Source organism: Prosopis cineraria, unplaced genomic scaffold (assembly GCF_029017545.1).
Source record: "Prosopis cineraria cultivar Desert tree isolate PC_DT_omini unplaced genomic scaffold, ASM2901754v1 PC14, whole genome shotgun sequence".
Classification (NCBI taxonomy): Eukaryota; Viridiplantae; Streptophyta; class Magnoliopsida; order Fabales; family Fabaceae; genus Prosopis; species Prosopis cineraria.
In genome coordinates, this window is record NW_026555345.1 from 363,655 (window position 1) to 435,743 (window position 72,089).

General features: G+C 34.5%; 4 protein-coding genes across 9 annotated transcripts; 2 read left to right on the top strand and 2 right to left on the bottom strand.

Moving 5' to 3' along the window:
• The first annotated feature begins 22,810 nt into the window (after nt 1–22,810).
• Nucleotides 22,811–25,316, top strand: LOC129292291 (probable flavin-containing monooxygenase 1). The gene is made up of 5 exons (XM_054929873.1): nt 22,811–23,342; nt 23,452–23,689; nt 23,801–23,976; nt 24,065–24,423; nt 24,614–25,316. Exons 1-5 carry the CDS (start codon nt 22,896–22,898, stop codon nt 24,951–24,953), a joined length of 1,560 nt encoding a protein of 519 aa, XP_054785848.1. The 5' UTR covers nt 22,811–22,895; the 3' UTR covers nt 24,954–25,316.
• Nucleotides 25,317–25,747: 431 nt separating this feature from the next.
• On the bottom strand, nt 25,748–38,208 carry LOC129293024 (protein DETOXIFICATION 45, chloroplastic). Of its 6 annotated transcripts, XR_008589090.1 has the most exons (17): nt 37,899–38,205; nt 37,170–37,537; nt 36,685–36,827; nt 36,462–36,605; nt 36,146–36,321; nt 35,745–35,880; nt 35,293–35,389; nt 35,105–35,205; nt 28,340–28,503; nt 27,941–28,012; nt 27,715–27,831; nt 27,519–27,614; nt 27,297–27,418; nt 27,107–27,161; nt 26,428–26,576; nt 26,152–26,223; nt 25,748–26,066 (listed from the first exon to the last, which is right to left on the bottom strand). XR_008589090.1 is itself a non-coding variant. In XM_054930821.1 (15 exons), exons 1-14 carry the CDS (start codon nt 38,115–38,117, stop codon nt 27,116–27,118), a joined length of 2,001 nt encoding a protein of 666 aa, XP_054786796.1. In that variant the 5' UTR covers nt 38,118–38,205; the 3' UTR covers nt 26,187–26,576; nt 27,107–27,115. The 6 variants fall into 6 exon arrangements, 2 of the variants coding, with proteins under 2 accessions (XP_054786796.1, XP_054786797.1); XR_008589091.1 differs by lacking the exon at nt 26,152–26,223; XR_008589089.1 differs by having other exon boundaries at nt 25,748–26,223.
• A 1,383-nt stretch (nt 38,209–39,591) lies between these two features.
• LOC129293244 (lysM domain-containing GPI-anchored protein 2) lies at nt 39,592–41,660 on the bottom strand. The gene is made up of 4 exons (XM_054931095.1): nt 40,727–41,660; nt 40,209–40,335; nt 39,946–40,130; nt 39,592–39,851 (listed from the first exon to the last, which is right to left on the bottom strand). The coding sequence occupies exons 1-4, from the start codon at nt 41,385–41,387 to the stop codon at nt 39,727–39,729; spliced, it is 1,098 nt and encodes a 365-aa protein (XP_054787070.1). The 5' UTR covers nt 41,388–41,660; the 3' UTR covers nt 39,592–39,726.
• Nucleotides 41,661–51,662: 10,002 nt separating this feature from the next.
• LOC129293290 (protein ROOT HAIR SPECIFIC 17) lies at nt 51,663–56,210 on the top strand. Its single transcript, XM_054931167.1, is given in 11 exon segments — nt 51,663–51,992; nt 52,190–52,249; nt 52,349–52,439; nt 52,689–52,765; nt 53,569–53,657; nt 53,778–53,961; nt 54,246–54,427; nt 54,667–54,769; nt 54,853–55,184; nt 55,557–55,905; nt 55,907–56,210. Coding segments are annotated over 11 exon segments (1,809 nt in total). The 5' UTR covers nt 51,663–51,674; the 3' UTR covers nt 55,931–56,210.
• The last annotated feature ends 15,879 nt before the right edge of the window (nt 56,211–72,089 follow it).

The following is a 72,089-nucleotide window of genomic DNA, read 5'->3' on the forward strand; positions in this document are numbered from 1 at the left end:
AAATGACCAAATTGTCTTTAAAATATAAAATAATTAAAAACAGGCGCACTCATTGGAGACCTTGCAATTGGCAAGGTCACTGACGGCCAGTCATGAGAGTTCTGATGTTGATGACATTTTTATTTTTTAATTGGCAAAAGTGGCCAAGGGATGGTTTACTCCCATAACCCTTTAGCCATTTGAAAAGCTTGGTGGCCACTAAACTACTAAGCCCATTTAATAATAAATATCAAAATGTGTGTGTGTGTGTGTAGTAATCAAGTTTTTAAATCACTTCATGTTATAGCATAACAATGTGTTATTGATTTTAAAGTGGCACTTGTTATTTTATTAATGCTAGTTATTAATTTGACATGGTCAATTATAAATTAAAAGCTTTAAAACTTCGTGTATTTTACTTGTTAAAGTTTAAATATATTGTTAATCATGAAATGGTTGTTACCAAAACGTGAATGGACATTTGCTGATAAATAACTAATACTTGTATAATTAAGCTCATTTTATCAACTTTTAGTCAAAACTTGAATGAATTATTATTAATTTTAAACGAGTTGTTGTTAAAACTCGAATGAATACTTGTTCATAAAGGACTAACACTTGTAATATTAAGCTTATCCTATTCATTTTTTTAACTTGTTAAAATTCAATTAAATCATTATTAATTTTAAATGAGTTGTTATTAAAGCTTGAATGAATATTTGTTGATGAAAGACTAACATTTATACAGTTAAAGTCATTCTATTCATTTTTCTGATTTGTTAAATACAAATGAATTGTTGTTAATTTTGAATACATTGTTGTAAAAACTTAAATATATACTTATTGATGAAGGAAAAACACTTGTATAATTAAGCCAATCTTATATGTTTTTTAACTTCTTAAAGCTAGAATTAATACTGGTTAATTTTAAATGTATTATTGTGAAAACCCGAATAGATACTTGTTAATTATTGAAAACACATGTTTAATGAAAACACCAGTATAAACAATTAGTTATTTAGGTTTTAACAATAATATATTCAAAATTAACAAACTATCCTTAAACATTATTCTAAGAGTGACAGTGATGTTTTATTTTAAATGAAATATTTAAACTATCCTTTAAAAGTAAGAAAGAGAGATAAAAAATAATATTATATAGTTTATTTATTTTTTAAGAGTTTTGTTTGAAATTTTACTAATTTTTATTCTTTTTATTTTTATTGTATTAATATTGATGATGTTGGTAAAAATAATTTTATATATAAAATCGGAGGAGGTATACTACAGTGGTCGTTTGGTTGATATTTTTCTAAAGAAAAAAAGAATCGTGTTGCATGGGGTTCGTATTTGCGTGCCGGGCATGTCGCCTAACCGTATCTTGAAATGGAAAATGGCAGGTAAGAGTCAGCCAATCATGCTGTTGGGATAAGCACCTAAACACAGCTGAGTCGGCAAGGAACACTTGCGGCATCAATTCACGTCTCGTCCCTCCCGCTTGATTCAGCCCACGTTTGGTGGTTTGGTATTTCTTTGCTTCAAATTATAGTTCGAAACAAATTTATTTTTCAAAACTAAATTATAATCTTTAAAAAATATCTTTACAAACTTAATAATTACCTGCAATATCATTTTAATTCTCTTTTTATTTAAAAGATAATATTAAAAAATATTATTAATGAAACTTTATTTTTCATAAATTATCTTATATTTTAAGACAACAAAATTTTTCTAAAATTATTTTATAATTATGGATGGATCAAGTAATAAGATAGAAAAGCAGTACGCACCCGATGAAGGTATGTTTGGATAAGATCATAAGATCAAATTAGAGGTTTGAGAGTTGAAAGTCCCAATCGCAGTTTGGGTTTTAAAAATTGGAAAGTCTGGAATAATGTTTGGCTACAAAAAAATTTTTGAAAGATCTTTTATCCATAAATCCATTTAAATTGAAGTTCAAAAAAAAAAAAAGAGCTTTTACACTTTTGACATCACTTGTAAATTACACGAGGCACCTTAAAAAAGTTCCGAATTTAATATGTTATAAGCTATCAATTTATTTTAGTTTTATAGAATTTAATATTTTGTAATTTATTAATTTATTTTATATCTTTACAATGCATAAATAATACTTAATTACACATATATACTTGTTTTTAAAATGGGTTAATGATCATTTTTATCCCTGAACTATATATGAAAGGTTACAAATACCTTTAAACTTAACTATAGATCAATTCTATCCTTCAACTTTAAAGATTTCCTCCATCATCACCCTGATATTAAAAACGTTTAATGTTTGTTAGTCATCAGTGGGTCTTATTATTTTTTAATATTTTTTTTATCAAGTTAAGGGTCATTTATGCCCCTCAACTCAAATATTTTATAATAAAAAATATTAAAAAAATATAATGTAGGGCTCATTGATAATGAGAAAATTGTAGGGTGATGAGAAAAAGAATATTTAAAGTTATAAGATAAAATTGCTAATTTTAAGGACATTTATGACCTTTCATGTATAGTTCAGGATAAAAATAATCCTTAATTCTCTTTTAAAATTATAATTTTAAGTTTAATATTTCTTCTTAAAAAAATAAATTAGAAACAAAAATATTTATCATAAAATTCATATTCTTTTTGGGCATTACACATTTATATTTGCTTTTGAATTTTATCATTGATAAGGAGATATTTTACCTAAATTAATATATATATATATATATATATTCTGCTCTTTTATTTATTCATTAATGTGTAAATTGATAGAAATTTAGATATAATAATATCTCACTTAGTGATTTTGAAGCATTTTCAGAAAAAAAAACAAGGAGCAAAAACAAAGGCCGAAAATGTAAAGGACCCGCTCAAAACTCAAAAAACAGGCCCAAAAACAATTGTTCGCTCACTGACAAGTAAAGAAGAGAAGCTCTCCGCGCATGGATGTAACCAAGTATGAAGAAATTATCTACTAGAAGCACGTTCAAGAACGGATACGGCATGAAGGAAACGCGACAATGCGGGGACATCTTTAGGCTCGACTCACGACGAAGGAGGTCATGGATATGGGCCCTACAACGCTCGACCACGCTTAAACATGGGCACAACCATGGGTGAATGTGAGAGTAGACACTTGGCATACTTTAATTTGAGATCTAGGTGCGAACTAAACTAAATCTTATTAAATTAGGTGAGATAGGAAGAAAATTAAAGGCCAAATGAGGATGAAAATTTTATAAATAAAGCCTTGACAAACTTTTAAAAGGATGGAAGTATATATATGAAATTGAGAAGGCAATTTGGAAGCTTAAAATAAGGTTTAAGAGGTGTTCTTAAATATTTGAGAGATAACTAAGCTGTTCTTGAATAGATATTGTGAAGTTCTCCTATTCTTCTTTATGCTTTTTAATCTTTCTATTGAATTTGAATGTATATTTAAAGCCATGAGTGGCTAGTTTTCTGTTATTTTTAGGAATTGTAGGTAGATTTTTTTTTTAGTTATTTATTTTGATAGATACTTTAATGTTTAATATAATTTATTTTGATCTTATGCCATTGGATGGCCAACTTTAGTATGTGTTTAGATTTTGGAATTCGCCTTTGACAAAAGGGAATCTCAATTTGTTTGTTTCTTAAGAAACTTAGGATTAAAATTAACCTAATTTACATTTGAGATAAACATATACTCAAGAACTTTAAATAATCTTTTTAGGTTTGTGTATAATTAGATCAAGACTTTCTCGAGATATCATATTATAGTTAGATCACAGATTTTATAATCGATAGATACATAATCTAATTTAAAGCCTTAATTTTAAAGTTAAATTAAAAAGCGATAATGAGAGGAAATTGAATTGTATAGTATAAAATGGGATTAGAATTCCTAAGGTGTTCTTTAATTGTTAGGATATATTCTTTGACTTTATTTTATTTTATTTTATTTATTTTTTTATTTAATAAACACTTCACTCTTTGTTTGGATAACTTAATTGAGATGAAAACAACTTTCATTTGTGCCTAATGTAATGACCTTCATTATTAACCCCAATTAACTCTCTAACTAACAACCCTTAACCATAAGAATCAACCATAGCTTTAAAATGATTAATGATAATAAAGGACAATCTCAAAATTGGGATCCTAAAGATATTTAAAAGAATAAACATAATAATTGTTAGAAATTAGAGTATTTAAAATATGAGAAAATAAGAAATGTGCGATTCAGCATTGAGAAAGAGCAAAAAGGATAGAACAATCATTTTAGAAAAACTGCATTAGCTCGTCGTGGCTAAGTGTACCTTCATTGCTGTAAGGCACATAGGCTAACTAGCTGTGGCCTACGATTACACTCACCATGGCCAAATCCCATTTATGTATTCGACCTTACCCATTGTTCACTATGGCAAAACATCAACATGCAAACCTAAACTTTAAATGCACACAATAATCACTTGGACCTTCGATTAAGGAAATTCAAGAGCCCATACATAGATAATTTGAATATTTACCACTGGTACCAATTATACTTCGATCCAGCATCAAACAAGGATCTTGGAATACTAAGTGCCACTATGAGCATTTAAGCTCTATGCACCTTTGTAATTCTCTCCCTTCTTATATCAACTTGAAATATTGAACCAATTACAATGACAATTAAGCATGCACATTAATCCTATAATTATGCCAAGTATAACAAGCATTAGCCTTAGATACACACACATTTGCATAATAGGCCTTTTCTCAAAAATAGGCCATCTAACAAAATTGCTCGAGTCTAATAAACAAGGCTCACATGTAAATGATCTATAATTCACCTTTACAAGTATATGTATGTAAATCCTAGTATTGGCAAAAATATATGCATCACTACAAATAAAAAAGCAACTACAGATTACAATACTATACTCTAGCCTATAGATCCTCACCTCAGAGGCTCCCCTTTTGCCTTTCTTTGCCTTATCATCTCCTATAAAAACATTAAGAGACGAGAATGAGATTAAACAATCTTATTAAACTACGAAATTTAATTAAACCATATTAAAGTATGGTAGTCACATTCATAAAGGTATTTCATAACATATAACCTATTTCATCACATAGTCACATATATCCAAATTTCAATGCTTTATGATCAATGTAACTACTTTATATCCCTCCTTATATTATCCAACCAAGCCCATGGGCTAGTAATTTGTATAGAACTAACCTATGTGATTGGATTAGTCTTACTCTCCAATTGTGAGAGGTCACCTAACTAAAAGCTTCCACACTTACTCTCGAACCATGGATTCCTCTTCCTTAAATTTCAAGGTGTCATAAGTACCCAACCCATACCATCCAGTTTAAGATCGATGATACTAAGTATCGTGCTTGACTTGTGCCACACTTGTAGTCTATTGGCAATACTAAATAATAAATTTTTCTAACTGCTGTGTGCAAACTTAATGGAGACCATATCATATGGATTTTACAAATATATCCTTTTACTACTTTAGGGTGAATTCTTGCCCATCATGTTCATGCCAGCTTAAATCAACTTATGCAAATCTAATTATGCATATCTCAATAGCCAACATGCATATAAGCAACAGAACTTGCATAATTACAATTCATGCAATCACTTAAACACTACAACACATCATGATCACATTAACAATATAGCCAATCCAAGCATACCATCCATCATATAAACATCATTAATGACAACCAATCCAGGCTCATAAATCAAATTTCATAATCACATTAACGACTATAGCCAATCTAGGCATATAATATACTATATTTCCATAACATAGTATAGCTAATATAGGTCCATAAAATATGTCTCATATCACATAGCATTCGCCTACACACAATTATTTATTCACTACTAGGCATACTTATCATTTAGCAACAATATCAAGTTCACTATCCTATAAGAAATCCATGCCACTTATTTCAAGTCATTAATTTTATAGCAGACAAGCATAGTTGTAGAAAAAATTATATGCTATAATTAAATTCTCGGTTACCTCCACTCTTGGATTACCACTCCAAGAGTCAAATTTGGATTCCTGAGAAAGCTACTTGAAATGTAAGCTCCAAGCTCAATTAGTCCACAACCAAATTTACAAAATGGCATCAATGACTAATTGTCATTAATTAACCCTTAATCATAATTAAGGTAATCCCTCATTAAGCCTGATTAAGCATACCTAGACCCAAAACTAATTTCCATTGGTTTTTTTTAACTCTTATTAGGCTTAATAATCATTGCCCTTAACTCTCATTAGCTTAAACTTAATTATTTAAGAATAGGTTTTACTCTAACCCCTTGTTAATGGCATTTAATTCTACTAACCATTAAAACCTAGGCATAAAAGATTAAATAACTCTCAAACAACCTATTTTAGTCACTATGATGGCTGCAGCTCAACCATTGATTTGGACTACTACTTCCTTAAACATTTAAACTAAAAAAAACATTGATAAAGAGGTAGAAGAGGAAGAAATAAGGCTTACCTAAGGTTGTGGAAGCTCCAATACACTCCCACGAGCCTTTAAAAGGAAACCCTAATAGGGAACTTCATCTTTCTCTAGCCTAATCTCTCATACTTCACTTCTGTCTGTAAAAACATTATGCAAATTTGAGTTTTTAATTTTTTGCCATGCTTGTTATGACAAACTGCACTTCTCACAATAGCGGATAGCCTAAAATGGACAGTATCACTTAAGCCCAATTTCTAGGCTAAATAGCCTCTCAATCCCTATTCTAAACCCTTTAGACGGTGTAATAGGCCAAAATGGCCATCCAAACCCAAATATTAACTCTTATCACCCTCATTCAACCAATTAAACCACCTAATTAATTAATTAAATTAAGTATTAAATAATTTTTAGGATATTACACCCAATTCCTCTCACTTAGTTCCTTATGAGCTGACCTTGATCCATGATATTATGTTTGATCTATACATTTGTGATGTAACATCTTAGAGAATTTAAAACCTAATTAAATGAGTAAATGAGGTTAATTAAGTAAATTAATGTGGTGTGTGGTTATAGAGGGCTAACAAATGCTTTGGGGTGTGGTTTTAGCCTTATGATTAAGTTTAAAGTGAAGTCAGGCCTCTCGAACGTTAAAAAGCAAGAAAAATAAGGAGAAATGGCTTTGTACCATATTCCATGATGTGTGCACGAGATGCTATAGCACACAAGTCATCAAAATGCAGAGATCATTCTTTGTACCATATGTCGCGGTGCATGGTACAGGTGTCGCTGCACACGGTGACAAATTTATAGAATTAAAGTCGCAATACTAACAGAAAATAGAGGTGAAGCAAATGGAAACTAAGGAGCTCATGGAAACCTTTGCTTGGGCTTGGAGGATTAAAGAAATGGGAGTATTTTGGAACTTTTAAACACTAGAGGTAAGTTTTTCAAGCTTGAATCTCTCTTCCTCTTCCATTTTTCTTGAATTTAAAAGTTAGGGTTTAATTGAGAAGGATGATTTTTGGTCCACAGAGGCTATGAATCTGAATCTATTAACTTAAGTAAAGTTAATAAGGGTTGTTTAATCTATTTAAACCTAACATTTATGGTGTTTGAGTTTTGGTAGTTGTGGAGTAATAAATACCCGAATTTCCACCATAAATAAAGTGGTTGGAGTAATGTGGCTCTATCAATGGTTATTTAGGAGTTCAATAAAGTTAAAGAAAGTTAGAGAAAGCTAATAAACCCTACAAGTACCTTTGTAATTAAGGATATTTAATATTGGAATTGTTGAAGTGTAGAGATAAATACTAGAAATAATTCAAGAAGGGATGTTGATGATTTCTATTGTGATTAAATGTAGAGTGATCACATTTAGCACCGTTCAAGCTTTGTGGAGGCTTTGGAGTATGTATTTAAGGGTAAAACCTTTGGCATCTTAAAGGTTTAAGGTAACCAAAGGAATTCTTTCTTGAGCTTTTGTGTGTTAATTGATTTATTAGATTATATATATTAAAATTGAAGTTTGTGAAGTTATTGAAATTCAAGTGTGGCATAAATTATTTGTAAATCAAATATTTTTATTTTGTGGTATTCAATGATATAATTTGTGTAAAGTGCAATCATATGGTTTGTAAAGTTCAATGATGTGTGTATAATGTGGAGTTTGATGAATGTAAAAAATATGAAGTTTCATGAATGTTTGTATAGTAGAGTTCAATGATGAGATATTTGTAAAGTTCAATTAAATGTGTTTTTAAAGAGTTCGATGATATAAAGTAAAGTGGAGTTCAATGACTTGATTATGCATGTTTATGTGATGTTCTTGTATGAGTTGAGTACAACAATGATGTTATGCATGCCTAGACTTTGAGTAATTGTATGCCTTGAAATGTTGCATTATTATGTATCGCATAATCATGAGAGGCGAGAATTCGCCTAGGAAGATGAGTAGTAAGTTGAAATCTATGTGGTAAGGCTACCATCAAAGCTTGATAATTTTTTTAGATTTGTTTATATTTATTATCCCACTTATTCGATGAGGGACTATCCCACTTGTTCAAGGAAGGACTCAAACCTAGCTAGTTTTACACTTATTCAATATGGAAGCTAGTTTAGAAGAATGGCACCCCACAATGTGATGTTTGGGGAAAACACGTGACCCACAAATGAGTTAGGCAACCTTGGTCGGGTAGTCCCTCATGCGTGAATGGCTAGGGTAGTTTTATTTCATAGATGATCCCAGGGTGTATAGCCCATAGTTTTGTGTTAAAGGTATAAAGAAGATATAAAAGAGGTGTAATCATGCATATTATGATAAAAGGGCATCCAGCTGCCCGTATTGTGTCTCTTAAGATGAACTCTTATGATTAATCATGTATTATTATGAACATTGATTTTTATAATATTATCTCACGAATTTATGCCGCTGATGATGAAAAAGAAATATATGTGCTTGAATATGTTGATTTAACTTGATAATGTTTGCCATTTTCATTTAAATCAATTGACATACATTAGTATAAGTTGGAAGAATCTTGGTTACTAAGTGATTGTACTCATCCCTTTCTCTTCGATATTACAGAAGCTATCTCATTTGGTCAAAATTGAGGGAAACAAATGAGGCTTAGGATTCTATCCTAAAACTTGTAGGCCTCGTATATTTTGATTATTATTATGTGTATAATTCATATGATATTGCCAACTAGGGTTGTTCACGTTTTTTAGTTTACTTGTACTAATGGGTTGTTAAATTAACTTGTATATTTTGGACCCTATGGTGTACATATATTGATTATGAAATCTATAGCAGGGCTAAAAACTAGTACAAGTAAAGAATGAGTATGACATGTGATTGATGATAATTAATTGATTATTTATAAGATTGTGGCTCTACCTTCCCTTTTAAAATTAAGGGGTTGAGCATTAAAAATATGTTGCATATGTTATTTGTAAGGTATGGTGTACTGCACTCGTCTGTTTTAGTCTTTTGAGTGTGGTTTAGGGTGTGAATTTGCTTTTGTCACTTGAAATGTGAATTAGGCACCCCAAGTTGTGTTGTAAGAGTGAAAAGGAGTAAGTTTTTAAAATGAGTATCTAAATTTTGATTGGAAAAATGTTATTATTATGAAATCAATGCCATTAGATAGAGTTAAGAGAAAGCTTTCTATAGACACCTAGATCACCTCAATTAGATGTCAGATAAAGAAATGGGACGTGTTGAAAGTTTACCCCAGTTGTTGTTATATGACAGCAATAATTGTGTCAAAATCGTGTAATGCACCACGGTGCATGGATCACAAGCTGCAACCTATGGCACATAGGCAATGTGTCTTAGTGCACATCTTATAAGCCATAACGCATCATCTATTTCCCCTACCTTGTTTTGTTATTTATACTTATTATGCAAATGTTTAAATGGTAAATGATGCTATGCTTCTGCATACATCTAATTACTCTGACTTTAATTTGTAGAAGTATATTGTAATGTTTTAATTTTGAAAACTTAGGATCCTTATTTTGTAAAACTAATACACTTGGTAATCTTTTTGGGATTATCCCTTGATTACTTTAAAATTAGAGTTAATTGGAGAGTAGTAAGGAAGATTTTACATACGGTGTATTTAAATTTTGTGCACAACAAGTTTTTAGCCTAGAGGATCTACCAAGCCACCAATAGGAGCTACAACACCTTCTTCGAGAATGTCAATCCCTCCCGTTATCCCATCTCAACCTCCAACCTCTTCTCCTTTAGCTTCTCTGCCATCATCTTCCTCAGCTCTATCACTTTTACTACATATTAGAAGCCCTAGCCCATCAGCAAGCTTACTACTTTCACCCCCTCCTTTGAAGGTCTTAGAGGATGATGGCAGCCTGCAGGGACTTTATTGTTGCATCATATTTTATTGGCATGGCTGAGCCTTATCGTTCAATGTTGTATATGAAAATGGTGGGAGCTCATCGTTCAAGATTTTCATGGAAAAAGCTCTTATTAGTGCTTTATATGAAGGAGGGAAAGGAGGGAGGGAGAGAGAGAAAAAGTATACAATAGAGTATTTTTATATTATAAAAAATATATAAAAATGGTGGGACTTACTATTAAATATTTTTAATAAAAAATATTGAAATATTCTAACATAAGACCCACTTAACTGAAAAAAAACATTAAAGGCATCACAGACCAAATTTCTATAGTTGAGGGATAAAATTGATCTATAGTTGAGTTTAGGAAGCTTAGTAACCTTTTGGATAAAGTTTAGGAGTGAAAAATAACCCTTAATGCTTAAAAATATCCACACATAGTATAATCCATTTTTTTAAAAAGAACATGAAATACTCTTTCTTAATAGCAAAGGTAAAAGTCACGGCACATAATATAATATTCTATAAACATTTCATTATTAACTAATCCTTGAGTATAGTAATGTTTCTCTAACTGCCAAGCATTTGTTTTGAATCTGGTCCTATCAGCTCTCTTTGGAATAAGGAGGATATTGATTAATTTTGTTAGTTAAACTTGTTTTTTATTGTTTTGCTGTTGGCTTAGTTTATTGCTTTGTTTTTTCTTATTTTGGTGAGTTGTGTGTATGTTGTATTCTTGGTTTTTTTAAGTGTTTGTTAGCTTCAACTACTAGTGTGTGTACTTACTTTTTTTTTGTGATTAATGAAATTGGCTCTTTTTTGGGTATAATCAACTACCAAACATTCAAGTGAGTTCCTGTCCCTTCAATAAAGTATTGAAAGCTCATCACATTGACAAGCAAAAAAATATTTAAGGTAAAAATAATAAAAACTCTAGTCAATAGAGTAGGGAAGAAATAATTTGGCTATCCATACATATATACATACATATAACAATTACGCTCATTGCATGCGAATTAAAATTAACATAATCTATTGAAATATGTATATATTATATACTTAGTTTTATAGTGGGTATTAGGCGGTAGTTAGAAGTTATTAGTATTTATTATTCTGTTTAGTAGCACTTTATATATACATTACTATAAAGCCTTGCAAAAATTGAATCAACATCAAAGAATATTTTTTTTCCCACTCAATTTCTCATGGTATCAAATGTAATAACACCTAATCCAAACACCAATCTTAATCAATAAAATCAAACTCTTCCATGGTAATAAAATATCGACCACAAAAGTCTACCATGGATAAATTGAAAATTCTCTTTACTTGAAATGGGATACCAAGTTTTATAATTATAAACAAATATATAAACTAAAATCAAACTAAATTAGAGTTATAGAATGTATAGAAACATGGAACACCTAAGAAGCTTGGAAAACATTAGCATAAAAGGACAAAAATGTCATTTTTTGCAATAATCTAAGTCATTTGTTGCGGCTCATTATGTTTGCAGCGGCTGATGACGCAAAGGCCATCCATTGCCACTAATGCACCCATACATCACAGTGAGCCTCTTTCATGCAGTGTGTTGTGGTGAAGGTGCCATCTGTTGTTGTGCACTATATAGATATGATAGCACTTTGCTATTTATAAAATAAATCTCTGTTTGATGTCCTATTCAAACAATCTGTGTGTCATGGAAAGCTCATTCCATAAACTAGTTAATGGCACAAATCTCATTACCAAATTCTTTCATACAAAAGAGTTGAACATCTAAACACATTTTAATTACTTTTTACACTTAAACAACAAAGAGGTGTCCAAACCTCAACCAAAGAGTCAAAAGCCCACCCTATCACCTAGACCAAACTTAAAATATTTAAGACAACTTGTGCAACACACCATAGTACAATAATATAGTCCAGATTACATTTTTAATCTTCCACCCTAAATTGATCAAAAGGTAAGGGGGAGGTAAACTGTCATACAATATCCAAAATAATCATGCAATAATTTCAAATAACCTAAAACATATTTATACTAATATTTTAGCCCTAGTTACACATTAACAACTCATACAACTTGACTTTATGCATAAAATACCTGCACTTAACCATAAATCTATGTAATAGTGCAAGTACCCCAAATAATCATCCTAAGTAGAATTGTCAATATTAATGACACATAATGCAAATGAAAATGAGGTATTATTGTAAGAATAGAAAATATTTAAGTCTTAGGAGCTTTTCCCCTATCTTAACCAGAGCTAGTGCTTGAAAATTGTTGAGTACAGGGGTGAGTATAACTATTTAGCAATCAAGATAGTCTACAGCATGCTCATACTAGTCAAATAATAATAGGCATGCAAATTAGGCAACTATAAAAACAATTAATATCATTATCAATACTTTACAATGTAATGTATGGTCAACCACATCTTCAATTCTTCATCATTGCTGACTAAATCTAGAGGCTACACAATAATTAAGAGCTAAACCTATGTGATTGGGATAGCCCAAGCTCTCCAATCATAAGGGGTGACTCAGCCAAGGCTCCATGCTCATTCTTGGATCATGGATTCCCCTATCTTGAACATAAGGGTGTCATAAGACCTTGTTGCCAAATTTGCTAGTTGGGTTTAAAGGTAAGCTTTATTGCCACATTCTCTAGATAGGGTTTAAGGACAAAGCAATAGAACAAACACCAAGGCCTCACGGTGTTGGTATAATTCATGTGGACGCAAATCAATACTCTATTAAGGTGAACTCCTGCCATCAATATGATTGTGCCATATTATAACATCTAAATGACATAGCATATCACAATATCATCATCATCATCATGCTCATGTTCATCCACAATTCCAAAAGCAAGAGTTGAAATCATATTTCTCAATTACATTAATGTACAAGACCCCACTTGCATATTAAAAAAAACTAAAAACTATAGACTTTCATTTAGATATATAAAATATAATTTTAAATTTCACAAACACCTATAATCAATTAACAAGCAATAAGATGAAATATATTTCCTCAGTTACCTCAAACCTTTGAGAACTCAAAGGTTACCCTTAAGAATTCATTTGCTTTTAAGCCAAACTCAAGCTCCCTAGTGCTTTACAAGGTTTGTCAACAATTAATATCAATTACCCATCACAAATAATCATTCAAAACAATACTTCTAACTTCTAAATTTCCTACTTTAATAACCCAACTTCCCAATGAAAAGCTAAATCTCTTATCCAATGTGCTTATTGACTACCATTAACTTCATTTAGCTCTTAGTAACTTAAATAATCACTAATACAATAATGTAAAAATCATCTCTTAGAGACCTAAGGTTTATTCAAAATAGATGACCCAAACTCATAACCTTATAAAAACTTATAAACTAGATGTAGAACACTTAAACAATCCTTATTTGTCCCATTTAGACTAATGGGTTTAGACTTATAGCTTTAGGTGTGAAAATCACACTCTTTCAACCTTAAATCTCATTTCTAAAACCTGTAAGGAGAAGAAGGAGTAGGAAAGATATAACTAGGTGAAATTAAGCTCAAAACACCTTTCAAGCTCTCCAAGATCATTTCCCTGGAAGAGCTCTTGCTCTCTCCCATCGCTTTCTCTTTCCTTTTCTTTCTTTTATAACTCGCATTCACCAATGCATATTTAAATTTTTGTCCATCCACTATGGCACATGGTGCCTTTTGCTACAGTGAATGGTACAAAATAGCCAACCTAAATTTAATTTAATTTGGGCCTAGGTGGCTCAAAACACCACCAAATCTAATCTATAAGCTATAAATAAATTTAAAAGGTTTACTAACCATTCCAAACCATCTTTAAATTGATTAGTAATAAATTTTACTTGTTTAACCTTATTTATTTCACCTAATCCAAGGATTAAAAATCTAGGATGATATAGTAGAGCTCTTCTTATGATTTTTTAAGGTTTTTATTTTCTCTCCAAGCCCTTTCTTTTATTCTCATAAACAAAGAGTGTTTAGGTTAAGGGATGCATTTTGACTCACTATAATCGGAGGCTTTTTTGTCAACACGTGTAGGTCTACCAAGTTGGTTGTCCTCTAATTGGCCAAATCATGAAGTTTTATCACTATTTTATGATCCATATGTCACCATGTCATTTCCGTACAATGAAGCCTTATCAACGTATACATGTGCTTTCTTGCTCTAATCAACTTTCGGTCACTCTTTTTCCACTCAAAATTCCTTCTCCTTTCAATTTACATATTATCTAATGTGAAAAAAACCTTTAACAATACTGGGTCATCTTCATTTGGGACTTTTAGGGAGATGTCATGTGTTCCAACAACTTATACATTGAATAAGACTTTTAAACTTTTTTGAAGGGTTATGGAAAGCTCAATCATCTTCTTGGAATGGGTTATAAGCTTGGGTAGCCTAAGTTTGATATTTAGGATGAAGCTAACTCAATAGTTATGTCTTAGCTATGGGATTCTATAACTCCTAAGTAAGTCATATATGTTTGTTTGTCTTCTACTAAGGAACTTTAGGATATGGTTTACTGGACTTATTCAAAGGTGAAATATGTTTCTTAGATTTATAAGATTAAGACCAAGATTTCTAACATGAAGTAGGGAAGTAAATCTATTACTAAATATTCTACTCATGTGAATAGCTTTTGGCAAGAGTTAGATCATTATCAGTATATTATCTTGAAGAATCCTGAAGATATTGCTACTTTTAAGTACTTTATTGAGAAAGAGTGAATTCTTTAGTATCTTGTAGGATTAAATAAAGAATTTAATCCTATCCACATCCAAATTCTTGGTTAGGAAGAAATATCCTCTCTTAATGAAACCATTGCTATTGTTTTACCAGAAGAAGGCTAAAGGGGTGTGATGATAGAATCCCAACCAGCAGAAAGTTCTACTTTGGTCTTAAAGAATATCGAGATTCACTCTACTAAAGATGACAAATAAGAAGACTCATCCAATATCTCTAACAAAGAACCTATCCAATGTTCCAATTGCAAGAAAGCATGGCACACTAAGGATGAGTGTTGAAAGTTGCATAGTAAGCCCCTGAACATGAAAAAGGGCCAAGCTTATATTGCCACTAATTCTACTAAGGAAAGCTCTAGCTAGCTTGATCTTAAAGGGGAGATAGAGAGATTAGGATCATTACTAGAGTAACTTGATAAAGCTTCTACCTCTACTACAAGTACCTATTTTTAGGGGTTCTCAAGTATTTCCTTTCAACCTTTTTCTGTCTTATTTTCACTTATTGCCTTAAAGAAAGATTTTCTTCACTCTTGGATTGTTAATTCTGGTACCTCAAATCATTTGAACAATTCTTTCAAGAATGTTATTTCATATAATCTATGTCCTAACACTAGGAAAATCATGTGGGGTGATAATCCATAGCCACTGTGGTTGGTCAAGAAGATGTTAGCTTGAGTGATAATCTAGTCTTTAAAAATGTTTGGCACGTACATAAACTTTGTATAAATATGATCTTACTAAAAAGACTTGTTATTGATTTTGATCGCTTTATACTCTTCTCTTCTATCCCTTGTGTCTTTCAAGAGCAAGAGATGAGCCAAATGATTGGACTTGCTAAGGAAAAAGATGGTCTTTACAATATTGATAAAATTAGTGAATGTAGTAGAGTTCAAAGCTTGATGGAATCTTCCCATTCTTAGTTTAAAAGAGTAGAGTCTAGTAAAAATCAAATTTGGCTTTTTCATTTTCATTTAGCTCATTCTTCCTTTAATGTTTTGAAAATTATTGTTCCTTCTTTGTTCAAGGATTTGGTTGTTGAATCTTTTCATTATGATGTTTGTGAGTTTGCAAAACATAAATGATCTTTACTTCTATAAGTAATAAAAGAACTTATGTTCCCTTTAATCTTATTCATAATGATATTTAAGGTCCCTCTAATGTTCGTAATATTATAGGATCTCGTTAGTTTTTTTTCCTTCATTGTGATTTCACCTTGGTAACGTGGATTTATCTACTAAATAAAAATATGATTAGCATTATTTTTTCCTCTTTTTATAACATGGTCAAAGCTCAATCTGGAGTTAGGATATAAAGATTAAGGTCCAATAATGCCAAAGATTTTTTTTCAATCAATCTTTATCCATTCTTCTTGATAAACATGGAATTTTACATGAATCATTTTGTGGTAATACTCCCTAAAAAAATGCAGTAGATGAGAGGAAAAATAATCTTCTTAATGTTACAAGGGCCTTGTTGTCTCAAAAAGCCTTACATAAATTCTCACTCATTTTCCCCCTAATTTCAATGCATCAATTTGTCTCATACCTAGAATTTTTAGGTATGTTGCTTTTGTTCATATGCATCCAAATGTTTTTTTGTTGGATATTCTTTAACTCAAAAAGGATAAAAATGCTATCATCCTCCTTCTAGGAAATTTTTCTTGTCAATAGATGTTACCTTTTTTGAGTTTGACTCTTATTTTAATACTTATCTTAAAAAGGAGAATCCTCTTATTAACAATCAAGGTAATGATCTTTTCCTAAGTGAGCTTCATAGTTCTTCTCCTAGTAAGTCTTCGGAAGCACCATCAACTCTCAACTCTACTCGTCCACTACAAATGTTTACTATAAAGAACAAGAGAAACCTATACAAGTTCAATCATCTCTGAACCATGTAACATCTCGAGTTTTAATCCCCTAATTAATTAAACCTAATTAGGGTAATTAAGTAAGTTGAAGTGATGTGTGGCCAGAAAGTTCTAATAATCATATTTCTTTATATTTCAGCTCTAATTATGTGTCTGATATTAAGGTGGAAAGAAAAATGAAGAGTGATGTTGCTGTACCACATGCTGCGACATGGACATCATTCGCTGTGATGCACAGACACTTCAAATGTAAGGAAGACCTCTCAGTGCCATGCACCGGGGCAAATGGCCATTTTTTACAATTTATCAGACATAAAAATGAGATAGAAATAGAAAAAAAGAAGAGAGGGAATGGAAGAGACCCATCAAGCTCTGTTAGGGTTTGATAGTAGATGATATTGAGAGTATTTTGAAGGCTAGAGACACCCAAGGTAAGTACCATACTCCTTAATCACTCCAGCTCTTCCACATTTATGAGTTTATGGTTAAGGTTTGATAGTAGAAGTGAAATTTAGGTCCATATAGGTTATTGGTCCAAATAGAGAAAGAAGGCTCAAAAGGTAAGAAATTAGCATATTCTACTGTATGCCTCTGGCTTAGATTTATTTTGTGTAATAGCATATAAATGCCAATTCTATGATGTATGCCATCACACTTGCACTATTTTATTGTTAGAAATGTTAGATTTGTATTTTAGGCCCTGAATCTTTGTGTATGTTGATATATATATTTGTTAATAGAGCTAAAATATTAGTGCAAGTGTAGAAATAGACATTTGAGCATGTTTTGATTATTTTGGATATAAAGTAATGACTATTTACCTCTCCCTCTATTTTTGGTAGAATGAAGTTGAGGAGTAAATTTTTGTTATACTGTTATTTTAGTACTTGTGACGTGTTATACTAGTAGTCCTAGGTCTATTAGACATAGTCCAGGTGTTAGGAAAGACATTTGGCACATGTTCAGGGTTTTGGACACCCATTTTGTGTTAAAGTTAGGAAAAGTGGTTAAAATAGTATGGGTGTTCAACTTCTCGGTGTGACTTGTTGTGGAAGTGAAACCTGTGCCATTAGCTAGTTTATGTAAAGAGCATTTCGTAGACATATAAGTCACATCATTCGGATGTCGAATAGAGAATCAGGGTGTGTTAGAAGTTCCCCCAATTCTGTTACCAAATGATAGCAGAATCAGTTGAATTTTTGTGCAACATGTCACGGCACATGACGCTTAAGCCATGGTGCATGGCACAGAGAACATCACGCTACAATCCAGCGTGTACGAGTTGCAGCGCATTACTCTGTGTCACAGCACATGTTATATTTTTCAACCATTTTTGACTTTTTTCACCCCTCTGAGGTATCACATGCTTTCAAAACTTATTTTACTCTGATATGAAGGATTTTGATTGATTTAAACTCATTATTATTTAGAAAACCTGAAATCCCTTGCTTTTTAATTAAACCTTGGTAATCACTCTTTGGGTTAATTCTTTGATTATCATGAGTTTTATTTGTTAACTGTATTTAGTGGAGTAAGAATATTTCAAACCATCTCCTACTCAAGTTTCAAAACCTATACCTAGAAATTGAGAGGTAACTCCTAATTCTCTTGAAAACACTAAAATTACTTCAAATTGCCTTGATGTTTCTAACAATCAAGATGTTGCTATTAATAATTCTAAATTACTTGAGTCTGATATTCACATTGCTTTGAGAGAAGGATCTAGGTGTTGTACCAAATGATCACTATACACAATGTCTTTGTTTCTTTATCATGATAAGTTTCCTTGCAATCACAAAGCTTTCCTCGCTAGTCCTAATCCCATTTCAATACCATAATCCTTATGGGAAGTATTAGTAGATGAAAAATGGGTTAAGGCTATGAAAGTTATGATGTTAGCACTTGAGAACAACAATACATGGGATCTTGTTCAATTACTTAAGGGAAAGAAGCTTATTAAGTGTAAATGGGTGTTTGCTCTAAAATACAACTTTAATGGCTCCTTAGACAAGTATAAGGCTCAGCTTGTTGTAAAAGGTATACTTAAACTTACAAAGTTGATTATGAAGAAACTTTTGCTCCTATTGCAAAGATGAATACTTTTCATATTTTATTATCTTTAGCTGCTACTCATGATTGGGAAATACTACAATTTAATGTAAATAATGCTTTCTTACATGGTGATTTAAAGGAGGAAATGTATATGGAGGTTCCTCTTGGATTTGATTCACATCTTCCTCTTAATACATTTTACAAGCTTAAAAAGGCTCTTTATAGATTAAAACAATCACCAAGAGCATGGTTTGGAAGGTTTTCCAAAGCCATAATTGGCATGGGGTTCAAATAGAGTTAAGGTGATCATTCTTTGTTTACCAAACATTTTGGTTTAAGGGAGTAACAGTTTTACTTGTTTATGTTGACGATATTATAGTAACAGGGAATGATTTGGAAGGAATTCGATCTCTGTGAAGTTAATTGATGAAAGAATTCCAAATGAAGGATTTAGGAAGATTAAAATATTTTTCAAGCATTGAAGTTGCTCATTCGAAGCGTGGCATCTTCATATCCTAATAAAAGTATGTTCTTAACCCTCTCACTAAAATAGGAAAGCTAGAGTGCAAAATTATGGACATTCCAATTGAATAAAATCATAGACTTTATAAGGAAGGAAAGCATCCTCACAAACTAAAGAATAATTAAAAGCCTAGCAAACCATCTCTTCCAATGCCTCCTATTAATAAGGAATCCTACCAAAAGCTTATTGGAAAATTGATCTATCTAACTCATACTTGACTTGACATTGCCTATGAAGTAAGTGTGGTGTGTTAAGTTATGTATGATCTTAAAGAGTCTCATCTTCATGTTGTTTATTGAATACTTGAGTACTTAAAGGGTACTCCGGGAAAAGGCATTTTGTTTAAAGAGGAGGAGAAAACGAACCATTGAAGCATACACTAATGCAAATCATGATGGCAATATAGATGATAGAAGGTCTACATCAGGCTATCTAGGTTCAAAGCTTTATAGTGATAACAAATCTACTATCAACAGTGCTCTTAATCCTATACAACATGATAGGACAAAGCATGTTAAAATTGATTGACCCTTTATCAAAGAGAAGTTGGAGAGTGGTCTTATTTAGACCCCCTACATCCCTTTTGGTGATCAATCAAAAAATGTACTTATAAAGGGATTATTGAGTGAACATTTTCATATATTAACGTCCAAGCTGGGAATGGATAATATCTACTCTTCAGCTTGAGGGGGAGTGTTGAAATATGTATATAATAGGTATATATTATATACTTAGTTTTATAGTGGGTATTAGTTGGTAAGTAACAATTTCAAAATCGAACCAGATTGGACAGTCCGATAGGTTAGACTACCAACTGACACTTGTTTTAGCTCAGTTTGAACCACAAAATCATTTTATCTTTTGAACTAGATTGGGCTGCTTTGAACTAGTAGTTAGATCAAGAACCATTAAAAAACTGCGAACCAGAGCAATTTTGTGAAAACTGGATTGCTTAATTTTTTTTCACTTTTTACTAATTTTAACCCTAAAAAAACCTCCCTGACATTTTAGATACTTTGAGAAGGTGAAAATAGACTTGGTTTGTGCATTTTTTTTCTAATTTTAACCCTATATCAAAATAATACTTTCATTTTCTTTTTTTTAGGACACCTTTTTTGATAAATCCTTCTTTTATATGTCTTAATTTGAATAAATATTTAGGTCAAAAAATTCTAAATTAATATAGGGATATCTATTGTGAGCATTAATATTGAATCATTTGATGTTATGTTGTGTCATGAGACTTATTAGTTCATAATTAACTTGAAATATTTAGCTTTATTTTCAAGTTATGTAGCAATTTTATAGTTATTTCTTATATTTATAGTATTGTATATAAATAATTTTTTAATTTAACTACTATGTCATTGGTTCAACCATAGGTCCAATTGACTGAACTATACATATTGTGAACTGTTAGCATTTTTGGTTCAATGTCCAATTTGGTTTTGAAACATTGATTAAAAGATACTAGCATTTATTGTTCTATGTAATGGTTAGTAGTTAGAAGTTATTAGTATTTATTGTTCTATGTAGTGATATTTTGTATATATACCATTGTAAAGCCTTGTAAAAATTAAATCAATATCAACAATATTTTTTGTATTTAATTTCTCACAATCAAACTTGAGAAACATCGAAATGTGAAAGAATTTCAATTTAGATCGTCAATTTTAACATGGCAACGCAACTCTAGTACTCTTATCTTCAATGGAATACCAGAATTATATATGATAGTTCTTATAGTCATGTCACCTTAAAAAATAAGGGTTAATGAGCATTATGGACCCTAAAGTATTATGCGAAAAGCACCATGAACTTTGAACTCCTAAAATGTGCAAAATAAATCCAAAACTCCTAATACAGAGCAAATTACACCCCACTGTTAACTTATAGATAACATCGCTACCTATTAATTTTGTGAGGTCCAGTCAAATGCTGATGTGGCAGTCCCTTATAGATGTGTCATCTGTTAATGAGTACCACAAATCATAAAGTATTACACAAGTAGCATTCAAGACCTTAAACTCCTAAAATATGTAAAAATTTCTCCTAACTTTGAAATTCAGAGTAAATTACCCCTACCATTTCAATTATGTATCATCCCTCCTCACATATTAACAGTGCCCTCATCTCTCTTCCTTTACTCAATCTATCAGTCGAGGGATTTAAGGAAACATTGATCACATCTCTCTTAGTTGGATTTGAGCATCTTCAGAGTAAATTACCCCTACCATTTCAATTATGTATCATCCCTCCTCGCATATTAACAGTGCCCTCATCTCTCTTCCTTTACTCAATCTATCAGTCGGGGGATTCAAGGAAACATTGATCGCATCTCTCTTAGTTGGCTTTGAGCATCTCTTTATAATGCATGAAAGAATTCAGTCTTTGTAGCCTTAGTTGCTGATTGAATCTATTGATAAAATCATCTACTTTTATAGCCATTGTTTGTAAAATCTCCCATTTCAAACCCAAATTAACAAGTTAATTAAAATCCTTTGATACTTAAACTTCTTTTCAAATGGAATCCCAAGTTTTCATCATTAAATAAGTAAACACTTTTTAAAATAAAACTAAATCAAAGTTATAAAATATATGAAAGCATGAGATACAAATCATTTAAAAAACATTGCCAAAAAAAAGGGGCAAAAAACATCATTTCCTAACATTATCGATTGCATGCCCCAGCCAACAATGCGTTCACTATGATAGATCATGATAAGGCTAATTTAGTTTACATAACAATCAACGTCCTACTCATAAACAGTGGGGATAATTTGTTTTGAATTTTAAAGTTTAAGAATTTTTCACACATTTTAAAAGTTTAAGATTCAGAATGCTACTCGCACAATAATTTAAAGTTATGGTGCTCATTAAACAATGACACATCAATAAGAAACTGCCACATCAACATTTGACTGGACCCCACAAAATTAACAATTAATGACATTATTTATAAATTAACAATAGAGTGTAATTTATTTTAAATTTAAAATTTTAGAGTATATTTTAAATATTTTATAAATTTAAAATCTAGAATACTTTTTACGTAATATTTTAAAGTTCAAAGTACTCATTATCTTCTCTCCTAACTTTCCCCGTTCCCCCTTAAAGGAGGATACACAACATTTGGATCCTGGTTCTTGAAGATCATGACAGTTCAGAAAAGGTTTTTTTTTTTTTTTTTGGGTTCTTGGTTAATAAATAAATAAATAAAATCTCGCATGCAGCGTTTTTCGGCCCCAAAAATATCTTCAAGTAAGGCGGCTTACTTCCATACTTTTAATGGCGCAATATTGACAAAAGCGAGTGCTTGTTGGCTATATAGAAAGTGGGGGAGGCAGCCAGGCAGGCACAGAAGAAGATTGAGAATGGCGATGGAGACGAGGCAGGTGGGCATCGTAGGTGCAGGTATCAGTGGCCTGATTGCGTGCAAATACATACTGCAGAAGGGCTTCCATCCCATGGTGTTCGAAGCCAAGAGCTGCATCGGAGGCGTGTGGTCCAAAACCATCGCCACCACCAAGCTCCAAACTCCCAAACCCCTCTATCAGTTCTCCGATTTCCCATGGCCCTCTTCTGTCGTCCAAGATTTCCCCGACCACAGTCAGGTCCTCCATTACATCACTTCTTATGCCCACCACTTTGACCTCCTTAAGCACGTCAAATTCAACACCCTCGTCCAACGCCTCCACTACCAAGGCCCTTCCCAGCAAGAGACGGCAGCATGGCACCTCTGGGGCGGCACTGGTCACCCTTTCGGCTCCAAAGGAAAATGGAAACTCTCAGTGAAGAACGCCCGCACTGATTTCACCGAGGTGCCTACCTCCATACCCTGCACTCCTTTTTTCCGTGCTCCTCTTTTTTAATTATTCTTATTCTCTCTCACACCTACAGTTTCATTTATCTTCCCTTGTCTTTCTGCAGGAATACATTGTGGATTTTGTGATCCTGTGCGTCGGAAGATTCAGTGATGTTCCTAACATTCCGGAGTTCCCTCCAAATAAAGGCCCGGACGTGTTCCGAGGGGAGGTTATACACTCCAAGGACTATGCCTCCATGGATTATCAAACTGCATCCGAGTATGTCAAAGGGAAGCAAGTCACCGTTGTCGGATTCCAGAAATCTGCTCTGGACATCGCAATGGAGTGCCAAGCAGTAAACGGTGGGGGAGTTGCTTATTCACCGTTCGACCAGGGCCTTTTAAAGCTAATTAATGCTTGTATGCCTAGAATTTGTGGTATTGTTTGAGTATTAATGAATGATATATATGCAGGGAAAAGACATCCATGTAGAGTTGTATACAGGAAAGAGCACTGGAACATTCCAGATTATCTTCCATGGGGACTCCCTCTAGCCTTTCTGTACCTTAATCGCTTATCAGAACTTCTAGTTCACAAGCCCGGCGAAAGCTTCCTACTCAGTCTCATAGCTACTTTTCTTTCGCCCCTGGTTATGCCCATAAATTATCGATATAATAATTAGTATCCTGCAGTTCCAAGAACGAAAATATTAATTTTGTTTTTTTAACCATAAACAGAGATGGCTGTCCTCAAAATTCGTTGAAACCCACATCACGAGGAAGCTTGGATTGCACAAGTTTGGAATGGTACCGCATCATAGCTTTCATCAAGAGATAAACTCTTGCTTGATCTCATCCATGCCCGAGAAATTCTATGAAAAGGTGGAAGAGGGGAGTATTGTCTTGAAGAAAGCACCGAGCTTTAGCTTCTGGGAAGAGGGAATTTTAGTTGATGGAGAAACTACGCCTCTGAAGACAGATCTGGTAATATTAGCAACCGGGTTCAGTGGTGACAAGAAACTCAAAGATATCTTCGCTTCTCCCACTTTCCAGGAGCTTATAGGAGGCTCTCCAAGTGCAACGGTTCCTCTCTATAGGTGAGGCCATTTTACGAGATTCGAGTCAGTCTTATTTATTATTTTAGTCTACGAACTGAGTCCAATTCGACACAATTTAGATATTGTGCAACATTGATAAATGAATGTGTGCAATATATTAGAGAAGAGATGTAAAGGAAATGAAGGGAAAACGAAAAGAGAGTAATGGTTATTGGAATGGTGTGGACAGAGAATGCATACATCCGGAAATACCACAGCTGGCGGTGATCGGATACTCGGAAAGCGTATCAAACTTGTATACGTCAGAGATGAGATGCAGGTGGGTGGCGGAGCTGCTGGACGGGACGTTCAAAGTGCCAAGCATTGGGGAAATGAAGAAGGACGTGAAGAAATGGGAAGAGTACCTGAAGGAATACTCGGGGCAGTACTATCGGAGGTCGTGCATAGGTGCCCTGCATATATGGTATAACGACCAACTCTGCAAGGACATGGGCTGGAACCCTAAAAGAAAGAAGGGATTCTTGGCTGATCTCTTTCTGCCTTATGGCCCTCTCGATTATTCTTCCTGATTCCATTCTCTTCCCTTCAATCTCTATCCGTGCAAAGATGCAAGCAACTCTTTCTATTTTTTTTGACAACAATTCCCTACAAAGATGCATTCAATCGTTCTCATTCGATCATCTTCTTCTTTTTTTCCTTTTTTTTTTTTTTTGAGCTTATGTTGAATGTCTTTTTCTTTTTTTCCAGGTCTTCCAAGTGTTTAACCCCCGCGCCTTTCTTCTCTTTCGCATTTCTTTTCTTTCTTTCTTTCTTTGTTCACTCAGTTGACTTCAAACGAGCCAGTTTGATTTTTCACTGGATGGACAGCTGTTGGCCCACTATATCCTGTCTGTTTATAAACTTTATAAGGAATGAAGTATCACTTGATCCAATACTCACGCCAGCTTGTAACAACAAGCAAGCGCACACAAGCATTTTGCACTTCACTACGATATGCGGAGCCAATAATTCAAGCAGATAGTGTTGTCCCAATTCTCATTTATTGAAATGAAATTTAAAATATTCAAACATATAAAAACACTCATATAATCAAATCCAACCCTTATCACTCATGTTTTCTAGCGGGCCCAAGTACTTAAATTACTGGATATTATTTTATTTACTTTTTTATTTTTATCTAATTTCAGTTTTTATTTTAAAAAAATTAATATTTTCAATTTTTATATTATTTTGCTAACAAATAAAGAAAAAACCAAGTATTCAATATAAGCTCATTCAAGTTCAAATTTAACTCATATTTCTTTGGGTTTATTCAAATAGCTTAAATAAACTTGGAATGAAAAAATATGTTAAACTCTCAAGCTCAATTTTAAGATCTTTTAAGTTTATTTGAGCCGGCCTAAATTACTGCATCTGGATATGGCTAAGCCAAATATTCAGCTCTGATTTCTACCAGAACTAATATCAGCACATGAGCCTATATATGTTAGCATAAAAGCCCTAATGTTTATCCAAAAAAAAAATAAAAAATAGAACGTTGAAAGTGTTTCTATTTATACAATATCAATATAACAGCGGGAAGTCAAACGGCCAACTTGATTTCGCTTCAAAATCTAGCATCTGAAGAATACAGCCTTCTTCAACTGTCAATTCGCGCGCTTCATCAGCATTCCCCTTTAGAACTTGAAAGGAGGAAAAGGCAACTGCTTCAGACGTTCAAATACTCAACAGAGGTAAAAGAAAATCTTAAGGAACTTTTCCACTCACGCCTTAATTTTTTTCGCATAGATACTTGTACACAATAGCAAACAACTTGGAGCAAGCTTTCATGAGGAATAACTAGAAGCAATGAGCATAATTGTTGGTAAGAGGTGACAACACAAAGAAAACCCGAGGTAGAACACCATGAAAAGTATTATTATACGGGAGAGAAAGAAAACCTAGTTCTATTATGAATATGAGTTGGAAAAGATGCACAAATATGTGTGCCAAGAAGTTGACAAGATTAACAATATAAAGAAGGCAAGAGGGAAGAGTAGGGACCATCTTCTAAAGGTTGGAGAGATTAAAATGAGCAAGATGATTGTGAAGAACTTCAAGCTAATCAGTGGAAGTAAAAATGACAAAGGACGGCACAATAAGATGACCCCCAGTGACTCAGTTGATGCCAATCATGTGCTCTGTACCTGATCCTGTACAAGAATAGAATTATCAAATAACAGTGGAGCGATCAAGAGTTTGAATCACTTTTCTTAGGAAAACAAGATTAAAGGGACAACCAGAAAGGTAAAGGACGGTCTAACAGTTATGAAAAGAGGTCAAGCTTAACCAATACCTTTAACAAGTGTATTTAACCCCATTAGCAAGAGTAACAGTAGGAAGCGAAAAAGGAACATGTTTTGAGAAAAGCTGCGGGCTATATATGATTAGAGGCGCTAATACCATGTGAAGTGACAAAGAGACCAAGGAAAACCCTTTGTGGGAACTGTAACTAGTGAATTCTAATCTGAAATACAACATTGTACTTATAGGTCAGTAGAATAAAACACTAAACCAAGGTAGTCATTCAAATCCCTAATTACAGTCATCATCCAAAACACAATAAGCTAGCATTATAGTAAGGTCCTAGCCACGATGAATACATACATTCTGACGAAATCAATATAATGCATGTTAACGATCAATAACAGACACAAAAGCAATTATAGAATTGTCTACTGACCTTGGCAATTCATAAATCGTGTAGAAACCACCAAGGACCAGATTTTGATAGTAATCTGAAATGTAAAATATAATAACGTTAGAAAAAGACCAAGAAGTTCATTACATTTAGTAATCAAAGCTATTAGTAGCATATCTCATTCCACCCCATGGATAGGGCGATTTTGTTTGACCATCATGTATCACCTTACCTGACAAAACCAGCCACCGTACGAAGAGCCATAAGGAGAGTCAAGCCCAGCCATACACCATGAAGGCCAATAATTGAAGGTGCAAATAACAAAACTGCTGAGGACACTGCTCCCACTAACATCTACAGGCATATTGCTACGAAGATTAAATTCATCAAGCATTACACTAATAAAAAAATTGCAACCAACTCAAAAAAAAAAAAAAAATTGCAACCAACTTACCATGGAACAAGCTGCATACGGGAAATCAGAGACCCCATAATGAAGGCCATCAAAGATATATGCTAATGCATTAAAAGGTTGAGAAGCACTGACAAACTGACCACAATAACAAATGATCATGAAAAGTACTGTTTGAGTAACACACAGCGACTGGCAAAGAAAAGCTGAACTCATTAATAAGACGTATCAAACATACCAGCACCCCCATCCCAACGACATGCAAGACTTCAGCGTCGTTGGTAAAAAAGGTAGCTAAGGGTCTAAAAAATGCACCCAAAATGGCGCTCAAACAGAAACCTGCGAGCAGCCCAATCTGAAAAGGTAGGTACATAAGCTAAAGTAAATATTTAAAGACCCAATAAATTAAAGGTATTAAAGACCAAAGATCATCACAGTGGCTAAAAAATTTGAAAAAGACTTACCCGTAATGCAAAATGAGTAATTTCCTTCACAATCTTGTAGTCACGTCTAGATACAGAACTTGCAATAAGAGCCTATGTGCCACATAAGTAAATTAAGGCATATTTTCATAATTATGTGAGTAAAAGCCAAGTATAAATAACTAAAGAATTGTGAAGTGCAGTGTCATATATGCAAACTGAACCATTTTTCAAAAGAGGTTTTATGAAAGATGTCTTCTAAATGCTAGTATCAACTATGACAGCAGCAGTTCAACCGTATTTAGTTATAACTGCCTTTTGTTGACTGAGTTATTAAATTGGAAAATATCTTAGTGGTATAACAGCATTAAACAAATTCTAGAGATTATACCACAAGAGAAAGAAAACCTCCTCAACATTACATGATTTAGAACTCAATACCTGAACAGATGTAGCCAAAGCATCAGTAAGAAGGGAAACAGCCAACCACACTTGCATGCATATCTGATGTGCAGCCATAGCTACTGGACCTTGACGAGCAGCCATTGATGTTCCCAATGTGATGGTTAAAAGAACAGAAAGTGTTCTTCCAATAAGGAAGCCACCTGTGGTGGTTTATAAATCATAAAGAAATAACCACATCAGAAACTAACAGAGAGCTAAACTTAATTACTAACAAGATAGTAATATGATGTTTAACCATAATAAGTAGAGGAATAAGTCGTTAGTTGTTAGTAAGATAGAAACGTTAATTGTTTTAACCTAAGGGTCTGACTAGATTAATCCTCTATAAAGGGCTGTGATGTACTTAATTCTCTTTAAGCTTGTGAAAATCCCTCAAGTATTATCCAGGATCTCTTCTCTATCCCTCAATTCTTCTCTCTCTCTCTCTCTCCCCCTATTCTTCACTGTTTTCTCTTCACTATGCATCAATGGTATCAGAGCCATTGATGCTCGGATTGTATGCCAAAAACTCAATTACAGAAACAACAAAGAACCATGGCAGATCACAACGATGACCGTCTACAGGCCTTAAAGGATGCCTTTTCCAAGATGGAAAGTCTCCCAACTACTGCACAAGCCCTTACCAATCAAGTAGCCCAAATAATCAAAGACTGCAATGAATCCCCTGAGGGAGGCAATGCAAGCAATAATCGTCACAATGATTGACCCCGACCAGACGCAAACAACTACCAACCTCGTTCATGCTTCACCAAGACGAAATTCCCCGATTTCAAAGAGACAATATCTTGGGGTGGATCTTGAAATGTGAATTTTACTTCCAAATTGACAATACACCTGAGGATTGGAAGGTTACCTTATCCGACATCCATCTAGACGAAAAAGGTTTCCAATGGCATCAAGCTGTAGTCTTGGCAGATGAGGACACATGATGGACCAGGCTCGAGTATGTAGAAGCACTAAAGATGAGATTTAGGTCTCAATTTGAAGTGCCGATGGAAGATTTGAAGAACCTTCACCAAACGGGTTCTTTAGACAACTTTGATGACGAATTCAATGCAATTGCTTACAAGGTCAGGCTTTCTAAAGATTATCCGGTGTAGACATACATAGCAGGTCTCAACCTAGAGTTCATAGCACATGTTCGCATGTTTAAGCTAAGGACTTTGAGCGATGCACAGGCTATCACACAAACGCACAAGGTAAATCACCAAAAGGCAAGTCAGAACTCATGGCACTGATTCACGCAGTCATTAGTTCAATAGGCTAGATATGATGACACAGATGAAAGATAGCATCTTTGAGAAATATCCACATATACAGAGGGAGTCAACTAGGTGGGAGAGTGCGAGGACTCCATCTAGCAACTATGGGTCCATGCTTTTAAGGGTAAAAATGTCCAATCCTCAAATTTTAATTCTTTCGCACCAAAGAACAGTTCTTTCACCTCTGTTCCTTCGATTTCAAGTACTGGGTCTACACAAAGCCATGCCATAAGCTTTAAAACATTGAGTCTCAAGGAAGCGAAGGAATTGAGAGCCAATAATCTGTATTTTTACTGCCGTCAACCCTTCTTTAGAGACCATGTATGTGCCCAGGCACAAAAAATGCAATCGTAGCTTGTTGAATTAGAAGAAGGTGCAGAGGAAGGTAAAGATATGACACAGGTCAAGATTTTGAAGTCCCTAAAAGGTTTGAATGCATACTAGAATAGTCAGAATGAGAGTTGGGTGCTCCATTTCCATAACCCCTACTATCTCCATAACTTTCCTATCCATAAATTATAATAAGTGTTTGTAACTTCCATAAGCTCCCAATAAGTGCTGTTAAGTACTTTTAAATCTCGTAACCCCCATCCATTTAGAATTAAGTTCTTTTATAACCCCTCCATTAGCATTAATTTCTTATCTACTTGAGACTAGTATAAATAGCCTTCATTCCATTGTATCCGAAATTACGAAAGAATAATACAATTTTTTTATTAAAGTGAGAGTGTTCTCTCTTTTCCCCTTTGGCTCCTGAGCCAATTTGATATTAGAGCAGCATCCCAAGTTCGATGGGGAGTGACTAAGAGACAAGGAGATGAATTTGGCTTGGAAAAGTGAGGTTATAAAGGTCAGTTTGCTACTGCCACTGTTGAACACCCGCTTTTGGTCGATTTCAAGTGAAACACATGTTACCGTCGTGCTCAGGAGGTCCAAAAACCCATGACTGGAGATTATTCACACATGTCTGACAGATGTTGAAGACGATCGTGTTAGCAACTTGTCAGCCTGACATATCCAGTTAGTAACATATTAGCTTATCCAAAGAAAGTAAAGTTTCTTGGTGTTTGTGGAGTCTCTACGATTCAAAGTTGTTCATCAATCTCTATATTTCGATGATGATGCCGAATTTGACTCAAGGGCAAGTCATGTCCAACCTGGAGAGAATGAGATAGAATTAGATGCTCCATCTCCATAACCCCTACTATCTCCATAACCTTCCTATCCATAAATTATAATAAGTTTTTGTAACTTCCATAAGCTCCCAATAAGTACTGTTAAGTACTTTTAAATCCCGTAACCCCCCTCCATTTAGAATTAAGTTCTTTCATAACCTCTCCATTAGCATTAATTTCCTGTCTACTTGAGACTAGTATAAATAGCCTTCATTCCATTATATTCAGAATTACGAAAGACTAATACAATTTTTTTATTAAAGTGAGTGTTCTCTCTTTTCCCCTTTGGCTCCTAAGCCACAAAATGTCTTCAAATCTCCCTTCATGCAATTCAAGGAAGTGTTGGTCCTTTGGCTATAAGAATTCAAGGCTATGTTGGAAGGCGACAGATTCAGATTCTCATTGATAATGGGGCTTCACATGCCTGCATTGATTATGTCTTGGCTAAGATACTGGGTTGGAAGGAAAATTCTCATCCTAATACAAAAGTTGAAGTTGCAGGTGGTGGGAAATTGAAGGTTTTTGGGGTTTTAAAAGGAGTTAAGTGGGAATGCAAGGTGAAGAGTTTGAAGGAGATTTTCAAATTTTGGAAGTCAAAACCTATAATATGGTTATGGGTTTATTTTGGCTTAAAACCATTCATCAAGCTTAATGAGACTATGACAACTTGTCCATGACTTTCTAATATAATGGAAAAAAGTGTCGCTTGTAGCCTCAAGAACCACCAAGATGTAAGATTGTTGATTTAAGAAGAATGAAGGTGATTTAGAGGCTGGAGGACAGATGTTTGTGTTGCATTTATTGGAGAATGGTGATGAAGGGCTTCATTGCTTGAAAGTACAGGGGAATAATGGTTCTGCAGAAGCTGTTCAAGGATTATTATCTGAATTTTCAGATGTTTTTAAGGAACCTAAGTCTCTTCCCCCCTTGAGAGAGTCACAACCACCCTATTATTCTGCAAAAAGGGTCTGACCCAATCAATCTAAGACCTATAGATATCCAACAGCTCAAAAGAATACTCTTGAAGACATGATGAAGGAACTACTACAATCACAAGTCATTCAAGAAAGCAATTCACCATTTGCTTCACCAGTTGTGTTGGTGTAAAAGAAACATGGGTAGTGGTACATGTGCATCGATTATAGAGAACTTAACAATAGGATGGTTAAGAATAAATACCCTATTCCTGTTGTAGAAGAACTTCTGGATGAATTAAAGGATGCTAAATGGTTTACTAAGCTGGATCTACAGGCTGGTACCATCAGATCATAATGGAGCCCAAGGACATCTACAAAACAGCTTTTCGCACTCATTGGGCCACTATGAGTGGTTAGTGATGCCTTTTGGGTTCACTAATGCACCTGCAACTTTTCAGGGAGCCATGAACAGTATGTTCAGGGAGTATTTAAGGAAATTTGTCTTAGTTTTTTCGATGATATTCTAATCTATAGTCCCTGTGTAGAATCTCACACACAACATTTGCATTTAGTTCTGGAAATTCTGAGAAAAAATTGTTTTTTTTGTGAAGGAAAGCAAGTGTACCTTTGCTGCAACACAAGTGGAACACTTGGGACACATTATCAATGGAGGAATAGTCTCAACTGACCCAAAGAAGATCAAGGCAGTCATGGAATGACCAAAACCAACTATAAAGCAACTAAGGTCATTTTTGGGACTTGCAAGCTACTATAGGAGGTTTGTTAGGGGTTATGGTACCATAACTAGAACTCTCACTGATTTACTGAGGAAGAAGAACTTTCACTGATCAGAAATTGCCTCTGCCACCTTCAGAAAATTAAATGAAACTTTCATTGCAGCATCTGTCCTTGCTCTTCCAAACGTTTCTAAGGAGTTTGTGGTTGAAACAAACGCTTACAATTCTGAAATTGGGGCTGTTCTAATGCAAGAGGGTCCACTTATAGCCTTTTCCAGCAAGGCCTTAGCCCCTCATCACCTGAATCTTTCTATCTATGAGAAAGATTTACTTGGAGCGGTGCAAGCCGTGGAGCATTGGCACCAATATCTTCAAGGGAGGCACTTTATTTTCAAAACTGATCAGCAAAGTCTCAAATATTTGCCAGATCAGATATTAAAGAAAGCATTCCAAATGTTTTGGGTGACTAAGCTCATGGGTTATAATTATGAAATACATTACAAAAAGGGCAATGACAATAGTGCAGCTGATGCTCTTTCTAGGATGCCTAAAAATGAGGTTTGTCAAGTTTCTCTTCATACCTGTTCAGATTTCCTTTTTCTGGAAATTCAAAAGAGTTGGGATGATGACATGGAGTTAAGAGCTTTTAAGGCTCATTTGCAACAGCATGAAGGTGCAAAAGGAAAATACACATGGGATGGTGAGTTCTTGAGGAAAAATGGCAAGCCAGTTGTGGGAAATATTCCAAGTGTGAGGCATACAATCTTGTAATGGCTCCATGCTAGTCCACAAGGAGGACATTATGGTGTGCAAGCTACTCATCAAAGGGTCAAGAAACTGTTTTGGTTGCAGAAATTATTTGAGGATATTAAAGATTTTGTGAAGCATTGTGATACATGTGCTCGGTGTAAATCTAAATTAGTGGCTTATCCTGGATTACTACAGCCTCCAAGGTTTGAGAAAGTGTCACCATGGATTTTATTGAAGGATTACCTGAGTCATATGGCAAGGACATAATTTGGGTAATTATTGATCGTTTTAGCAAGTATGCACATTTTCTGCCACTATCTCACCCTTTTATAGCATCTACCTTAGCACAGCAATTCCTTGATCATATTTACACACTCCATGGAGCTCCAGCTGACATTAGTAGTGATAGAGACCCCCTCTTTATCAGTAATTTTTGAAAAGAATTTTTAAAGGTTTTGGGGGTTGAATAGAAGCTTACTTCCTCTTATCATCCATAAACGAATGGGCAAACAAAAGTGCTCAATCACTGCTTGGAAAATTACTTGAGGTGTATGTGCTAGGTAAAACCTATAGAGTGGCATAAATGGCTTTCCCCGGCAGAGTGGTGGTATAACACTTCTTACCACACTTCTACAAAAACTACTCCTTATGAATTGCTGTATGGGCAGGCTCCTCCTATACATATTCCCTATTTACCTAGAGATATGACTGTAGAAGTTGTTAATAGAACATTTGCAGCAAGAGAAGAAGCTCTAGGGATGGCAAAGTATCATCTCAATAGGGCTGTCAATAGAATGAAATAAAAGGCAGACCTACATAGGAGTAAGTGATAGAGAATTTGACGAAGGAAAGTGGGTGTTTGTAATGCTGCAACCTTATCGCCAACTTTCTGCAGCATCAAGGAGCTCTCAAAAATTAGCTCCAAGGTACTTTGGCCCCTATAGAATCTGTAAAAGAATAGGTCCAGTGGTGAACAAGTTGGAGTTACCTCCAGAATCTAGAGTACATCCAACTTTTCTCAAGCTCTACCCTGATCCATATGTGAAGCAACAGCATCCACCTGTGAATTGGCCTGAGCCTCCTCCAAATCTTATTCCAGAAAAGATTTTGAATAAAAGAATGGGAAGATGAAAGGGGAGAATTATTACTGTGGTTCTGGTGCAGTGGAAAGGTCTTGCTGATGAAGAAGCAAGCAGGGTTTCTTTATTCCAGCCACATAAGCAGTACCCTTCTTTTGTAATTTCTGACCCTTGAGGACAAGGGTTCTTTTTTTTTTTTTTTTGGGGGGGGGAATTGATGTGTAATCAAAATAAATAGAGGAATAAGTCGTTAGTTGTTTTAGCCTAAGGGTCTGACTAGATTAATCCTATATAAAGGGCTGTGATGTACTTAATTCTCTTATGCTTATGGAAATCCAGAATCTCTTCTCTATCCCTCAATTCTTCTCTGTACTCTTCTCTCTCCCCCTATTCTTCACCGTTCTTCTCTTCACTATACACATCATAATATAATGAAAAACAGAAAATATTGAGTCAATTTCATATTCTGACAAATTGTAACAAGAGCACAAATAACACTATACTGTATCAGAGGGCTGAAATTTATCAGCAAGAATAAATCCTTTGAAATACACTTGTTTAAAATAGTGCTATTTTCTTAAGACTAAGGCAACAAACAGAAAGACATAAAATTGCAAGGGGGTACTTGTTCTTGAAATTTGTTTTGAAAATGTTTCCCAACATCTCGTTTGGCTTCTTGCTTGCTATCTTCTCCCTTTATTATTTTTTTCATTGGAAGACAAGATTTGTTTTAGAGAACTAAACCCCTGCTCTCAGCTGAGGTTTCAAATATGTCTAACTAAACAACATGGCAACAGCCAAGTTAGGGGACAATAACTCACCAGACTTGATATAACCACCAAATTGTAGCACTCCCATCTTTGGAGGTAATAATACAGCTCGCTTATTCAGACACCAGATCATCAATAAAGTCACGATATATCTGAGATATCAAATTCCCAGCATAATTATGGTTAAAATAAGCCAAGAAATATAGTGCAAGAAAAAAATGTCATTGAAAAAGACCTACTGGGAGAGAACAGTAGAAATGGCTGCGCCAGTCACACCCAATTTAAAGTAATGAATAAGTAAGGGAAATAAAATGACAGCTGAAAGATTCCCAATGCCTGCATTTGGAAATATGTTAGCATGTGCACATATACAAAGAAATAATGCAAAAGCCTGATCGTTCTTCAAGACAAAGACAATGCAGAAAACATCTTCCACTGATAAAAGCAATATATGCTAGTGCTAAAAGCAACATATAGTACAACAGAGCAAATGTGCAATTCTTATTATTTCTATTTTATTCCTAAATCCCAAGAATAAGAAAACCTTTAGAAGGCTAATAAAAATGTGAGTTTTTTGAAGAAGATTAATATCGACACAGTATTCAAGCACATATAAGACATAAATTTGATAATTATGAAAGTCATTCACAGGTTGATTCAGCAAAGGGATGACTGTAAACCAAGTACTTGCCTAGGCATATAACGGGAGTCCTTGTGTCCTTAAAACCACGGAAAACGCCTTGAAGAGCCAAAGAAAGTACAACTGCTGGAGCACCAAGTGCTCTTAATGAGAGATACTGCCGTGCTGGAATGTGTATAGGATTTTTCTGTTGAAAAGAATATGCTAAAAATTTATTTTATCCAAAAAATTTATATATTTACAAAAGGTGTCCCCTGTTGAATTCAGATTTGTGCCCCTTGAAGATGCAATAGACAAATGACAAGACTTCTAACAAGAGTATATTCAAAACTAAAAGCCTGTTGCATATAATTCCAAGCCCATTATAGAAAATACAGCCCAGTATGACCAACAAAAATAAACAAGATAAACCCTCAATGGTAGAACAGTCTTGAGTAAAGATAAAATCATACTTTTGACACACCCATTAGATGTAGAAATGCTCCAGATCCCATAAACAAAGCTAAAGCCTCAAAAATTCCAATCCATAAAGCTAATAACAAAGCAGTGGACACGGAGGGTAGTTGCTTTCTTTGGGGAATTACAGCTAATGGTTTGCCATTCCCACTACTTTCAACACCAGCATTCCCTACACAGCAAATTAATGTCATCAGACGACCCTTTTTTGTTATAATTGAAAGACAACTAGAATAAAATTTGGCCCAAAAAAAAAAAACAACTACAAATAAAAAGAAACATAATCTATGAAACTTCTCAGCATAAATTCACCTGAAGGAGAATCTTGATCAGCATTTTTAGCTAAGTCCTCAGCCACAAAAGAAGTCGCAACACTAAGAAGAGGAATATTAAATAACTTTGATACGATGTTGAATATGGATATGGAAACACCAGCAGAAGCCAACTCCATAGTGCCTGATAATATTGAAAATTATGCAATTAAAGCTACACGAAAAAAACATACAATTGTTCAGATAGGAAGCATAAATTCTACCCAGTCGACCAATATATGCTGTCTCCATCAACTGTGCCAGAGGATCAATTGCCTGACCAGCAAGTGCAGGCAAAGACAGCATCAGGAGCTCACGTTTGACATCGGTGCAAGGTGGTTGGTTGATCGGAGTTGCTGGTAACTGACTGTCAATAAGTAGAGGCGAAAGTACAACTAGCATTAAAGTAACAACACTGAAAGGAAAATAAATGCTTGCACAAAATATGTATGTATATATATATTCCAGAATGAAAGCAAGCACCCAATCAACCATTTTGTATTTTACAATTGACACGATATCACAAGGGACTTTCGGAAAAAGCATAAAAAATGGCATTTCACATGCAGGGGAGAGTCGTTGTGGAGGACTTCCTTTGCTCCTCACAAAATATCACAAGCGTAGAGCAAATTGACATAAAATAACAGTATTCCCTAAACAGAGAGTATATGTCCAGTAAAGCAGAACAGACTGACAAGTTAGCTCTTACACAGTCCCTTCATCAGAATTTGTCAGAAGATGCCCCTGTTCTGAAGCCAAGGAGCCGTCAACATCAGCAGAAACCAGACCAAAATCAGAATTCAATTGATTGCCAACCACTGGAAAACGGGGTCTCCTACGATGGGTTATCAATGGGGAGCACAACGATGTATTGTTTGCGGAGAGTCGGTGACCTCCCACCACGCCTTCAATGTTCAGTAAAGGCCTCCCATCGCTTACCGCAACAAAATCACAACCTTCACCCCTCCGAAAGGAAGAATATGTACTTGTCGACTTATTTAAAGCGTTGCAAGTGCGGGTCCTCTTAGATAACCCATTAGAGACAAAACCAGTGCAGAAATGGGTAGACTCCATGGCCTGCAGATGTAGTTATTCTTCAAAAGCTCCAGGCAACAAAAGAAGAAAATCAATATACCAAATTGAGTTCCAAATTCAAAACACGTTATGAAAAATACTGACACTGATATCGGGAATGGAAAATAGTAATTATGCTAATGCAGAAATGGGACAGAGAAGAAGGACAATTATCTCAAAAAGATTCATCCAAAAAATATAAAAAGCGAAACATAGAAAAAGCGGAGAGGCGATGTTCAGATATACGAAAAGGGAGAAAGAAGATAATAAAAATTGAAATGAAACCTGTAAAGCTTTGAAGCTTATATTAAAAAACTACAGCGAGACGAAAAGAGGGAAAGGCGTTCGCGAACATAGGAAGTACATTGAAGCGAATTGAACTTGACAGAATTGTCGCCGGAGGCAGAGACGGAAACTTCCAGTCCGAAGTCGAGGTGGCTGATTCGGCAACCGCCGAACCTGAATCCGCCAAGTAAGATAAGAAGGTGGCATCCCTTGTGGGCTTTCTCTTGTTGGATTGAAAATTATTCGCAGTCACCATCATTTTAAACATCAAATAACATGGGCCCCTTGGTATCATCATTTTTGTTGATCCAATTTGTATTTTGTATCTGAACAAGTTGATGGTGATTTTCGTAGATAGGACTCGAAGGTCCTACTTTTGTTGGCCGCAAGGAAAACAAGAAGAAATGTGAGACCTTTTTTAAATCACCCGCGCTTTGGTTTATACTTTATATACAAACAATTATATCAGCGTCCAGCGTTTATCATCTCTAATACATTAAGATGCATCTTCTTCTTTTACGTTGGACGTGTCTAGTCCTTACAAAGGTATCATCACTCCTAAAGTACATCTTTCATGGAGTGAAGTTATTGATAATTAAAAATTGCTAATAAACACAATAAAGCTAAATTAATTTCTCAGCAATCATTTGATTCAATATATAATATTCACTCCATTTAAAAATATAAAATATTTTTTAAGAAATTAGATGTTCAAAAATATAAAATATTTTTAATTTTTTAAGGTGTAAGCATTACCTTTTTAAAAAAAAAATAATCCTATTGATAATAATTTTATATTTATTGTGAGGTGTTTGATAAAGATAAATATAAAAAAATAAGATTAGTTAAAAAGTAAATAACTACTTTATTTGAGTGAAATTTAATTAAAAAATATCTAACATTTTAAAAGAAAGTAATTAATATATTATATAACAGTAAACTGCATTTCTCACCTGCCACGTTTTCTTTAAACACCATATGATACACACAAGTCACCTAATTATTTGAAAAGTCCAAAGAACTTGATCTTTAGAGTATTTTGAGAGAAATATCTGAACATGCCTCAACAGTAACTCTTGCGTTTAATACTTCCAATCTCCCTCTAAAGAGAGAAGGGGAGAAAACAAGTGAAATGGCATAGGATCTCTTGTAGAGACAAGGAAGAAAAGAAAAACGCGAGTGTTCAAAAGCCAATCCCGGCAAATGAGCAGTTCAAATCGCTATTTTATTTCAGAATCCTGGGAATAAGATCTTCAGAATGCTGATAAGCAGATTAATAACATGAGGTAATCAGGATCATACGAAAGATGAACTTTAACAACTACGTCACAGGTTGATATTAGAGCTTAGAAGAGTAATAAACTCTGAACCAAACACAGGCCTCCACAAGAGCAGCAATTATGATATCCCTTAAGAGGCAAAATCTCTTCCCTCTTTTAGATTCTTCCGACCAGAGTTAAAACAACCAAAAACGCCCTCAAGAGCCAAAGAAAGTACAAATGTGCTCTTAATGCACTTTATGAGGACACAAAAGACGACTGATAACACTTCACACAACACAAGAACATATCACACACAGCTCAAAGTCTCCCCGACAAAAATCCTGCCCAATCAATACAAAATATGCAGCACAAATAAACAAGGTAAAGTGGAAAGCTATCAATTGTAGAACAGCCTGATTTAAAGTGAAAACAGACACACATTACACGCAAGAACATTCCAGATCCGGAAAACAAGCTAAAAGCCGTTGCAACAAACGAGTTGCATCAATGTGAAATTGAAACACAACGGTTCTTTTATTACTTCTGCTACAATCAAACACAAATGATTACATGCTCCATCAAAATTCAGAATTCATAAAGAAACAGGATGGACGGGTAATGGATTATTGGATTAGCCCATCAGAACTACGGACACGTGGCATTTGAATTCACTAGAAAAGATAGACAGAAAAGAAAATAAAGAGGCATCAAAAGATGATTCCAACCCCATCCTTGCAAGCTGTTTCTCGACGCTCCTGATCCTGTTGGTGCTGTTTGACAACCATTGGAAACACACAGGCATATTATTAGCCGGTGGTAAGTGGCAAGAGGTTAAGAAGAATTGGTAATAGGAGTGGCACTAACCAGAACAAGTGGACTCGTTGGAAAGAGCAGTGGAAATAGTCTGGTTGTTATAACCAGCGTAAGCACAGATGGTGCGAGTGCAGGAAGCTGCAGAAGTGACGTTGCCAATGGTTGAATTGCCGCATAGCATAGACGGGCATGTATCCCATTTATATGGCTTAACTTGGGATGGCTCGCATTGTAATCTAACCGCACAAACCATCTATTATTAATCAAAACAGCAAAAACAGAAAAGGGCGTTACAGTTGAGAGAAGACACTGACGTGGCGTTATCGGCGGCGTTGTTACAGCTGCACTTGACGCAACCATTGGCAGTGTAGGTGTCCATGCCTTTTGCAACGAGCAGAGGATAGTCCAAGGAGTCATTTTTCACCGTCGAGGAGGAACAAGCTGCATCACAACAACACACGCTCAATCACTCACTACATCATGCATACCCCCCGTCACCACCATGATAGCCCAATAAGTTTAACCTTTTTTTTTTTTTTCCCAATCGCTCATAGCTATCCCCTTCCGCATAACCATTTTATTTCTTCCATTGGTAGTGAGGGAGGTACGTGGATGGCAGAAATTTTACTCCCACCTCGACTTTGTGGAGGTGAAGTTCAATTATGGCAGGCAACTTGAGTGAATGAGAAGCGAACAGAAGTAAACAAAACAAACCACAACACCCAAAGGTTTATGGGCTGTGCCAATTCAACATGATTTAAGAAGTGAAATTCCATGACAGTATGCAAGATGATTGTGCTCGTGAAAGAACAAAATCGAAGAATGGGGAAACCTTTGAGAGGAACATCGATTATTTGACCGGCTTGAAGGGACTTGGGATCAGAAATGTTGTTGAGATCGAGAAGGGCGTCCTGGGTGGTGCCGTACTGTAAAGCAATCTGCTGAAAGGAGCTGCCGCGAGCCACGAGATGTCCATAGTGGACGGCATCCGTGGCGTCCACCTGATCGCAGCTGCAGGGGAGAGGGATCCACACCTTCTGGCCGGGCTGAATTAGCGTAGCGTCGGGTATGTTGTTGAGCGCTTGGAGCTGCTGGTAAGTGACCAAACCCGAGAACACCCCCATGGCTATGTGGGAAAGCGTGTCATCTTTCCGGATGGTATAGAGAGGCGTCTTGTTGGACAAGCCGGTGCCGTTGGCGCACCGGCACTGAAAGGGAATTTTAATAATTTGACCCTTGCCGACGGTGCGGTTGCCTCGGGTGGTCGAGGGGAAGGCGTTAGCGCCCACTATGTCCAGAACGTGCTTCAAGTTGAAGAGCTTTTGAATGTGGCCTAAAGTGGTTTCATTTGGGGACGAGTAATCCACAAGGGAACGACATGTTTTGCCTTCCGAGCTGCATTTGAATCTCGCCTGTGGCTGAGCCTCCACCACCCATGATGCGGCGGCGGCACCGAATATGATTACCAGGAACAGCCGAGGAAGGCCGCCCATTTCTCCCTCGACCAATGGGATCTAAGCTAGGAAACAAGAAGGAGGCTTTTATGGCGGACAGACTTGGAAAGGAGCTTTTTCGGTCAAGGGGAGAGGGTAATGGGGTTTTCAATTTAGAAAATTCGAGAAGGATTATCGGACATGAGCGCGTCCAACAGGCACCAATTCCGGGTAATTTATTAATTCTTGATTAAGACGTAAGTTCAAGCTTATTTATTTGACCAGCACTTGAGTTCGAAGCTTCAAATCTGGTGAAAAGGAGCCGATCTGACAGAGAGAAGCCACTGCAGTCTCGTGGGCTTCAAATGGACAGTTATTATTCATTTAATCATCATGGTAAAGAAAAGAATAAAATAAAAGGGGAATTTTTTTTTTTTTTGGGGGGGGGAAGGAAGGAGACCTACAATCAGAACTCAAGAATAAAATTTTTTTTTGGGGGGGGGGGGGGAGGAAGGAGACCTACAATCAGAACTCAAGAATAGAACTGGCCAGGAAACCACCCAGACCCAGGAGTCGGAGGGTTCGTCTGTTTTTCCAACTTCTAATATTTAGAAAGGGCTTTCATTGAATATTAAAAAATCAAAGCTGTTTGGTACTTTAATTTTTTTTTTTTTACAAAGCACATTTTAAAAATTTATTTGAAAAACTCTTGAAAATTCATTTCCTCAACTATAATAAAAAAAAATTTTGTATTTAAAATAGTCAATTGAAACTTACAATATTTTAAAGAATTAAAGTTTAATTTTATCTTTATATTTATTCTTTAGAAATGTTAAACACCCCATATTTTTAAGTGAGGTAATTTTTTTTTTGAAATATTTTTTTGATGCCCTTCTACTGAGAGACCGTTAACTTTTGCTGCTTTCTACTAATGTGACATGTGAGTGGAGCCTACACTGATAGAGGCTAAGGATAGATTCAAACAAAGAGGAAAAATTTATTAAATTAATTAGAGCAAGAATCACACTCTAATAAACTCAATAGCCAAATAGGAGAATCTTCAAAGAAAAGTAGTCTTTATTTCTCATTCATATCCTGTTGTTACAGAAGCTAGGATATTTATAATTAGAAATTATAATTAAATGAATCCAATAATGCAAAATAATTGCCTAAAAATTAGAAAATAACTGAATGGTATGTTGGTACCTCACTAACAAAGCTGAGGTCCTATTAGTCAGCAACTAACAGCAAAAACGAAACAGCAAATAATCAAATAATTAATTTAAATCATATAAGTCTCTCATAATCTACATAACATCATTAGTTTTTGTTATCTTCCTGCTCTTTTTTCCTTGATAAGTTATTAATGGCCTATTATGCTGACTTGGACTCTTATCATTACTTCTCCCTGAAAAAACAACTTGTCCTCAAGGCAAAAATGGGGAAAGTGTTGTGCAAATAAATCATAATCTTTCCAACTTAATTCTTTCTCAGGTCTAGACTCCCATTTGATTAACAGCTCTAAGGGGGTCCTTTCCAATGATGAGAGAGAATAGTCTCAAGTTCTAAAATTAGCTTAAAATTAAAGGACAATGGTAAATCTATTGGAGGATCAAGAGGGGGCATCCCATGAGCTGGTCGCAATAATAAGACATGAAAGACCAGATGAATTTTAGCTGTTGAGAGTAGTTACAACTTATAGGCCATTGATCTAATAAATGACGGTGTAAGGTCTGAAAAATTGAGGTGAGAGCTTGTCATACTTCTTATGGGATATCGAACACTACTTAAAAGGCTATATCCTTAAGAAAAAAAAACATCCCCTTCCTCAAAAGAAAGCGCTTGTCGATTGTGGTCTATATATATCTTTATTCGATTTTTAGCTTTTTAAAAATTATCCTTGAAAAGCTACAGCATATGTTCTTTAGTTTTCAATTGATCAACAAGCTCGGCAATGTAAGTTTCACCCTTATGAAAGGATAAAGTGGAGGCAGGTCTCTATCAAATACCGCTTTGAAAGGGATAGTATTGGCAAAAATATGTACACATTTGCTCAACACTAGCTTTACAAAATAATAGAAGATCATCTGCAAACATCAGATAAGAAATTTACACCTCATTTCTCCTAACTTTCAATAACATCCATTCATTTTGATTAATGGAATCAAATATTAAATGTGACAACTTTTCCATCTCAAGTACAAACAAATATGGAGATAAAGAATCTCCCTGCTAGCCCCCTTCAAAAGCATAAATTCCTCTCTTCTAACAACATTCCACAACACAAACATCGACATTGTATTAGTACATGCTTTTATTATTTTTATGATATTCGTGGAAATATTAATTTCAATCAACACTTTAATAAGAAAAAGCCAATTCATCTTATCATAAGTCTTTTTCTAAATCTATTTTGATGGCCATAAAAATCTTTACACTACTCATTCTATTCATCACATGAACTATTTCTTTAGCAATCACAATGTTATCCTAGATATTCCTCCCTGGCACAAAACTTGCTTGAAAAGGAGAAACAACCTTATCCATAACAACTGTCAATTTTTTTATCACAATATTAGTAATGGCCTTGTAAAGAACATTACAAAGTGAAATAGGTTGAAACTAAGCAACTACCTCTAGATTTTCAACCTTTGGAATCATAATAATCAATGTCTTACTAATTTATGCAATCTTTATAGGATTCTTCCACATTTCCATGACTATTTTTTCCACATTTGGCCCTACAATTTCCTAATTATGCAGATAAAAGATAGTTAGGAAACTATCTTCTCCTGGTGCCCTAAAACCACCATATCAAAGAAATCTCTTCGAATCTTATCTCTAGCCAATGACCTTCCTATTCTTCTTAATTCATCATCAAATACACCACCCCATCCTTGTCTAGTGACATGCCAAGTTTTAAACCAAATCTCCTCAAAATACATATTCTCATAGAAATCTTGAACTAATTTTTCCACCTCTTCTACCTCATTAACCCAAAGACCATCACTGTTTTTCAACATACTCAACTTATTTCTCCTTCTTCTCACCATTATCTTCATATGGTAATATCTAGTATTCCTATCCTTTTATTCAATCCACTTACCCCTTGATTTTTTATACCAGATTACCTCCTCTTGAGCCAAAACCTCATTCAATTCTTGCTGCACCTCCTTCTCCAAATTTAACAACCTTACCTCCTCCCTCCTTTCCATTTGAATTTGTATCTCATATAATTTCTTCTTTAATCCTTTGATATGCACATCAATTCTTCCAAAAACCTTCTTATTCAAAACCTTCGAATCACCTTGTAACACATTTAATGTAATAAGAGTCTAAAAAAAAACTCCTCTAATTTAAACTAAGAAAGTTCTTAAAATTCTTATGAAGCAACCAAGTTCCCTCAAAATGAAAAGGCTGTACCTACTTACTTCTCTATTTTAGTTTTGTGTTGATGAACAGATGATGATGATTAGAACCTAACCTCATCAACACTTTGATCTCAATATCACAAAAATTTTCCTACCATAAATCATTACACAATCTCCTATTTAATCTTTTAAACAAATGATCTATACCCTACCATTTTGGACCAACCCAGGTGAAAAAATTCCCTTTACGTACATATCAATCAACCCATTATCATTAATTCATTTTAAAACGATCATATCTAGCCATATTAACTTGTACGTCCTCTCTATATTCAATTGGTGATGCAATATCATTAAAATCACTCACTAATAGCTACTTTTTCCTCATATTTCCAACAATATTTCCAATTACTTCCCACATATCACCCCTTTTATGCTCATGTTGATTAATATACATAGTTCTAAACATCCAATCATCATTAACTTTATAGTGTATAAACTACTTATGAATCATAACCTCCGCCACTTTAATACTATTATCCTTCAAATTCCACCAGCAAAACCATTAGCCTCTTATAACAAGGCAACTTGGAAACCCAAATCCTAAATATTCTTCTAACAGTCACCCTACTGACCCAGGGCTCCAACAACACAACTAAATCTAGTCTATTTTTTTTTACACAAACTCTTAAACGACCTAGCAAAACACTTTTTAGCCGCCCCTCTACAATTTCATACAAGGACTTTCATCACAACTCAAACACAGTAGTAATTAGCAAACTAAAATTTGCCACCATTAACCATGTCTTCATGACACATCATTTCACTATCATCCCCACTCAGCTCAATATCCTCATCAACATCATCCTCCTTCTTATCCTTCACCATATCACTATTCAAACTTCCCTCATCTTTTTCCTCATATGTCATCATATCAACCCCTGAATATAATTAAAATCTTTCAGGAGCTTCCACAAAATTTTTTTATAGTAGGTTTATTCATTAACATATTATCCTCAACCATCTCATTTATCTTTAACACAGGACATCTCACCCTTGGTACCACAACTGGGTTAACAACTTTCATTGGCTCCTTTCCAACCCTTCAATTAATTCTCACACTACTATCCTCAAATTAAATACCATTTAAGACATCCTTCAGAGGTTTCCTTGAAAGTTTTACCATACCCATATCCTTATTTCTAAGGTTTGCAAATTTGTTTCCAACTATTAAAATTTCCCTTTCCAACTTGCTCTTCCACGATCATTTAGGTCGCTGAACAACCTTCCTCGACCTTTCTTCCTCAACCATCTTCAAATCATTCCTCTAGTTTACCTCCACATTATCCACTCTCTCATATTCCCCCATAGTCACTTTCTCTGCTTTAGTCTTCTTCAACTCCTCACAATCCACCCAAACATGACCACACTTGCTACAATATAAGCAAAGAAAACTCATACATTCATACTCAATTGATTTAACCACCCCTTCGATACTATATTCAGGTAATAAAGGTTTAGTTAAATCCAATTCCACACATAATCTAGCAAACTTCCCTCTCCTCCTTAAAGCCATATGAACATTTAATGAGTAACAGGAAGACTAAAAAGCCTTACCCAAGCAACAACTTGATCAATCACTTCTTTCTTTGGATCAAAATCAAGCCTCCATTGCATAACACTTAAATAGTTGTCAAGCACTATCCATGGACCACCGGTAAGAGCTAGATCATAATCCTCTTATCTTTAAAACTTCATAAGGTAAAAATCATTTATCAAGTCAGTCACCCTAATCTACCCATTATATGCCCAAGTCTGCCTCAAAATTTGAATCAGTAGAGCCAAATGAACCTCCTACCCAATCAACTTTACCACCACCATTCTCTTAAAAGGCTTCAATAATATTTCATTTTCTACATCGTCTAACACAAAATTTGGGCACAAAGGATTACTAACAACAACAACAACAAGCCTTTATCCCACTAGGTGGGGTCGGCTACATAGATTGCAAGACGCCATTGTGCTCTATCATTTATCAAGCTTTTAGGAATATTATTAATTAAGAGATCGCGTTCAACAACTTCCAAGAGTATTTTCTTAGGCCTTCCTCTACCTCTCTTAATCGGACTTAAAGTTATATATTTCACTCTTCTCACTGGTGCCTCCCTTGGTCTTCTTTGTACATGCCCAAACCATCTCAACCGATTTTCTACCATTTTTTCCTCAATAGGTGCCACCCTCACTTTTTCGCGTACGTGCTCATTTCAAATTTTATCTTTACGTGTATGTCCGCACATCCATCGTAACATTCTCATCTCTGCTACTCCAACTTTATGCTCTTGCTGTCCCGTTAGAGCCCAGCATTCACTACTATATAACATTATCGGTCTGATAGCAGTGCGATAAAACTTTTCTTTAAGTTTATTAGGCACCTTACGGTCACAAATAACTCCTTTAGCTTTTCTCCAATTAAACCACCCAGCTTGAATTCTATGTGAAATATCTCCACTGATTTTGCCATCATTTTGAATAATGGCTCTCAAATATCTAAACTTTTCCACTTGAGGTATAATTTGATCTCTCAATTTCACTTTCAAATTATTGTCGAATATTCCTTTATCAAATTTACAATATAAATATTCCGTCTTACTTCTACTCAGATGAAAATCTTTCGACTCCAATGTCCTCCTCCATAACTCAAGTTTACAATTAACCTCTTCTCTTGTCTCTACTATAAGAACTATATCATCCACGAAGAGCATACATTTCGGGATTTCCTCTTGAATATGTTCCGTCAAAACATTTAAAATCAAGTTGAACAAATAAGGGCTCAGAGATGATCCCTGATGTAGTCCAATCTTTATAGGAAAATCCTTTGTTTGACCACTAGGTGTTCTTATACTAGTTTTTCCCCCCTCATACATATCTTGTATGGCTTTAATATAAGCAATCCGTACTCTCTTTTTTTCCAACGCTTTCCAAAGCACTTCTCTTGGTATACGGTCATAAGCTTTTTCCAAATCAATAAAAATCATGTGTAGATCTTTATTTTTACAACGATACTTTTCCATTAATCCCCTTAGTAGACAAATCGCCTCTGTAGTTGATCTACCTGGCATAAAACCAAATTGATTCTCAGAAATACTTGTCTCCAATCTCAACCTGTGCTCAATTACTTTCCCCCACAATTTCATTGTGTGGCTCATGAGTTTAATCCCTCTATAGTTAGTACAATTCTAAATATCTCCTTTATTTTTATAAATAGGAATTAATGTACTTCTCCTATACTCATCAGGCATTTTCTTGGACCGTAAAATCACATTAAATAACTTAGTTAACTATCTCACCTCTTCTTCACCTAAACATTTCCATGCTTCGATAGATATACAATCAGGTCCGTTGGCTCTACCATTTGCCATTTTCTTAAGAGCTTCCTTTACCTCCTTATCACGTATTATTCGATAGAATGACAAATTTTGTTCTCCTTCACCAGTTACTAAATCCTCCAAGTTACTAGATGAATCCTCTCCATCATTGAAAAGTTTAAAAAAGTAAGTCTCCCATCTATTTTTAATTTCATCATCTGTAACTAAAATTCTTCCCTCTTCATCCTTAATACATCTTACCTGTTCTAGATCTCTTGATTTTCTTTCCCTACTCTTGGCAATCTTATAAATATTTTGCTCTCCTTCCTTCATCTCAAGGTTCTTATAAAATTCTTCAAAAGCTTTAGAACGAGCTTCACCCACAGCTCTCTTAGTTTCCTTCTTAGCCATACGATATCTCTCCCAATTTTTCTCATTGTTGTACAAATGTATGGCTTTAAAATAGTTTTTCTTATACTTGATTTTGTCCTGTACACTATTATTCCACCACCAAGACTCCTTATCTCTCGGACCAAAATCTTTCGATTCTTCCAAAACTACTTTTGCAACCTCCCGTATCTTTTTAGCCATATCCTCCCATATGATGTTAGCACTTCCCTGAGATTTTCAAATTCCTTTATCCAAAATATTTCGCTTGAAAATATCTTACTTCTCACCTTTTAATTGCCACCACCTAATCCTTGGTGTTACTACTTGTCGACGTTTTTGGATTTTACTCATAATACACACATCAAAGACTAGGACCCTATGTTGTGTCGTTACAGCATCTTCGGGGATCACCTTACAATTTTTACAAAGTCTTCTATCTGTGTTCCTAACCAAAAGAAAATTAATCTGTGACCTTGAGGCTCCACTTTTGTAAGTGATGGGATGCTCATCTCTCTTCTTGAAACAAGTGTTGGCAATCTTAAAATCATACGCCAATGAGAAATCAAGAAGAGTTTGTCCTTCATTGTTTAGCTCTCCAAAACCAAAACCACCATGCACCCTCGCATACTGACCAGCTTCCCTCCCAACATGCCCATTAAAGTCTCCTCCAATAAAAATCTTTTTACTCTGTGATATATGTCGAATCAACCCCTCCAGATCCTCCCAAAATAATTCCTTAAGACTGGCTTCTGTCCTGACTTGCGGCGCATAAGCGCTAACAATATTAACAGTCTCACGTCCAATTATCATTTTTAAGAAAATAATTCTGTCTCCAATTCTGCTAACTTCTACAACGTTCTTCTTCCACTCCTTATCTATAATGATGCCTACTCCATTGCGTGCACTTACTTTTCTTGTATACCAAAGTTTGAAACCTTGAATATCCTTAGTTTCTTCTCCACGCCATTTTGTTTCTTACAGGCAAAGGATATTAATTTTCCTTTGAATCATAACCTCTACAACCTCTACAGATTTATAATTTAATGTCCCAATATTTCAAGTACCAAATCTAATTTTGCTCTTATGGACTAACTTCTTTAGCTGCGTGCGTCCAGAATGACGCGGTAGCTTTTACTCATTTAACACTACATCCGGGTGCCGATACAGCGGCTCTAACTCACTTATCACTGTACTCGAGCCATACAGCGCGTTACTTACGGGCAACAACCTAGCATTAACATTATAACGTCTCATCTAAATCATCTAAAATCCATCGAAATTCCTTTTGATGGCTCCTTTGCCTCCTCAAACCCTATCTTCCAACCATTTTGCTTCTCATTTCTATCACCTACCTCCTCATCTAAATCACTCCATAACCAATTAGAATTCTTCATCAATGAATCCCTATATGACTGCGCATTCAAACCCTTAAACGTTGTTCCTTCTTCTATATATGCCTTTACCTGAGGCTTAAGCGATACCTCAACAAAGAAGCTAGTATCTCACTTACACACCTTCTTTTGACTCCAATCCAATTCATCCTTCTCCTCTACTGAAAACTCAGTCGGAAGAACTGTCGCCCTCGAGTGCGAGGATGAGAACATTTTTGTTGCCCGTTTTGTTGATTGTAAATACAATGATTATTAATTTAGTTCATTCTTAAAGTTTGAATGATTATTTGAATAAATTTGGTGAAAACACACTAGTTGGAGAGGATAATGAAGCATGGAGTGAATTTTTCAAAACTAGCTATGTTCTATCAGTCTCCCTCCAATCTTTAATTTAAATTAGACTTTGAAATATTTTTCATTCTTTTTTTGATAAAAAAGGGATAGCAACTACCCTCTTTTTTACTCTTAATATAAAACAAAATTAGAATAATTAATATTTTTCCTAATTTTACTTCTTATTTATTTATTATTGTTTGAATTTCTACATCATAATTTATTATGCTTATTATTGTAAAGGTAAATTGAAAAACTACATATTTTTTAATAATTTTAATGATATAAGTGCCTTGTCTTACAAGCATGAAGTTTGCTAAATTTGATTTATATTAAAGACCAATAGGAGTAGCTATTTATTTTCTAGGTTTTAGTTTAGCAAGTCTATCTTAAATATATATTTTTGTCGATTCAAGCCAAAAGCCCTTGATCTTAGGGTTTAAGAACAAAGAATTTTCACAAAAACAAATCATGTGTGATGGATCAATAATCCTAATAACTCAAAAGAAATCAATCTAGACCGATTCAAACTAGTTTATACGTTGCTACTCGACTCTGGTTAGTGTTATTGCTAGCATCAAGCTTCTCCCAAATGTAATTTTTGTTTTCATGAAAAAGTGTGACCAACTAATTTATCCAAAAGAATTACTTGGTGATGGAGCAACATGCTATGTGGCATGGAGTTAAAGGCCAAGAACATGTTATTGCAGGCATTTGTAGCCTATAAGATTCAAATAAATAGCTACCTTTTAGCATTTTTACTTTTTAGTAGGGTGAAACATTTGCCTTCACCAAGAACCTAGAACACAAAATATATTGCAATAAAAAGCTCAAGACATATGTAGCTGTGTGTAAGCGTGGAAATGCTAATCATTTAATTAACAAGAGCTCCTGGACTATATGATACGCTTTCTCTTCCTTTTGAAAAAGTGCTCAAATGTATGCATGATTCGCATCACATGTCTGCCTCGATCCTGAAAGCAAAATAAATGGAATTGAAAAGCATAGGCATAGGGTCAGTGCAGGCAGATGAAACGTTGATTCATCAGCTTCTTTTGTTGGGGGTTGCTCTCATTTCATTCTCGATGATGTATTGTTTATTCATTTACCGAACACATAAACGTGATTCATCCGCTAGATATCTTAATCGGAAGAATAAAGAAATGCGATGAGAGGCGACGTAACACGAGAAACGCAATGGGAGGGTAAAGACGTTTATGCTTATTCCTTGTTGGCACGCCTCCTACAGACATACACAATCTTGCCATGTACTATTTCGAATGTTAATTTTGTAGTTATAACGAGAGGATAGTGACGAACCGACGTCGACGTTTAAGCCACGCGTGTTTCCATCTTATTCCGTCGTTCTTGTTCAGCTTGCTTAATCATGACATAATTATTAATTACTAAATGTAATTTGGAAAAAGAAGACGTTAATTTACTGACTGCCTAACAGGGGTCGGGTGGGGTGGGGCCATCAGAGGAGTTTGTTGTGTGATGACCAGAGAACAGAATGAAGTGAAGAATCACTGCCAGAGTCGAGGTTGGACGAGTTGCTCCTTCATCTCCGTCTTAGCAACCGAATTATATTACAGAATCATCCCCTCTCTCTCCCCAACGGCCATGACATTGTACTCCATGAAGAGAAAGAAGCAACACGCTGATAAACTAACCATCCTCGGCCTCCTTATAACCAATTTCCTGCGCCGCCACTACCTCCACCGCATTCTCGTTTCCGCCGTCTCCGCTTGCCTCCTGCTGCTCTTTGCCACCTTCTCCCTGCTCGCTCCCTCTCCCGTGCATCATCTTTCTCCGGTACCTCCTCTTCTTCTCCTCCATTTTCCACCGTCTCTGTTCAATCAGGATTGCTCGGTCCTCTGCCTCTCTTGTCTCAGCATCTCTTATTTTTGTTTATTTGATGTTTTGCTTACTTGTCTCTATTTTCTTATATATTTTTTATGGTAATCATTTAAACGATATCTTCCTTTGTGTGCTGTGGCGCTGACTCTCAGTTTAATGACAAAGTCGGGCCTCCGTTGAACTCCCATCGGGAGTTGGTGTTTCATGTTCCAGTAAGAAAACTTCTGCCTGCCATAATATGAATAAGAATTCTGGAATGTTTTATCCGTTTTCCTGTGTTCGTTTTTCATTTTTCTCTTCCGATTTTGAAGGCCAATGGAGGTAGTTTAGGTCGTGATATATGGAGTTCGACTCACTCGCGCCTTTACTATGGCTGCAGCAATGCTAGCGATAGGTTTTTAAGTAAGTTTTTCTTCATCACCTTTTTTTTTTTTTAGGGGGGGGGGGGGGTGTGGAGATCTTTGAGCTCACAGTAGTCAAATACATTTCCCCCTCCGGGGACTTGATATTAAATCGAAGCACTGTGTTGAGTATATTTTACTTCTTTATTTGGGGCTGGTGGATTGAACGGGTTTTTTCCTTTGATCTACTTGCAATCAAAGAATCTAGTTGAGTTTTCAAATCAGTTGCATATGTAAATTTTTCTTCCAGATGCTAATACCAAAACACATCCAAATCGATACTTGTTGATCGCCACCAGTGGAGGATTGAATCAACAAAGAACAGGGGTGAGCTTCTTCAGCCATTCCTTTTGCTGCTCCTTTTATTGGGTTATCGTCTATGGTATTGATTGCAGACTAAGCTTCTTATTTGTTTTTTCGGTCGTATGCAACGATAAATTCTCCGCCAGTTCAATATGCAGCTTATCTTGTTAATATTTGTTGTTGCATGAGATTTTGAAATTACTCTGTACCTGCCAGTTATTTAAGGAAAACCGAGTTCCCTATTAAAAAAGAGAAAGAAAGAAATTAAAAATTTTATCTTCAATTAAACATTTGATATTCATATCTTTAGGCTGTTCGAGTCGTCTCTAAAATCGAAAGTCATTTTGTTCTATCTTTAGCTGGCTTTAATGATTGTGACCTGAAGTCCACGGCATATTCATTCATTTGTAGAGTGGTTTTTGGAAAAGTAATTTTTTTCTAAGTCAGTGAGGATTTATATACATATATACACACACACACACCGTCAGTAAGGATATTTTTGAAGCGTCCCTAGTAAGAGATGGCATTAATAGGAATAAGTATCAGAAACGTAGAGATTCTATAATAAGTATCAGAAACGTAGAGATTCTATGTAAATGGTGTTTCGAGAAACATGTAGATCCCTGTCCCTCAACTCTGTAATTAGATTTAAACCTACTATTATGAAAACCTTAATTTAAACCAAACTGAATAAACATTTTCAGCAGACATGTTGGTTCAAACAATTCTTAGCCAAAAACTCATTGATTGGTAACAGACGTGATGAGAAAATTTGGATGAACATGTAAAGTGCTTTCTGATGCTGAAAGCTATTTCTTTGGTTGCAGATTACAGATGCTGTTGTAGCAGCATATCTTTTGAATGCTACTCTGGTTACTCCTATGCTAGATCAGCAATCTTTCTGGAAAGACACAAGGTCTATCTTTACATTTTACTCCTAGTAAACATCTGCTAAGAATATCTCCTGTTTCAATTGAAAGACAAATTCATTGTCTGGCTTTGTCTTAATTTATACGCGATGTGTTATATCGTACAGCAACTTCGCTGAAATATTTGATGTGGACTGGTTTATATCATTCCTTCGGGATGATGTTAGAATTATTAAGCAGCTGTCAAATGAGGGAAGGAAATCGGTGATTCCATATTCAATCCGTGTTCCAAGGAAATGCACTCCTGAGTGCTATGAGGATCGTGTTTTACCTCATCTTGTCAAGAGGCATGTAAGTCAACTAAGTGTTAATACTTAATATGCTTGATTTCATAGAATATAATTTGCTTGTTCTTCACCTGCAGTATAATCTGGTCGTTAATTGCTTATTGCAGTTCCATAACTAGAAGCAGTTACGTTCATGAAAGAATTCATTGTTAAATTCTATCAGACAGCTAGTTTTGCAGCTCTCTAGTATAAAATGAAATTGTAGGCGTTGGCTAATTTTGAGTTTGGTAAATATTCATGCAATGATTGTTTCAATTATTCCTTTAATGACACGGATTGTTGATGCAGGTTGTTCAGCTCACTAAGTTTGACTACAGACTTTCTAATAGGTTGGATGCAGATCTTCAAAAGCTGAGGTGCCGAGTTAACTACCATGCTCTTAAATTTACTAAGTCTATCCTAGGAATAGGAAGATTATTAGTTGAACGGATGAGAATGAAAAGCAAGCATTTCGTTGCTCTACATTTGAGGTAAGGTTTATCGGTTTTATATAACCTTTTCCCCTGGTTCCATTACTTACCGGTCTCTCAATGAGAACACGATAATTATTCCTGGGCCAAGCAAACATCAGGTCCTGCTTGGCTTCTAGGATAAGAGATTGCTTGCGCTTGCAGTAACTAAAATGCATAGATCAATGTCATGTGATGTTTTTCTTTCTCGTAAGTTCACTAGTATAATTGGTTGATTTAAACTGATGATTATCTCCTAGGTATGAACCCGACATGCTTGCATTCTCTGGATGCTATTATGGCGGGGGAGAAAGGGAAAGAAGAGAACTTGGTGCAATTCGGAAGAGATGGAAAAGTTTACAAGTAAGGTTATGCCTTCTTAGGAATCACAGCTCCACGTCCTGTTGCCTTGTATGATTATTGATGTAATTTTATACGAGTCACAGGCAAGTAACCCTGACAAAGTACGAAGGCATGGAAGATGCCCACTTAACCCTGAGGAAGTAGGTCTTATGCTAAGGGCGTTAGGCTTTGGAAGTGATGTGCAAGTGTACGTGGCATCTGGAGATGTATATGGAGGTGAGGAAACATTAGCACCCCTCAAGGCTCTTTTCCCGAACTTACATTCAAAGGAGACCATACTTAACAAGGAAGAGTTGGCACCATTTGCGCCATTTTCTTCTCGCATGGCAGCCATTGATTTCATAGTATGTGAAGAAAGCGACGTTTTTGTCACCAATAACAATGGTAACATGGCTAAAATGCTGGCTGGAAGGAGGTAAGTTATGTCTCTTGTGCTGTCTCAAAATTCTGGAGATCAATATGTATGGTGACTCGAGCTATCACTGATCTACCAAAAGCAAAAACATACAATTTTCAACTTCTTAGGTGTTGACTCCTGAAAGATTTTTTTTTTTTTTTATGTATATATGCCTAAAAGTACCACTTATGTTAATTGAATGACAGAATTGACAGTTTAACGCAGATATTTGGGGAAAATCTGGATTGGAAATCACTAATCATATTTTTAGTGAACCAGAGGCCGTTATTCTCTATAGCTGGTTTCTATTTCGCTTTCTTTATGCTGACAACATGCACAGAATCTGGTTATTGAACATGCAAGTACATGCGGTCATGCTCTCTGTTGCAGGAGATACTTCGGCCACAAACCTACCATTCGACCAAATGCTAAGAAGTTGTACAGGTTGTTTATGAACAAAAGTATTATGACTTGGGAAGAATTTGCATCCCGGGTTCGAACGCATCAGGTGGGCTTGATGGGAGAGCCTAATGAGTTAAAGCCTGGCATGGGTGAGTTTCATGAAAATCCATCATCTTGCATATGCCAAGACGTTGAGGCAAAAGCTGGGGAAGTTCCCTATCCTCGAAATCAAACTCGTGACAGTCTTGAAGGTAGTAAGATGGATAATAAAAATGCGGATATTGGTGATATGACAGAAAAGCAGTTTAGTGAGGAGGAGAAGGAGTGGTCTTTTCTCTAACGCGGAGTATTTGGACAGTTGAAGTCAGATTCATCTTCAAGGATATATAACAAATTTAGTACCTGGTTTTCCAACAAAACCTGAACTTTAGAAGAATTCTTTCCAGATTTGCGGAAAGAGATAGTCTCATTCATGCTTCCAAATACACTTCTAACCCACTTATTCAGCATACATTTTTTGTCCGTGGCGTTTGTCTCCATGGACGGGAATTTTTCCTTACTGTGGATAGTTGTGTATAGAAGATTTTGATTTGATCATGGAGGGCTGCTTCAAGTATTTAGTGAATATAGATTGACAAGGAATTTTAAGCGTGTATTGTATCCTTAATGAATAATGAGCAATATTGAAGTAATCAACATACATCACCATTTTTTTAAGCAGAAAAGAATGCAGTGCGTGCATAACATAGGCCATTGCATACTGAATTCATCATATAAATCTAAACGTGAAATTCATTTGGACAAGGCAGGGGAGCAGCGCAGTGATTGTGGGTTTTTGGTCAATGATGAGCTGATCTTTCTTGATGAATAGCAGCCAATCATAAAGGCCATCTATGCACAATCCCATGAAAGGTCACTTCTAAGTATTAAAATATAAAAGAAGTCCAAAGATTACGAAATAGATCATAGATATATGCTTAAGAAAATATAAGAAATTTAACATGATATTATGAGCCATTCAATTGGGGGATAAAAAAATGAAAAAAAAAGAGAGAATGAAAAAAAAAAAATGAAAGAATGAAAGATGAGAAAAATACAAGAAGACATTTAAAAGAAAGGAGAGAAGAAGAAAAAAAATTGAATAGACCTAAGGCCTTTAAAACTAAAAAAAAGTACAAACCCAAGCAAGACGAAGAAAAAAATAAAAAAAAAGAAAAAAAAGATAATAAAAAAAATACCGAAATATAAAAAAAGGTTCATATCTAAAAATTTAAAAATAGATCATAAATATATGTACTTAAAAATATCTAATGAAATGATTTAAACTATTTTAATAGAATATAATATTTTTAAATAAATTTAATATAAAAAATCCAACACTATGCTTTTCAAGTTGGGTCATGGGACCACCAACTTTTGTTGCAAACCCCAAATCCCATGGGACCATCAACTTTTGTTGCAAGCCCCAAATCCTGTTCCCGTCCAATCCTAGCGATTATTTTTTCCATTACAAAGCAATTGCCATTCTTTAATTTGGACTTTGGACTTGGCATTTTTATCCATTGGTGAATTTGGACTTTGGTACTTTGGTTGCTGAAAACTTGTTTCGCCCCTTGATTGGAGATTGGATGGAATGGGTGTTCTGATTTGGAATAGTAGTTCTTTACAAATTTAAAATATAAATCTATTCTAAATATTTTTAATCAGGCACACTCCACCCCATATTGTAAAGTATTTTTTTTTATATAATTTTGCCTCAACGTTTTTCATTTAGATACAATCTTGTCAGGGTTTACCAGGCGCACCCCATAATTTTGTTGATTTTTAAGGTAAAAGTAAAACCAAAGGGGTTGGTAGCGCGTGGGGTTCGCAGTTTTTGTGTCAAAGGGTGGGGGACCTCGCAACCGTAAATGAGTGAAATGAAGATGAATCATCTCCTGCATGTGCTGTGCACGTGCTTTGTCAGTACTTTTCTACCCTGTTGGTAATGCCGACAAACAAATCCTTAACTGAAATGAAGCGTGTCAGAAACAAAATTTGCTGAAAAACACAAGACGGCGACCTCTCAACGCAACACAATACTCCTCCTATATGCGAAGAATAATAAGCTCCCGCGTAAGGTTCCTTCCTGGTGAACGGTTGCATGTCAACTTGGTTAAGGAATGAATTAGCAGCAACTGGGGAATTTAATGTCATGTAGATCGAGTAGGTATTAATATTATGAATGAGTACGTACGTGTGGGTGACGTGGAATTCACCGTGTTACAGGTGAGGGGAGAGAGAGGGACTTGTAGGGCGATCCTGTAATAAAAAGTCAGTCACATGCTGGTCTGTACGAAAGGAAGAGAAAGACAGGAATTTTCAAAAAGTGTGAGAGGCCAAATCACAAAGGGTGAGCCCCTGTCACGGCAATGACACATGAATGATGTTTGTTTGGATCCGATTCCAGAAACGCTCCTCGTCTCACTCCGCCTAACTTTCGCACATTCCCATAACAGCCATTATCATTGAACTTCTGGTTGGATGCAAAAGAAAAGCAAGATCCTCCCTCGCTCACCCCCGTTGCTTCGCTTCAATTCAATTCACTCATTTTTGACATTCTTTTTATTTTGTGCCCTCCTTGTGTCCTTTCCCTTGCATCTTCAATTACATCAACTTTTCATTAATTCCTCACATGCTTCTGGTCAATGCGTCTTCCGCCCACAGTGCCACCCACCATCTCCCTTCTACACTATGCCTCGTCTGGACTGAAGAAGAAATGGAGGGGAAACTAAAAGATAAAGAGTGAACACAGTGGAGAGACAGAAAAAAAATGACATAATTTTGATTTACAGGAAAAACTACAACTTTTTATTTTTTTATATAAACAAAATCATTTATTTTAATAAGTATTTATTATATATTTTTTAAATCACTCCTCATAATTTATATTAATAAAAAATAATTAATACATGTTTAATTAACATACAACATTTTAGTTTATTTTTTTATTTTTAAATATAATTATTATGATTAATTAATTTTGTTAAACTATGTGATATAATTTTTTCTACTATACATAGAAATGGATGGACTATTTCACGGTAATAACTACATAGTTTTCCGTGCATTGCACAAATTAAAATTAAAGAATTTAAAACAAATATCATTGATTTCATTAATATCGATACATCTGAAATGGCTATATTTTTAGGAGCTTCTTTATTCAATCATTTTTCTTCTTAGATATTTTATTTGTAGACATCTTATTTTTATTTGTCAAGCCTATAGTGAAAAATTTATATAAAAAATACATGTTCTTAAAGTGCTTAGAGAATATTAGCCCAAAAACATACTTCTTTAGAATTCTCAAGAACCTCTCATTTTTTACTATCTAAAAAAAATTAGACACTATTTTATGAATTATGACATAAATTGTATGTCCATAAATATAGATATAAGAACAAATCCGAAGAGGCCCCTCCTTTTTTTTTAATTGTATTCTATCCTTTTGTATTTTTTTGGTTCTTACTCTTCTTCTTTTTTTTTTATGTACAAAACAAAAGGACTACCGAAAAAGCCTATCTACCACTCAAGTTTTGCCTATCTAAAGTACTTAAGTAGTTACTGTGTTATCTTATCAACACGAAATGGATGGTGAAATATGCACAGTTTGAAGGGCCAATATCACAAGTAAAGATTGATGATCCAAATTAAACTTAAATGGCTTTTTATTTCCTTTTTTTCTTTTTACAAATATTGTTTATGAATAATAATTGATGAGAGTTTATTGATATTGAGTATAGTGAATCAAGAAAATACATAAAAAAATAGAAAAAAAAATTAAATCTCATTAATCGAGAAAATTAAAAAAATCATGAAAAAGTATAATGAATGCAGTAAGATAGTCTGAGTGGAGTTAATGCTAAAGATAAAAAAAATTTAAAAATAGGACTACTCTTGACTCAATACTCCTATGAAAGTAGAATGAAAATACAAAAAAAATATTAAAATAAATTAAATCTTATTTATCAAGAAAATTGAAAAGGCATGGCAAAGTACAATGAATGGAGAATAACAATCAGATGGAGTTAATGCTAACTATTAAAAAAATTTGAAAATGAGATTACTCTTAAATCATTACTCTCGTGAAAATAGACTAAAAATAGATAAAAAATAAAAAAATAAATTAAATCTTATTAATGAATCAAGAGACATTTTTATATTAATATTAGCCTAAAATACATTAACTAATGAGAGTCAATTTTTTTTATCAATCAGATTTAAGCTACAAGATTTGTGTGTGTGTTGATGATATTGAAATTGATACCACATCTATGGAAATCTTTTGGGAAATTTTTTTTATTTAAATAAAAAGGCATGTTTCTTTCTAAATTTTCTCTACCTTTCAAAAGAAAACTTTGTAGAAATAAGAGAAAACATGATGAGTCTTGTGTCTCTTTCTTTCTTTTTTGTTCTCTCTTATTATCTAAACAGATAGAAAGTCTATTTTTTCTCTCATATTTTCTTTTCTCTGCCTTATTTTTTTGACATGTTTTTCCCAGATTTTTCCATGGTTCATACTTGAGGCATCACTCATTGCTCCAAAAGAGTAAAGAAAAAGAATGCTTGATTGATTTTCACGCTCATCTATTTTTTTTTTTTTTACCTCTCTTCAAATGTGATATTTCATCTGATTATTTTGTAATCGTAATTGTCAAAAATTGGAATCGAAAAACAAATGACAATTAATTTGCTTGGATGTGAGAGGAATTGGTGTACAAGGAAAGCAAATGAAGATGATTGTTGGAGGCTCCGTGGAGTACCATCTTACCTTATATATGCTAACTAATTCAAAATCACACATTACCATTTGCATTATATTCATTTTTACTTTCCTTTTTGTGTTTGAGTGGGGCTCTAACAAATTAGATAATAACACTAAATTATTGCCAATAAAGTAAGACTTTCTCTGACATTATTATTCTATATTATCCCTTTAATGATAACTAATTATCATAAATGATTATTAAGTTTTCTCCCCGTTTTAACATCAACATTTTGGATTATACTACTCTTTTCATTTTAAAACTTTAAAATATTTTTATAACTGCTTGTCAAAACAGTGACCTCTCTCTCTCTTTTTTTACTGGAATTATAAATTGACCATTAACAATTTTTATTTTTATATTGGTCAAAATATTTAAACACTATATGAAGTGTGTAATATACACATTGAAAATTTTCCTCTACTTCAGCTGGAATTTGATCATATATAGTTAAATCAAGAAGTACATAATCACTGGTTTAATATTACTAGTCTAATTGTGTGAGTGATCCCTGCAGGTTTGATAAAAATAGGAGTGAGAATCGTGGTTTTCAATTGACCATTGCCCCTAGAAGTTGCTGTGGCCCCTCCTAATTTTCCCAATGTAATGACATGTTTTCTTATTATATTGTATGAAATCTTTAAAATAAATTATACTGAAATTTATGAACTATCACATGCATTATTACGATATATATTTTGTTAGATTGATGATTGGTTTGGCACAAGGCAAGTCTTCAAGCCACGATAGGAATTGACTAGCTTGGGAATGAATCGGCTTAGTCCTTTAATTGGTTCTTTATTTTCAAGTACTTTCTTATAATTTTTAACTGGATTATACTTGACATATACAGCGCTCTAGTAACAAGGCCATTAATTATTAATTATTTCCTAATAATTTTTAGAGCTCAACTTATGAGTTTTATGATCCTTTAAGTTTTATGTAAATTTGTTGCGCACATCTTTTATAACTTGGTGAAAGATAACTAGATAGCACTACAACAGAATATATGAGACTCGTATTTTATAATTAAGTATGAGTTAGCTAGTTTATATATATATATATATATATATATATCTCAATGCATAATCTCCATTTATGTTCTAAATGTGTAAGATAAGATTTAAGCCGCGGTCATGTGTGTTACGCACAGCCAACCCCCCCCCCCCCCCAAAAAAAAAAACCAACCTTTACCAACATGATTCATAAGGCATGGTATTTGTGAAGGTTTTATGTTTCAATTTATAATATATTTTGAGATTGTTAAAAGTCATTAATGTATATCCCAAAAATGCCCTTAACATATAAAAAGTTTTATTGACCCTATTAATTTGGTTCACTTCCCATATTAAGAGATAAATTGTAGAGCATTTTATGAAGGGTATATTTAGAAAAATTGAAATTGAAATATTGTTTAAGGAATGTTAATTACTCCCTCCAGTATTAAATGTAAAAGCTAGATGATGGTTTGTTATATGTGTAAGAACTCAATATTTTTTTTGTCTCATTAATTAGTTTTTTTAAAAAACTACCCCTGGTTATTATACAATTCTTCTTTGCAAAATATCGTACAGAATTAATGAGAGGGATATTTTAGGAAATCTATCGCAAAATTTTGATACATCAGGGACAAATAACTAACTTAACTGATTTTATTAATTTGTATTAATTAATTAAATAATTATTATATTTCGAATAGGATGGAATAATTACATTAATTAGTTATAGCTAGTGAGTTAATTAAAAATGTCTTATAATAATAAATAATAAAGGAAGGAGTATCGATGGAGGGAGATTGATGTAAAGATAGATTGCATGGAGGTGATTATTGCGTTGAAAGAGGAAGACACGGTCTATCACCCATATCGCAACCTCATTTTTGAGATTCAGAGCTTGATGCAGAGGGATTGGAGGGTGAGATTGCAATGATATAATTAGAGCCGGTAATTTAAGTTAAATCCGACGGGTCAACTTGAACTAGCTTGAAAAATTTTGGCTCGAGCTCAAAAAAATAATAATTTTTTATTGTTAAGGCCTATTCAGGCCACGAATAGGTCCAAAAAAATTCAAGCTAAATCCGATTGGGTTCGGGCTTGGCCCGAATATCCAAATAGAAACAAATAAATTTTAAAAATATATATAATATAATAAATATTAATTATTTTTAAAATTTTATATCGTTTTATTCTAAAATATTATATATTTGAGTGTATTACTATAGTTATTTTAAAAAAATAAAAATATTTATATTTTCTTATTTTTAATTAAATAAAATATCTCAAAATAATAATTAAAATATATTTTAATATTAATTTTTATATTTTAAGACTCAATTTTTCTTTAAAAAAAGTTGAGTCATATACACCATTTTCTTGTCCAAAAAATTATATTTTATATTTTTTATAAAATAAAATAATTAATTTTAAATTAAAAATAATTTTAAAAATAAAATTTAGGTATGTACGAATTCTTGGCTCTACTACTAAACAAACATAATAAATAAAATAATATTTTTAAATAATTATTTAATTATCATCCATGCCAGGCTTCGTTAAAAATTAAGAATGAACAAAAGTAAATACCCTTTGTATATACGGTTTAAACAATATAAAAGATTAAATAAAAAATTTAAAAAATAGTGTTTTACCCATAATTAAATGATTTTGTTTTATATAATATAATGATGGCTATTTTTCTCATATTCTTAAAAATAAAAGGTACAGTTTATTCAATAGTTATTAAAAACTTTGAGCTAATCAGGGCAATAATTTTAAATAAATTATTTAATTGTAGTTGAATTAAAATTAACTTAATCATAATTATGATAATATAATTCAATTAAACTATATAAATATTTTTATATAACCATGATAAGGACAATATTTAAACAAATAAGATATTAATTTACAAGTAAAGGAAACATTCATAAATAAATTACATATAATACATTAAAATAGTAACAGAACTACTTAAGTACTTAGCTACAAAGTTAATAAGTTATTATTTTTTTATTTCTTTTAAGTTAAAATAATATTTTGTACTTAATAAAATTATTTAAAAATTAAAATTGATTAAAAAATAAAAAAAATTTTAAAAATTTTTGGGTATTCGGACCGGCTCGAATAAGCCCGAAGCCCGAAGATGTTAGGGTCAAGTTTAGCTATATAGGCTTTTTAAAAAGTGTAAGATTTTTTAAACCCAATTCGAATAAGTCCGGCCCAAATTGAACCCGACCCGAATAAGCAAAGCCACCCAAATTACTGACTCTAGATGTAGTCAGAATGCTAATGCTACTACTAACAAGCTTGCCAAGGAGGCTCTAGATCTCGTTGTAGGAGTTGTGTTCTTCACAAATCTCCCTTAGTGCATTTATGAGTTATTAGCTTATCATATAAGGGCTTACTACCCTTTGTGCCTTTTCTTTTATCAAAATAATGAAGGCAGGGTTTGGAAACGCAAATGGGAGAGGCTATTAAAAAAGTTAGGGAAAATTATACCTAGACTCCACAAAGGAGAATTTATTACTAAAAAGTCACATAAAATTCATAAACAAGTTTTAAATTTTACACATTTACAATTTAATTAAGGGTATTTATAACTAATCAATGAGCATTTACAACTTACTAAAGAAAATGATAATTTGTGATAGAAAATTATAATTATTCGTTGTTCAATTGTAAATATTTTTAATCAAGTTGTAAATATATAAAATTTATAATTTGAGAATATTTTATAAATTTTATAAAATTTTTTAATAATATTTTTTTTTCTGTGAGATGAGATATAATTTTTCTAAAAAGTTACAAGTCATGTAACATGAAAGAAAGTTGTGAAACATGGCAAACATCCTTTTGAGGGCCCTCCGCTCATCCATGGTATGAAAAAGGCGGCAAATTTGGGTTGTGATCAACCACAAAGTCCTAGTCCATAAACAGATGAGCTATGTACGATCTGACTTTCTTCAACTAAACAATCCTAAATCTGATGGAAAAAAATCTTCTGAATCTAGTCCTTTAAAGCTTTGAAAATTTGAGACAATATCACCAGTTAATTAAATAAACTTTTATATAGTTTTTGGATAAATTTTTAACAAAGTATTATTAGAAAATTGAATTGAAAAGCAAATAATAATAGTTTATGAAATAAACATAATTTTAAATTCATAATTGATTTTGATATGTATAAGTGGTGGTTATATAGTTTCAAAAAAATCATGGTTGTTGATTCAGAATTAATCTTAATTAACACATAATAAGGTGTTTGAATATTCTTAAAAAAAAAACCATGATGTTGAGTTTATAATTGATTTGGCACATGTCATATGGTGTTTTTATATATTTTCACAAAATCATGATTTTAATGATTTTCAATTATGCTTTTTAATTTCACCTAAAATTAATTTTATTAATCAATTTTATAAATCAATCATACCACATAATATAATCAATTATAATAAAAATAAATAATATTAATCAATTTTTTGTAATTAATTTTTCAACTAAAATCCAGACACGTCCAGCAGCTTATGAGATTATTATGGTTTTGAGTTCATAATTAATTTTCACACACATACATATATAAAGATGTTTGGATTTTTGTAAGAAAACATGATTTTTAGTTTATAATTGATTTTAACAAGTATAATGAGTATTTTGATATTTTAAAGAGAAACATGATTTTACCTAGATTTCAATTCTGCTTAAAATTAATTTTATTAATTTATTTTATAAATCAATTATGTTACAAAACACAATCAACTATTTTCATAATTAATTATATTAATCATTTTTTAAGGATATTCAAACATATTGAATACGATAGATATGCTCCCTCACTTTATTCTAATGGAAATAAATTTAGGTGAGTTAATCTCCAGTTTTCACTTGTGTCAAAGCATGCTCTAGACTCGGAGCGCTTAGAGATGTATTTATTGATTGTTAACCAACAAAATTCTCATACTAATAACAAGATTTGGCTTGTTAACCTTGTGATTTGAGGGAAATAGCTAGATGCCTGGGACTCAAAAAGTCGATCATCATAACAGCATGAGTCGCGCCTGCTATGATAGGCGCTGCACGCGTGATAATCCTTTTCGTCGCTCCTCATCACTCGCCCTTTTTATTCTCTTTTTCCTTCCAACCAATGTCATTATATAAGCTAACCGTTTCTTGTAAAGGGCCATTTGATACACACCAGTTGATTGCTTCAGCTCGTGTTTACGTATTTGCAATCATTATTGTTTTCACATTATATACATACATTCATATATACATCTCTCTCTCTCTCTCTCTCTCTCTCTCTCTCTCTCTCTCTCGGGACTACTTGCCACTACCCTGATGACGAGCCAGATCTTTATTTATGTGTTGTGCTCGCCCGCTCCATGCTTCTTCTTCTTATGTCATTGTCGTTATTTAAACGACCACACATCACCCTAATACATTACTCCCCACCTCGACTCTTATATATTACACAAAGCCTGACATTATTTGCGTGCTTCCTATGAATATTGATACTCGTGTTTAATTATTTGCAGGCCTCTCGTGTTACTTTATCATGTGTATATAATGCAAAGATAATAATTAATACAGGCACAACCACAAATTGAAGAATGGTGGGAAGATTAAAAGTTGAGGGGGAGAAGTGAAGATGAGTGGAAGGGGGCCAGGTTGGTTGGATATTGGAAAACAAGTCAAAAGGACGGCAGGCGTCTTACTGTGATGGCATTCAATTCTTGTTTGGTAGGCGCTCTCTTATAATCGTATTCTCGGGCCTACTATTCCTTCTCTGTAGCAAGAATCATCACACCATCACAATTATTGACCTAGGACTCATCTCACATCACCACCCCTGGCAAGTTACATTGGATAGAAAAGTAAAAAGTGTCACTTTAGAACAACTAGCAAACACAATAATTACGTAGCTGCAATACTAACTGGACCAAAGAAATATTTGAAAGCCTGTTTGATTTGGCATTGAGTAGAAGTTACCGTAACGAGATAAAAAAGGAAATAAAATAGGTAGGCTTCTCTCAGCAGATAAACTACCTCTTGGAGAATTTAATCCGCCTCTCACTTTGATAAAATAGCCGTTCAACCACTCTCGAATAATACATGGATGCGTGAAAATGCTGGGTCAGCTTATTCCCAATTCCGAGTATATGAATTTTGTTCTTCTCGACCCGAGGAAATGCAGGTGAATATAGGATGCCCGACATGGTAAAAGTAAATGGGAGCCATGAATAAAGTGGTTTGCATAGAGTAATAGGACTTCATTCATATATAGTCTCTGAATAAAGTCCAGGAATTAAATCCTATAAATAAAAATATCATTTAGGGGAGTTATATCATAAGATGACACAAGCTGAAACTTGGGGTTGGCTAATCAGCAGATGCGGTAATAACTTTAACTTTTGTAAGTAGAGCCAATGATTTGGGCCAAGCCTGATGCACATTTTCATTCCAAGCCTCTTTTCTAGATCTCCCTAATTATTACTGTTCATGGTTTTGAATGATACCAATCATGCCAAATATATGAAGCCTTAATGTCAACTAGGGTCCCTAGACTTTCTTACTACAATTTTCCTAGGTACAAAGATATAAGGATAATTTTTAAGAAAAGAGAGTTTACTTAATAGTGTAAAAGTTACAAATTTACAAGAAATTGAAAGAACTAAATCCTAAATACAAAGCAATATAAAAGATAATTTGAGTAACGAAGTATCTGTGTGAGTTGTTTGTTGTTTGTTGCTATTTTCCTTCCTTTTTGGAGCTCTATTTCTAATGCTTATCTGAGGCCATTATGTCAACAAAACTAGGAGCCCAAATGCTTCATGCCAAAATATCCACTCGTGCTAGGCACGGTCTTCCCAGATTCAAGACACGTCCAAGTAATAGACCCACATCCAAATAATGATCCTCCTAGCTTAGTTGCTCCGAGTCCTAAGAGTTATGTTTTATCCATGACTCAGCAATTACTCAGTTTGAAAGGTTTATTTTTTAATAGACAGGGCACTGTCTTAGTGGACTGCTTGTTAGGCCTAACGTTTCCTCTTTTGTACTTTTGGGCTATACTTAAGTGTCACTTCATTATAGGCTTAAACAATGCCCACGCATGCAAGTAGCCAATGGTTATAAGCCATATGGCACATATGTTTAGTTGTGTACTTTAGCTCTTTGTCTCCTCATAAATATAAATCCCTTTTTTCCTTCATTGTCACCATTGTACTCCTTGCCACTTACTTGCCCTTCAAGCTTTTATCCTTTAGTTCCATTTGCTTCCTTACACATTCCCCTTCATCCATCTTCTTCTCTGACCAAAATGGCCTTATCAAACACCGCGCATCACTCTCTTGCTAACAATCTTAAGGCGGCTTTATATAACAACTTGGTTATAGTTCATAACCTCATTGAATCTTTTCTTCCCAATGTAATCCTTGTAAGTGTCTATTTATTATCTTTCACATTATCTATGGCGTTCTTCTCTAAATTTTTGCCTCCTTTTAGGAGAAACTGTTTGTCAAGAGTTTCCCCAACTACCTGCATTTTTTGTGAGCTTTTTACTTTGCTTTGTCCCATTCCCGTTTTGATCTTTCTTCATTATAAGTTCTTTTTTCTTTGTGGCCATCAGCAATTCTTTGATAAGCTTCACTCCAAGCAACACAACGGACCTTAGGCACTTGTTAATTGCCTTGGACCTCACAGATACAATGCACCTCCCTTGCCTAATCCCTGGCCCTTTACTTCAGTGTGGGACATCTTGTTAGCCAATTAAGTTACCCCTTTTATAGAGTCTGGTAGGAAGATTTGCAATTGGCCTTATTCCCTAACTGAATAGGCAGTAAGGGTAGCTCGTTTGAAAGTTATTTACTAGGAGTTTTGGAAGGAGATTAGTGTTCATGTGATTGAGCTTTCTCTCCTTAACCTCGATATCCTTACCTTTGCCCCTAAAAGCACTGCTTTGTTTTTAGTCCCCTAAATATAATGAATTCTTGTCCAAGTTAAGCCCCTTAATAGTCACACTCATAGATGTTTTTATGTTCTTGAGGCTCCCCATTAATGGGGAGGTGAACATTTTTTGCTATCTTTACTGATTGACTTGACTACTCTTCTCTCTTTAAGGACATACTCAAGCTGCTTTGTGCTAACAGTTCATACTCTACTACCATTAGACAATACTCAAAGTTGCTTGCGGATGTGCCTATTTTTAAAGAAGAGTACGTTGTCTTTCTATGGGGGCTCCTAATTTAATGGGCTTTTATCTCAGGTAAAAGAAAGCCCATAGTATACCACTTATACTTGGTGAAATATCTACACCTTGATGGTCAGTGGTCACGTCACTCCGAGCATAGTGTTCTTGTGTCATATTTATGATAGACTAAGGGAGACAGTCTAGTGTAGCCCTTTTGAGAACTTTTATAGGCCTATACGATTCCTGAGGCTCTAGGCCTTAACATACTTCCCCAGCCTTCATCAAACTGAATTTCTAAAGGAGCCTAATACTCCCTACATGCTTTTCCTAGCTTCTTATGAGCTAAAGAGAAAAATCAACTTCTTTGAGTTCTTTTGTTAGCAAAGGTGGTCATTTCCATAACAACTAAAGACACTCGTCGCAGACTTCTACGTCCCTCATTAGTTTTGAGTTCACGTGTTAAAGCACTCTTGAGTTTATATGTGGGATGTTATTTTTATCTTGGCTATCACCTTATGGAGACTGTGGTGCCCTATGAGTGTCGAAACTATTAAGTTGGATAAAGTATTTTTCAAATATTACTAGCCTCAACTAGTAGCCAGTCAGTTTGGGCTCAGCCAATGCATTCCCTATGATCTATCTCAGAGCTAGGACTTAAAGTGGTAGACAAAGCCACTTTGTACACTATAGCCTTGACTTAAGTAAAAAATAAAGTAAAGGTAGTGACTTGGGATTCTTGCCTTCCTTTCAATAAATGGCAACCCCAATATTTTCAATGTATTTTAAAGACTCGTATTAGTAAATTTCAATCTTCATCTATTTCTTTTTTAAATTTTGATGATTATCTTAATTTGTGTGTCTTGTTCTTGTCCAAGTAAGACTAGGAGCAGAACTCAAAATTGAACTTTATGGCCATCTAGGACTACTGAACCTTTTGAAGGAAAACCTTAATGGCCTAGCCACTTCAACAACTTTATGGCCAACTCCATTACTGAGGTCATGGTAGGCTAGGAAAGTGCCAAGGAGGTTTCTTCTTAAGTAGCTGTTAGTGGGCAACGAAGAAGGTAACCAAGGAGGGGTCCATTAAAGGGAAGTCTCAGGATTATGGTGGGTAGGGGGCTGAGAACAAAAGGAGGAAAAAGAGAGTTGAATCTCCCCTTTCTCTTTCTACATCTTGCTCGACCACTTCTTTAATCAACCCTAAGGAGCTTTTGGCTATTACCTAGAGTTCTCATCAAATTTGTATCCACTGAGTCCTTAAGTTGTCTGAGGATACTGACGATAAGGAGTTAGACTCTCATTGTTAGTTTTCTCTCCTTCAGTCTCTACAAGTCCTCAGGTTGGCAATCCTCTCATTTCCATGGAGACTTCAAAGGAAAATAGAGCTCTCATGCCTAAGTCCTCCTTTGTTAGTACTTATCTTATGGTCTCGGAGTTTCCTTAATAGTGGTTTCAACGGTAACTTAACTTGTCTTAGAGCTTTAGCTAGAGGTAGTAGTCTTTAGCTCTTTAAATTTTGAGTCTTCCATTGTCAAAGTCCCATAGTAAATTGAGTCATGGTCTTATGAAGCAACTAAGGTTCCAAAGGTAGAGGCTCGAGATTCCACGGACAAGGGCAAGCCCTTATGGTCACTCAAGTACATTTCTTTACTTTAGTGTAATATATATCTCTATATTTTACATTCCTTATATGTTGATTTGTTTGTATAGGCTTTCAAACTCTCTTAATGCAAACTTTATAGGACTCGAGCCCTTTATAAACTTTATTACTAAGGATGCAAAGAGTCTTGCTAGGTTCTACTTGCAAAGAGATTTGGTAAGACTCATTAAACCTCACTTTGAGGATGTCCTCAAGGCTTTGAGTACCCTTAATTTGTAAAGCATGTTGCCTCAAATTGAACTTCTCTATGCTCATCTTTCTTACTACTACGACTAAATTCATGATTGTACAACGGCATTGCCAATCTTGTTGTATATATCATAGCAAAATGGCAAGTCAAGTTAGCTCACCTTGATGTACTTCCTCAAATGGAGGACTTGAAAGGCAAAGTTGGGGAGTTGACTCCTTGGGCTTAGCACGTTCTCTCTCTCAAGGCTAATGAGGTCATGCTAAAGAAACAATTGGCTGTTATTTAGGAAGAACTAAAGTGGGCTCAGCAAGATGCCCCTGAGATAAAACTAGCTATAATTGAGGCAAAGTTAGCCCAGCTATAGACTAGGGAGGAGAAATGGCTTGATAGGTGATTGAGCTGGATGAAGACAAGGCTTGCCATAAAGCTATCAAAGATAGACTTAAAGAGGTACTTAAGACTTGGAAGACCTTAATGGATACTTGGGTCGAATGATTTGGGGCAGTCTCCTTTTTATTTTTTATACATGTACATATGTAAACATTTATTAATATAATAAATGTTTTTCTTCATTGTTTTAGTGTACGCTCCATCTAAGGCTACTCTAAGACTCAAGTCTATTTATTGCCCTTGTTTTAATGACAGCTAATATTTCTTCAAGTATCTTCCATTTGTGGCCTGTGCATAAGGGTTTCCGTTGAGACTTGCTAACCAATACACGTTTCCCTTTGATTACTTGGTATATTTTGAATTGTCCTTCCTAGTTAGGCGAGAATTTACTGAGTAAATGGTTCTTAGTTCCAGGTGGCAATATAAGCTTCCACACGAGCTCACCTAATTGAAATTATTTCTTTTTAATCTGTTTGTTATAGATTCTAGAAACTTCTTTTTTTTGGACAATCATGTGATCTAAAATCTTGTAGTCTTAGCTCATCTAACTAAATTAACTCATTCACTATAACTTCATTGTACTCTTCCAAGCTCAACTCTAAACTCTTAGATACTTACAAGGAAGGAATGGTCACCTCTAAAGGTAGCATTGCCTTATGCTCGTAAGTTAGTGAGTACAAGCTTGTGCCAGTGGCTTTCCTTTTTAAGGTTCAATAGGCCCCACAATGATTCCGAAAGTCATTCATGCCATTCCTTAGGATTATCTTCTATCATCTTCTTCAAGATTCCTAGCATCACTTTATTAAACATTTTAGCTTGCCCTTTTGCATGTGCATAATGTAGCATTGATGTTAGTAACTTCATGCCACTTTCTTTGGCAAAGTCCTTGAAGGTGCTTTTGGTGAACATGGTTCCTTGATATGTTGTGATTGTCTAAGGAATCCCATGTCAAAATGCGATCTTTTCTCACACGAAGTTTATTATGTAATCTTGCTTGACTTTCCTTATGAGGGTGGCCTCTACTCATTTAGGAAAGTAATTTATGGCCACTAAGATAAACAAGTGACCCTTAGAAGAGGCTGATTATATGTTCCTTATTACAAATTGTTTATGGTTTTGAATGATACTAGGTGTGCTAGGAATGTGGAGTCTTAATGTCAATAAGGATTCTCAGGCTCTCTTACCTATGTTTTCCTAGATACAAAGATGCGGGAATACTTGTGAAGAAAATAACTTGATTACTAGTGTAAAAGTTATATAATTATAAGAAATTAAAAGAAGAACTA

What these genes read in the sequence shown, in the direction of transcription:
- LOC129293244 (XM_054931095.1), bottom strand. Translation starts at nt 41,387, where the DNA reads ATGGGCGGCCTTCCTCGGCTGTTCCTGGTAATCATATTCGGTGCCGCC. An exon ending in AATCGATGTTCCTCTCAAAG is followed by an intron (nt 40,336 to 40,726) that starts GTTTCCCCATTC and finishes GTTGTGATGCAG; the next exon opens with CTTGTTCCTCCTCGACGGTG. An exon ending in AACGCCGCCGATAACGCCAC is followed by an intron (nt 40,131 to 40,208) that starts GTCAGTGTCTTC and finishes TTGTGCGGTTAG; the next exon opens with ATTACAATGCGAGCCATCCC.
- LOC129293024 (XM_054930821.1), bottom strand. Translation starts at nt 38,117, where the DNA reads ATGATGATACCAAGGGGCCCATGTTATTTGATGTTTAAAATGATGGTG. An exon ending in CAAGTTCAATTCGCTTCAAT is followed by an intron (nt 37,538 to 37,898) that starts GTACTTCCTATG and finishes CTACATCTGCAG; the next exon opens with GCCATGGAGTCTACCCATTT. An exon ending in AATTCTGATGAAGGGACTGT is followed by an intron (nt 36,828 to 37,169) that starts GTAAGAGCTAAC and finishes ACTTATTGACAG; the next exon opens with TCAGTTACCAGCAACTCCGA.
- LOC129292291 (XM_054929873.1), top strand. Translation starts at nt 22,896, where the DNA reads ATGGCGATGGAGACGAGGCAGGTGGGCATCGTAGGTGCAGGTATCAGT. An exon ending in GGAGTGCCAAGCAGTAAACG is followed by an intron (nt 23,690 to 23,800) that starts GTGGGGGAGTTG and finishes ATATATATGCAG; the next exon opens with GGAAAAGACATCCATGTAGA. An exon ending in CTACTTTTCTTTCGCCCCTG is followed by an intron (nt 23,977 to 24,064) that starts GTTATGCCCATA and finishes AACCATAAACAG; the next exon opens with AGATGGCTGTCCTCAAAATT.